Source organism: Castanea sativa, chromosome 6, assembly GCF_040712315.1.
Source record: "Castanea sativa cultivar Marrone di Chiusa Pesio chromosome 6, ASM4071231v1".
NCBI lineage: Eukaryota > Viridiplantae > Streptophyta > Magnoliopsida > Fagales > Fagaceae > Castanea > Castanea sativa.
In genome coordinates, this window is record NC_134018.1 from 39,218,921 (window position 1) to 39,291,009 (window position 72,089).

Genomic DNA, 72,089 nt, shown 5'->3' on the forward strand with positions numbered 1-72,089 from the left:
CTAAGTAATCTAACTTTACTATTATTTAAATGCAACAAGAACATGTGCACCTAAGGAGGTTGATAACTTGACATGGTCCATGAAATGTAGTTTTTTTTTTTTTCTTCTTTTGTGGGAATGATATTATTAGTGATGTAAACTTAAAATATATACTTTTTAGTACTTCTTAAGATCTATCTTTTTTTGAAGATGTAAACTTGTAATTACATGCATTTTGACAGTGAGTTATTGACATTGAAGACTTTTTCTATCACGAATTTATGACTATAAAGAATTTTTGTCATGCTCAAAACTGTCAGAATTGTTTTTGATTTTTTTTAGTTGATTTTATTTATTCTTTCTAAACAGGTTGTCATTGATTTTATTTATTCTCTCTAAACAAGTTATATTGATTTGTTCTTATAATTGGTAAAAAAAAAAAAAAAAAAAGCTCGTTTGAAAAATATGGGTCAACCCGACCCAACCCGCAACCCGATTAATCCGTAACCCATTTAAAAACGACTAATTTTGACCCGCAAACCCAATTGACCCAACCTAAACCCGACTCGACCCACCCATTTTGCCACGTATAGTTATGGCAGACAAGTATAGTATGACAATAATAAAGGCAATATGCTTCCCATTAGATGAAATAAATAAGGAATCCTTAACAAAAGAAACGATCTAGCAATAAGAAACAGGTTATGAGTGAAATTAGAAAGACAAGAAATGAAATAATTATGATAAATAATAAAATCAAAAGGAAAAAAATGTTAGTCTGCCATGTTTAGTTGTATTACGGGATTAAGACCAAGAAGGGAACCACTTCCTCAACGTGGGTAACCTCCCAGGAGGATTCTGCTGTTAGAAATTACCCACTTTGAGGGAACGGGCCTGAATGGCTTATACCCAAATGAATCCCTTATCCTCAACAGAGGGTAGGCTTTTATAGGGAGAGAAGGGATTAGCCTATTGGTGCATGCCTGCCATTCTACCCTCTCTATTTCTCTTCCTGATTCTCTTTCTCTTTCTTTTCTGTTTTGCTACTTTGATTCTCTCCCACTGCTTTTCTTTTTTTCTTAATGCTTACTCGTGTAATGTTATGGTGATGGTGGTGCTGTAATTCTCTCCTAGTGGTTGTTATTGTTGCGATGATGATATTGTACACAGCGAGAGCCCTCTATATACTGCCTTTCGTGACTGGTTTTTACTATTTTACCCTTTAACTATATTTTTCTGGGCGTGGGTATACTTTCAGATCACTTACTAGCTTGTTAGCTGCCCGGCCACCACCACTTACTTGTGCTGGCTGTGTCAAACCCCATTTAGACAAAGAATTCTACTTTGTTTGCTTGTTCACCATGGGAATTGTTTTTTATTTTTTTTTAATTGATTTTATTCATTCTGTTTAAACAAGTTTTCATTGATTTTATTCATTCTCTCTAAACAAGTTATGTTGATTTATTTTTATAATTGAAAAAAAAAACCCGTTTGAAAAATACATGGAAACCCGACCTGACCCGCAACTCGATTGACCTGTAACCTAATTGACCCGTAACCCGTTTGATCCATTTAAAAACGACCCGTTTTGACCCGCGACCCAATTGAATCACAAACCAAATTGACCCAACTTGAACCCAACCTGACCCGCCCATTTTGCCACGTATAGTTATGGCAGACAAGTACAGTATAACAATAATAAAGGCAATATGCTTCCCACTAGATGAAATAAATAAGGAATCCTTAACAAAAGAAACGATCTAGCAATAAGAAACAGGTTATAAGTGAAATTACAAAGACAAGAAATGAAATAATTATGATAAATAATAAAATCAAAAGGAAAAAATTGTTAGTCTGCCATGTTTAGTTGTATTATGGGATTAAGACCAAGAAGAGAACCACTTCCTCAACGTGGGTAACCTCGCAGGAGGATTCTACTATTAGAAATTACTCACTTTAAGGGAACAGGCTTGAATGGCTTATACCCAAATGAATCCCTTATCCTCAACAGAGGGTAGGCTTTTACAGGGAGAAAATGAATTAGCCTATTGGTGCATGTCTGTCATTCTACACTCTCTATTTCTCTTCCTAATTCTCTTTCTTTTCCGTTTTGCTTCTTTGATTCTCTCCCACTCCTTTTCTTTCTTTCTTAGTGCTTACTCGTGTAATGTTATGGTGATGGTGGTGCTGTAATTCTCTCCTAGTGGTTGCTACTGTTGCGATGATAATACTGTGTACGACGAGAACCCTCTTTATATTGCCTGTCGTGACTAGTTTTTACTATTTTACCCTTTAACTATTTTTTTCTGTGTGTGGGTGTACTTCTAGACCACTTACTGGCTTGTCAGCTGCCCGGCCACCACCACTTACTTGTGCTAGTCGTGTCACACCCCATTACCAGACAAAGAATTCTACTTTGTTTGCTTGTTCACTGTGGGAATTATTTTTGATTTTTTTAATTGATTTTATTCATTCTTTCTAAATAGGTTGTCATTGATTTTATTCGTTCTCTCTATACAAGTTATATTGATTTGTTTTCATAATTGAAAAAAAAAAAAAAAAAAAGCTCATTTGAAATATACGGGTCAACCCGACCTAACCAATAACCCGAATGACCTGCAACCCGTTTGACCCGTTTAAAAACGACTTGTTTTGACCCGCGACCCAATTGACCCGCAAACCCGATTGACCCAACCCGAACCCGACCCGACTTGCCCATTTTGCCATGTATAGTTGTGGCAGACAAGTACAGTATGACAATAATAAAGACAATATGGTTCCCGTTAGATGAAATAAATAAGGAATCTTTAACAAAAGAAACGATATAGAAATAAGAAACACGTTATGAGTGAAATTACAAAGACAAGAAATGAAATAATTATGATAAATAATAAAATCAAAAGGAAAAAAATGTTAGTCTGCCGTGTTTAGTTGTATTACGGGATTAAGACCAATAAGGGAACTACTTCCTCAACGTGGGTGACCTCGCAGGAGGATCCTACTGTTAGAAATTACCCACTTTGAGGGAACGGGCCTAAATGGCTTATACCCAAACGAATCTCTTATCCTCAACAAAGGGTAGGCTTTTGCAGGGAGAGAAGGGATTAGCCTATTGGTGCATGCCAGCCATTCTACACTCTCTATTTCTCTTCCTGATTCTCTTTCTCTTTCTTTTCCGTTTTGCTACTTTGATTCTCTCCCACTGATTTTCTTTATTTCTTAGTGCTTACTCGTGTAATGTTATGGTGATGGTGGTGTTGTAATTCTCTCCTAGTGGTTGCTACTGTTGCGATGATGATACTGTGCACGACGAGAGCCTTCTATATACTGCCTGTCGTGACTAGTTTTTACTATTTTACCATTTAATTATTTTTTTGGGGCATGGGTGTACTTCCAGACCATTTACTGGCTTATCAGCTGCCCAGCCACCACCACTTACTTACGTTGGCCGTGTCACACCCAATTACCAGACAAAGAATTCTACTTTGTTTGCTTGTTCGTCGTGGCATTCCTATCCACAAGAAGGTGGGCATTCTCTCTCTCTCTCTCTCTCTCTCTCTCTCTCTCTCTCTCTCATGGCATGCACCTAGTGGTTCCAGCTCATCCTCCCTCTTTTGGGTAGTAAGTCATCCCAGCAGGACATTTTCCCCAAAACAATTTGAGCGGGAACCCCAGAATAGGCTTTCATTTCTCCCCACTGCCAAAGCATGCCCTCTCTTATCTCTAACCCATGACCCACCACTCTTGTATTGGGTGGGTACAGGTTGGTGGTGCTTGGGCCTTATACGTGCTCCACTTTCGTGTATGTCCAAAACTTGTCTGTTGCTCATGCATTTGCCATGGATTGGAGGCTTGCCTGTGCATTCTGACACTTATTCTTAACCTCTTGTGGCGTAAACTGTTTTATGATCCTCTATTCTTTACGACTTGCTTCCCCCAATAGCTGGGCTTTGCTTGATTGTGGGCTTTTCTCTCTTTAAGTCCTCCATTTGTTCCTTTCGTTGGCTTGCCAGTGTTCCTACCATGTTATTCTGTTATTCTTGCTGCGGTACTATTTGTTCCCTGCTTGCTGGGCGTCTTTCGAGTCTACTGTATGCTCTTCCCTCAATTAGTTACAATGTCCCAATATTGTTATTGGGTTTATAGTCGTGTTACTTTGGGCTTTCTTGACCATTACATTGCTTGTGGACTCCTCTGGTCCATTTCTTACTCGTTGGGCATCCTCAGCCTATTTTCTTTCCTTGGGCGTCCTCGGCCCATTTCCAACTCTACATTCCCATGAGTTTTTACTGACTCTTTTGGGCTTCCTCGGCCCAATTAATATATCCTTCATCCTTGGGGTTCATGGGCCTTCCATCAACCTCTTACTTTCTTACTTCATTACTTCAGGCCTGCTATGGCTCGTTCTTACTTTTCTACGTCACATAATGTCCATGAGTTTACTGCTTCTTCCTTTGGGCTCCTGTAGGCCCATTTGTTTGCCTTATGGGCCTAAGTCTCATCATTCCTACTATTCGGGTTTGATGAGTTTCTTCTCTTAATCCACTAGCTCTTTTCTTGCCCATATAGTTGGGCTTCTTCCTGCTGTTGGGCTTTTCCAAAAATGAGCATCAACACGTGTTATGGAAGTTAAACCATTGAATTGAATGCTTAAGAAAGAAATTAAGGTTTATAAGTAAAAGTTTGAACATTTACATAGATGTGGTGATTAGCTTTTTTTTTATTAATTAAATTTTAGGGTAGTAACCAAAAGAGAATATAAGGGTTTTTGCATTTAAGCTTGATTTTTCTAAATAGGTAGCACCTATATGAATGTAAAGTTTCAATTCGGCTTAGTTGCAATTCTACTAAGTTTATTTTAAGAATCATACTAGTTACTAGTGGATTAAGCAATGAATTGGGAATTTTAAGGTTAATGATTGTAACTGCCGAAAGAAAAGACTTTTATTTGCTAAAAAATCAAAGTACCTCCTACCTCCTTAAAGGCTAAAGTCGTAACGGTATTCAAAAAAAAAATATATATATATATATATAGAGTCAAAAGGGTTGGCAATGGGCTAGGCTGGGCCGGCCTGTTTATTTTCTGTCCAAGGGCTATGCAGACCGGGCCTGGAAGGTTTTTGACCAATCAATGGGCCATATCAAGTTGGGTTGAAAAGAAACCCTACCCATGAACAATGCCCATTAGGACTTTAGCAGGCTAGGCAAGTGAGTTGGTCCTAATGGGCTACACATAGCCTTTTAATGGGTATTTTAACAGGCCTTTTAATGGGCTTATGAAATTTAATAATAATAAAAAAATATTTTATACAATATAGAAATTCTACTCTAACTTAATTTAAACTATATGTGTGTCTCTAAAAAAAAGTATATATGTATGTGAAACTTCCTCTTGAAAACTTGAACCTTGACTCTTGCCCTCTCACACCTTATAGCACTTATACTTGTAGAGTAACTATTGCACTGAATGTGTGCAGTGGTTGAAAATTTTATACCACAAAACATAAATTGTCATATTGAAGTATTAAACATACTTAAAAATCCATTAAATTAACTTTTATTGATTGGAATGAATAAGAACGTTGATCTATTTACTATTCATATATTTTTTTAGAATGTTTACATCCTAACTAGGTTGATATATGCACAAGTTTATCGTTTGCAATTATCAACCCTGGTACTGGCCCTTGTCCTATTCACACCCCACAAGTATTTATATTTGTGAAGTGACTATCGCATCAAGGGTATGTAGTGATTAAAAATTTTATGCTACAAAACATAAATTGTCATATTGAAGTATTAAACATACTTAAAAAGCCATTGTATTAACTTTTATTAATTGGAATGAATAAGTACATTGATCTATTTATTATTCTTTTTTTTTTTTTTAGAATGTGTACATCCCAACTAGGTTTATATATACACTAGTTTATCATTTGCAATTATCAATCCATTTGTAAATATCAAATAATTTTATCTAAAAACAAATAAAATATAGCTTGTTACATGAATTTAAAAAAAAACTACAAAATAAATATAATAATTCATAATTTGGTATTTATTAATTTTTTTTATAAATACCAAATTATGCATTATTATATTTATTTTGTAGTTTTTTTTTTTTTTAATTCATGTAATAATGCATAATTTAGTTCAGCTACTTAGTATCCTAACGCGGTCCATGAGTCTTTCTCCCCCTCCCATGAAAAAAAAACCTTATAAATAATTAGGGGTTGCTCGGTGGCCTAAGAATGACTTTACTCTTCCTTGGTGGCCTAAGACGTTCTGGTTTGAGTATGAAGGTCAAGATTATATACTCAGAATCTTCCTTGGTTATATCTAATTAAAAAGTTGACCACTAGATATACTTTGATAATTTTTTATTAACTGCAACTTGCTGGAAATTTGGTTAGAAAACAAACAACAACAACAATTTTTCTTACTAGAAAATAATAATAACCTTTTTTAGTAAAATAAAATAATAATAACTTGAGATTTACTAACTACAACAGTAAGGGCAATGCTATGAAGCTAAAAGCCAGGTGGGATGGTTTATTTATTGTTAGGTCAATTTTGGTGATCATTAAATTAGGATCTTTCTAATATATAATATGTTAAAGTGCAACTAGACCCCTAAAGTTAGTTTAGGGGTCTTTAAGTTTTACACATTAATATTTTAAATTTTGAATTTTACTCTGTGAAATTATATTTGTTAGGTTTTAAGTACTTAAAAACTAATGTATTAGAACTCTAATATGTATTGTTGGCAAACCATGATTAAAACAAGTGTTTAGTTATGTTTTAGACTTGCTCAAAGTATGTGATTTATGTAAAGTTGGAATTGAGTTAACTACAGAAGTTACTGTGTATTTTTGTTTGACTCCATCGATCGAGAATTAGACTCGACCGATCGAAAGTCGTGCAGATTGTTTTTTCTATAGAATTTCCAACTCAGCCCTAAGCCCATATGACGTGTAGGGTTTTATGTTTTGCCCTAGGTATAAAACGTAAACCCTAGTCACGTTTTTGAGGTTGCTCATATTGTTGTTTGTGTGAATCTCTTGTGAGATCTGAGAGGTGCTTGCCTTCACACAAGCTTGAGATTATCAAGAAGGAGATTTCTTCAAGAACTTGATGATCATTCAGTTGCTGCAATAAGAGCTTAAAGATACACAAGCAGGAGTGCTTGTACTTGCTGGAGAATCCAAGAAAGAAAGAGTCCATGGTCTCGGAGTTTGTACGTGATCGTGTCAGTAAGTTTCTACTGGTGGGTAGCAATAAGATGTTAGTGGTCTAAGTCGCTATTGTACAACTTCGATTCTTTCATAGTGGACTCAGGTTTACCTTGAGGATAACTAGGTTAAATTCTCCCCAGGTTTTTTACCGGTTTGGTTTTCCTGGGTCATCATATCTTTGTGTTTTTATATTCCGCACTTTACATTGATATGATTATATGATTGTGTTAACCTAGATTTGAAATTTGAACTAAGTAATAACTTGGCTTGTTAACTAGGTTAATCCAATTGTGGTTTAAGGGGTCTAAATAAACTCTACAAGTGGTATCAGAGCGGGTAGCTCTTGTGTGTAGATCTTTTGATCTTTGAGCTGATCCTTGACTCCTGTTGTCATGAAACACGGACACTCTCTTGTTATTCCTTCTCACTTTAATGAGAATAATTATGCTTACTGGAAAGTAAGGATGAAAGATTTCCTGAAATCCATTGATGAGAGAGTTTGGAACTCCGTTGAATACGAATGGGAGAAGCCCACTACTCCTGTGAGTGAATGGCAAACTTCTCAGAAAAAAGCAGCAGCCTTCATTAGCAAAGTTATGAATGCTATTTTTAATGTTTTTTTATGGAAGAATTTAAGAGAATTTCTAATGTTGAGGTTGCTCACACTGCTTGGAACATCCTCCAGACTGTGCATGAAGGCACAAAGGCAGTTAAGATCAATAAGTTGCAACAATTAACAACTAGATTTGAAAGCATTAGGATGTCTGATGATGAATCTTTTGATGAATTCTATGTTAAACTAAATGATATTGTTAATTCTGCTTACAACTTGAGTGAAATCTATGATCAACTTAAAATTGTTAGGAAGATTCTTAGATCTTTACCTGAAGATTTTGGACCTAAAGTGACTGCCATCACTGAGAGCAAAGATGTGGACTCTATCCATGTTGATGAACTTATAGGATCTCTTCAGTCCTATGAGTTGGACCTACCCAAAACTAGCAAATCCAAATCAATGGCTCTTAAGTCTGTTGATGATGTTGATGTTGGTGGATTTGATGATGAACTCTCTACTACAGAAATTGCTTATCTTGCCAAGAACTTTAGGAATTTTCTTAGAAATAGCAACAGCAGGGCAAGAGGTAAAAACACTGATGAACATGGGAATTTTAGGAAGAATGATCGCACTAAGGTTAACAAAATAGATAAACCTAGAGAAAAAATATGTCAATCTTCAAATAATTCTATGGGTCCTTAATATTTTGGATGTCAAAAGTATGAGCATATGAAATCTGAATGTCCAACATTCTTGAGGTCTAAGGGTAAGGTTATGGCTGTAACCTTTAGTGATGTTGAAGTTTCTGATAATGAGTCTAGTTGTGACAAGGATGGAAACTTCATTATTTTCACTACGACTGCTGTAGTAAATGAAAGTGTGACTGTTGAAGAGAACCCTTCTGATGGGAAACTCTCTAAGGATGCAGATCTTCAAGAAGCCTACAATAAACTTTGCAAAGTTGCTACAAATGATGCCATGAATGTTGAATTAGGCTTAAAGAAAATTGCATCTCTTGAGCTTGATAAGAAAATTTTGATTGTGGATTTGTTTAATGTTATTGAACTTTTGAATAATGTGAAGACTAAGAATATGTTTTTGCTTGATAAAGTTAAAACTTTGGAACATGAACTATCTGTTGCAAGAGATCAAATGAATAGGTCAGCTAGTTCCAAACTTGATCAGATGTTGAGTGTTCAAACGTCTCCTTCTGAAAAAACTGGTTTAGGTTTTGTAGAAAGCATCAATATGTCTGCACCTAATTCCACAATCTTTGTTCCTTCATCTTTTTCTAAATCCCCTGTGAGTGAGGTTGTTAGTGAAGCTATCAAACCCATAAAAGTTTCTCCTCTCAAGAAGATTAAGGTTGATCTGAAAGAGTCTAAACCTTAGAAGTCTACCCTTTCTAAGAACAAGACACATGATAAGTCTGCATGCATTTGTCATTTTTGTGGAAAGTCTGAGTACATTCGTCCAAACTGTTACAAGCTTCAAGCTGCTAAGAGAGCAAACAAACCAAAAGTACCTGTGCCTCAAGCACAAGATCGTATGGTACTTATTGGTGAGTTGGTAAAGGCTCTAAACCTTTATTCCAATTCTGGAGTTGGAAATCATTCTAATATGACTAAAAACTCCAATGCTCAAGATGCATCTAAAAGACTTTGGATGCAAAAGGCTAAATTTAAGTGAGTTTTTCTGACATGGTCTTTGTGCTTCATTGCTTTACTCTTTGTGACCACTTTTTTTTTTTTTTTTTTGTTCTCTTTGTTTCTAGGATTTACATTGCATAACATTCATGCATTTCATTCTTGGATGTTTTTGTTATTTTTTTTTTAAATAAAAAAAAAGGGGAAAGAGGGAAGCAAAATGTGTTTTGCATTTATTTTCTTGGTTTTTGAAAACAAGGTTGGTCAATTTATTTACACATAACATGTCGTTGTACTATGTTTAGCTTGGATGAGCTTAATTTCTTGCACTTTACTAGTTGAAGCTTTGTAGTGCGTGTTGTGTGAGAAGATGTTTGTAGTTTTTGACTACTTTGTCGTGATCTTGAAGTCACTAGTCATTGACTGTCAGACTTAAACCTTTTGAGAAAGACATAAGTAACCACCTCACCACTATTCACTAGCCAATCATGAACACCTTAGTGATTTCATAAGATTTTGTGCTCAAGAAAGTGTAGCACATGCACAAAAAGAACATAAGGTGTAGCCTTGATTTATATAATTAAAATTGGTGTGAACATTATTGGACTTAATGCTAAATCAAATATATAAAATTGGTGTGTACATTATCCCGACTTTTATTTAATAAGTTTCTAAAAACCTTAAAATCTGTGTGTACATTATGAGGCCAAATCATGAAACTTACATGATTGCAAGCATATGATATAGAAGATGTGGGAGTTATATGATGTAACTCTTTCGGTGATAGTCTCTTTCATATTCTTTGTGATGAATTTTGTAGACTTTGTGGTTGATTTTGACTTACATATCACCTCACATGTATCTCAAGTTTTTATTAGTTGCACACACTACACAAGTTACTCTTTGCTAAACTTTGTACATGTTATTGTGTGTGTTTTTGGTTTGACCAACCAAGTTTGAAAATGCCTTGAGTATTATGCAAAATAGATTAGATGCTTAAGAATTCAAGGAAAACGTTTGGAAATCTTAATTTTGGGAAACTGGGTTCAAAACTTGTGTTTTTTAAAAGCATTTCATCTCATACTCATGCATTTTATTCATAAGGTTCTATGTTTTGAGGTGTTTTTGCATAAACATGTTTTTCTTTTTCAAAAACTTTGTTTTTCAGAATTTTGACCGATCGAATTTGTTTTTCGATCGATCAAAATTGCGATTAAATTTTTGGTTAGCCTCTGTCTGGTTCGATTGGTGCTCGATTGGTTTTCGATCAATCGAAGTATTTTCGACCGATCGAATCTGTTTTTCAATCGATCGAAAATCGTGTAGAGACTTTTTAAAAATGATTTCTTTTAACGTGTTCTTTTCCTTTTTCAAAAAGTTTTTCAAACTATCTCTCTCTATACGATCCGGTCAAGGCTTCAATCAAATTTTTGTCGTTTTCCTCCGTTCTTTTTGCAAGGTTTTTCTCTCCAAAGGCTGGTAAGACCTTTATACCCTTTCTCTTGCATTTTATTTCATGTTTCATGCATAAATTCATGCATTCAAGAGAGATTTTCGGACCTAAGGATATTTTGGGGTTTTTGATGATTCGAGCCTCATTTTTTGAAATTGATCAATGAGATTTTGTCATACAATGCTATCATCATGATTTATGGTGTTTAATTTGATCAATTTGGTGTTTTTTGGAGAATTGAAAATTCTAGGGCTTGTTTTGATTCGAATTGGGGATTTTGTTCAAATTGAGTTTGATTGATGAAATTGGCTTGTTGGTTTAATGTAATTGATCATTCTAAACTGTTATCTATCTTGTGTGATGATTAATTGGTCAATTGATTAAAATTTCAACAAGTGGTTTTTCAAAATTTTGGAGTTTTTGTTTTAAACTCTATGCTCAAGCCAATTTTGTAATTCTAAACTTAAAAATTTGAACTTGTTGTCACTGCATTAGAGCATGCATCATGACATTTATCTATTCATGCATCATATAGATTTTTTTGTTGTGCTAACTTGCAGTCTGCCCTTGTGTTTTGCTTTTTTTTTTTTTGTTCTTTCTCTTGTGTCTCTGTTTCTTACTCTAGCACCATGCCTAGGAAGACTAGAACCAATAGGTCATCTAGCTCTACTTCTGATCCTTCCTTTGAGAGTGACAGGTTCTTGAGTGCGAAGCACCAAGAGACTTTTGAGACCCTTAACACTAAGAGAAAGATTTGGGCTGAGCGTAGAGTTCTGTTAGATGAGATTGATCCTACCATTAGGGCAAACTTTGAGTGTCGAAGCTGGTTGTCTCTGTTGGATTTTGATGCTCCTCCTCCGGCCATCTTGATTAGAGAGTTCTATTCGAACCTCTCTGTTCACCCCAATGATTCCAGCACTCTTGTGAGGAGTTGGATTCGTGGTGATGAGTACACCATTACCGCTTCGGTAGTGGCTAATGCTCTTGGAATGTCTCTTGTTCAGCATCCTGTTTACCCCGATGTGTCTCCTCCCTTAGACGACATCATGTCATACATCACTAGTACTTCTATCCGGTGGGGTTATGATCCTCGGATCACTTCTGTTGAGCTCACTGAGTCTACCTATCTTCTCTTTAGGATAACGTGTCATTCCTTGTGGCTTATTTCGCATCTGCACACCATTCCTTTGGAGCGATGTGCATTTTTGTATGCTCTTGTTACGGATGCTCCTATTAGTTTTCCTCATCTGTTTCTTCGTTCTTTGAACGAAGTTTATAGGAGTTCCTCTAATGCTCATGCTTTTTTTCATCTTATTTTCATTCATAGGATTTTGTTGTTTTTAGGTTTGCCTGACTTCCCCGTTTCTGAGCCCATCCATGTTATTGCTCCCATAGGTGCCACTTTTCTTAGGCAAGAGGGCTGCTCAGATGAGAGAGCGCTCTAAACGTCCTAGAGTTGAGTCTTCTGGTACCGTGCCCCCTGCTTCTTCTACAGGTGTTCCTTCTGGTGAGGAGTCTTCTGATCCTATAGGTGATGCTACTGCTGATGTTCCTCCACCATCGACTTCGGATGCCTTTGACATTCGTCATACGTTGGAGTCTGTTGTGACCGTTCAAGCGGCTCATGGTCAGATTTTGGTGGACATTGTGGATGAGATTCGTGCCTTGCGAGCAAATTTGGTGCTTCTTCGACGTTCTTCTTCGCCACCTCCTTTTGATGATGGATTTCGATTTGCCCTTTGGCATTCCGTCACAAAAAGGGGGAGTAGATTGTGTATCTAGTTAGGGGGAGTTTTGGAGATTTGGAGAGTTTAAGACTTTGTTCTTTGAGAGCCTGTGGAGATTAGATTGTATCTAGGTGCTTCACTTTGTTCTTATTGTTTTTGGCTCTTGAAGTATTCTTGTTAGGGGGAGTTTCATTTTATTTTTGGACATGATTCTTGTTTCACTGTTTATAGACTTATGATTATGAGTAATTCATTGATATTTGTCTATGTTTTGTGTTTTGTGAAATCAAGATTTTTATTTTTATTTACTTGTATTTTCCACACATACGTTTATGCGTTTTGTTTAGTGTTTCAGGAAATATATAGGTTGATTCAATTGAGCTGCTGTCTACACTTGCAACTGATGGATAGTAGTTAAGATTGGATTTGTTATAATGGGCATATTTTTGTAAAGGGCTTTTCTTTGTAAACTTTGAGCTTTTAGTTGTGTTTTGTCACATATTGCCAAAGGGGGACTTTGTTAGGTTCTAAGTACTTAGGAATTAATGTATTAGAACTCTAATATGTATTGTTGGCAAACTATGATCAAAACAGATGTCTAGTTATGTTTTAGACTTGCTCAAAGTATGTGATTTATGTAAAGTTGGAATCGATAACTGCAAAAGTTACTATGTATTTCTGCTTGACTCCATCGATCGAGAATTAGACTAGACCGATCGAAAGTCGTGCAGATTGTTTTTTCTGCAGAATTTCCAACTTAGCCCTAAGCCCAAATGACGTGTAGGGTTTTATGTTTTGCCCTAGGTATAAAAGATAAACCCTAGTCACGTCTTTTAGGTTGCTCATATTGTTGTTTGTGTGAATCTCTTGTGAGATCTGAAAGGTGCTTGCCTTCACACAAACTTGGGATTATCAAGAAGGAGATTTCTTTGAGAACTTGATGATCATTCAGTTGCTGCCATAAGAACTTAAAGATACACAAGTGGGAGTGCTTGTACATGCTGGAGAATCCAAGAAAGAAAGAGTCTATGGTCTCGGAGCTTGCACGTGTTCGTGTCAGTAAGCTTCTACTAGTGGGTAGCAATAGGATGTTAGTGGTCTAAGTCGTTATTGTACAATTTCGATTCTTTCATAGTGGATTCAGGTTTACCTTGAGGATAGCTAGGTTAAATCCTCCCTAGGTTTTTTACCGGTTTGGTTTTCGTGGGTCATCATATCTTTGTGTTTTTATATTCCACACTTAACATTGATATGATTATATGATTGTGTTAACCTAGATTTGAAATTTGAACTAAGTAATAACTTGACTTGTTAACTATGTTAATCCAATTGTGGTTTAAGGGGTCTAAATAAACTCTACAATATTTCATTTGCATTAGCAGTTATTTTGTCCATATTTTCCATTAAAAGCCATATACACCTATCACATGTGTTTAGTTTGTCTAATTAAATTATGTCATGTCATTATTATAAAATGATATGGCATTTTTGTCCATATTTTCTACTAAGCATCACATAAACTTGCTAAGTGTGAAACTTAGGGGACAAAATTCAAAATCTAAAACTCTAGAATGTAAGATCCAAAGACTCACAAATTTCAAAATTACGTTTTGCACTTTGCATATATAATTTGATTGACTCATAAAGTAAGACTCAAGTTTGATTGTTAAATGAGTAATCACTTTTGTCCTTACGCAAATTTCCAACTAATCTTGTACTAAGCGTGAATTAGTTGCAGTGGCGGAGCTAGGGGGGCGAGGGGGGCCAATGGCCCCCCCTAACTTTTCAAAAAAATTTCTAATCTTCTATTAAAAGTAGTATAAAAATTATAAATCACATAAAATTTTTCCTACTGACCCACTCAGATTTTGAATTTGTTATCTCAAAATTTAAATTTGACCCTCAAATTTAGGAACTAATCCAATAAAAGCAAAACCCAACAGAATCAATTAAGTAAAAAAAAAAAAATTGATATAAGAAAACCCAGAAAGAAAAACCCCATCTGGCCCATTCATTCCTCAGCCCACCCTCCTAATACTAACAAATAACCCCATTCTCCTCCTTCAAATTCCAAATGACCAATGAAAAAAAAATAATACTAATAAATGAACAAAAGAGCAAAACAAATCTCCTCTTACATTTACTGGGAGTATAATGCCCCCATCACGCCGCCTCTCCATGACAGTCATCCACACCACCAGTCGCCCTTCTATGAATCATTGGTATCTTTCTCATTTTTTATCTCGCTCTCTTCTTGTGTGTTTGTTACCTTCTTTTTTTTTCTTTTTTTTTCTATAACTATGTGTTTTGTATAACTCTGTGTGCTGTGTTATTGTTGTACAACACTCCAAAATACTGTGCGTGAGTGTGAGAATGACGTTTTTGTGGTTGCAAATTTGACAAGTGTGGATTTCTGTCTTTCACTTTAATTATATAATATATAATAATATTTTTGAGTTTTTGTTATATAATAATATATAAGATTATAAAATATCGTTATATGTAATTAGTTATTACAATGTACTAGTGTTATTTGCATTTATATTTTGGCTTGAGTGGTTAAATTATAAATGAGTTTTATACAAAAAAAAAAATAGTACACAACATCATTAAGCTAAAATATTAATTCATAAAATATAATTTTTTATTGGGTCTTCAATTTTTTTTTAATTCAATAATTTTGTGATATTTAATTTGCCCCCTAAAAAAACTTCCTGACTCCACCACTGATTAGTTGGGGTATTATATTATTATTATCAATATATTAAAGCCAACCTCTCCATCAACACATCCTTTGTACAAAAACATATGTACTTTGTTATTATATATCTTTCCATTATGCTCCCATTCGTCCTAATCATATGCGTGCTCTGTACTCATTTACTTATACCTTTCTAATTGACTATTCATGCTTCCAAAGTCTCCTATGTTATCTTCTCATGCATCTACCTCCCTATCGCTTAAAATTACAAAATATAAGCATTCATACTTAATAACAAAAGCCTTTTAGACATCATTCTATCTTTGAACATACCCAAGGAAGGTCTATATAGAAGAAACATGGAAAAGAAACTTGTATGTTTTTTCCTAGCCATCTTCTTTCTTACACTAGCTAGGTCCAGCCAGGGTCGACCTATTACAAGCAACTACTCTCCCTTCAATTTGGTCTCCGATGGAGTCCAGACTCTTCAGCAACCAAATCTACTTCATCTCAACCGCTTGTTTTCATCGGATACATGCACGGAGACGTATGGATTTCTGCCATGCACCACCACTGTTCTAGGAAATGTTTTTCTCATTCTTGTCTATAGTTACTTCATGTTCTTGGGGGCCAAGTTGTTGTCGGATGGAAGTGAGATTTTGCTTGAAATTCTTGGACCTGGGATCATTGGTGGGCTCTTCTTGCCTGTTCTGAGCTCTCTTCCTGATGCAACAATTATCCTTGGTAAGCTTTATTAATCAAACAAACTCACATGTCTTAGTTAGTCCATTTCACTATTGATCAACTTCTCAGCTTGCATAGCATTAAACCATTCAGATTATATATGAAATTAAATGGATTAGTTATTCAAATTTTATGGTCAAGCTAATTTTTCTAGTCAATTTTTCTGAGATCACAAATTTCTCTCATTGTCCACACCTAACATTCACTCGAATTATAAAACTCGATAAAAGTCAGAGTTGGAATATATTACAAAACTAATTTATGACACATTTCCATACTTTTTATTTTTTTATTTTTATGAAAATGCTGACGGATGTTTTTAGAACAATGGTTAATAATTTATTTAAAGAAGGTTTTTATGGGAAAAAAACAATTAATTTTTTAACAGATTTTTCCATTTCTATTTCTTCTAAATGTGGTGTAAAATTTTTTCCTATAATGAATTATTAACATGACCCTTTGTTTATTTCTCATCTTTCTTGTATATTTAAAACTTCTCTTCATCACTTGATTGGCTTACTCTCCTACAAGTCAAATTATGAAAGACTATCACCTAATTAACTAATTTAAAGATAGAAATTGCTTCACGTACGTAGATATCTCCATAAGTATAGCGTGTAAAGTTGGGAAGGCCAGCTTATCAAAAGAAAAAGTTAGGAAATCCAAATTTGTTTGGCTATTTAAAAATAAAAAATAAAAAAGATTAGAAATTTAATTAGCATGTAGGAATTTCCCTTCCTTCTGATACGTGTAAGGAGGAATAGGAGATAGATTTGTGAAATTGTTTTAAACACAGGCCTAGATAGGCACTATTATTTTAAGCATTTGACTCTCAGAATACATGTGCTATTTGACTTTCGGAATACATGTGCTATTAGTAATTGGGCAGGTTTTCTATATCTTTTGCATACACCACTTGTAATAGAATAAGATAAAAAAAAATTGGTTTTTGCTTAAGAAAATAACCACAGTAACAAATCTTTCTCATGCTATTTCACTTTAGACGTAATCAAGCTTGTGTAGGCTACACGATTCTGACATTAGATTTACAAAATACGTGATTAAACTAACTTTATCTTCTTCTTTTTCTTTTTTCTTTTTTTCTTTTTATAAAAACCCTGATTAAGCTAAGTGTTATTAAAAAAAGATTTTATTCAATTTGAAAAGAAGTGATTAAGCTAACTTAATCATTGAAGATACTACATAAAACATGGACAAGGATGCCACCTAGCTTGGTGTTATAAAGAATCCCTAGGTCCTTGCTCAAATTTAACAATTATCTTTTCCTTCCAATTAATGCTCAAAGAACTTTTAAAAAAATACAATGCTTAAGTATGCATGTCGAAACCTGTTAGTCCTAATTTGTGAAATTGGAGCAGAGGTGCTTCGCATTTACCATTGTTTTGGTAAATAATAAAGTTAAATGATCGATAAAAGTATCACACTGTTGGTAATAGCCGTGTACAAATCCTAGAAAACAAATTCTTTCCATTTACAAGATTCAAACATGCTAGAAGGTCAGTTAACTGACTAGCTTTAAGATAAGCTAGCAAAAGTCAAAGCTAAAACTGTTAATTTTATCTCTTATGTGGAATTTGGAGACTATAGAGCCACAATTTTTTAATTTTTTGGTATGTTTTGACATTAGACATTCACATGTAATCTTATCTCATGTTAAACCATAAGGAAGTATATATATATATATATACACACACACATAAGGATTTTACAATTACTTATGCTAGATTTTTCCTTTACAAGTTGTATCTTATAAATGATAATATACTCAATTCAGTCTATGCACCATGGCTTTATTGACTTTTCGATTGCTCCCATTTCCTACGTTTGGGTTGTCAAGGCCATTCAATTTTTCAGAAGAAAAATGAATTTTCTTCTGAAAAATTGAATTGCTCTAGTTTTTTGTTTGTTTTTTTTTTTTTTTTCCTTAGGAGTTTTGCTATTATAGTCATTGTAATCCTATATAATATATATATCAGATATCAAGTGTTTTTCCCATAAAAAAAAAAAAGAAGAAGATATGAAGTGTTTTAGCGTCGGTCTCACGTTTGCACATGGGAACAAACCCAAGATAGTGAATGTGATTGCATAAAGCAATTTTCTTCTATACCCATTTGTATCTGTGTGGCATATTCCAAATAGTCTACTAAGACAAGCAAATGTCATCACCACCAATGTCATTATGGTGAATGGTGATGACATTACCGTGGTCTATGAGCCTGCGACCCTTGGATGTGTCTTTAGCAATTAGCATCACGGCGTCAAATGAGTTACTGTATAATTGAGTTGGAAATATAAAATTTATTTACCCATTAAAACTCATATAATTAATTGTTTTTAATCTAAATTCAACCCAACTTAATTATTACGGATGAATCCACCCCAACCAATTATTCAATTATCAAAATGATCAAGCGAAAACTTCCAACACTTTCTTGGATTCCATTTTTCACTGTTTTTAGTCTCTATTCTTGAGATTAAAAAATTCCACATAAGCATATCAGTAATTATTAAAAATTCAAATAATTTTTTTTTCTATTTTCTTTCAAGCGGTGCTACGTCCACAATATTTTTACAATATTTTTACAACAAATTCTAAGTGGTAGAATGTTACTGGTTATTATTGTTGGGGCAAAAAAGTAATCTTAGTGTTAGATTCAAATTTGAACCAATAACAACTAACTACCTATGATTTGTGTAAAAATATTGTGGACATATCATTTCTCTTTTCTTTCACTTTCTTGGCAACCAAACAGTGCAACGAATACCAAGAAATGCCATTTCAAGCTGAAAACTTTCCCGGGAAAAAGAAAAAACTTTTCTTTACAATGGCCTCAGTTGCCAAAAAAACAACGGTCTCTGCTTCTTGCTGTATCAGCAACTATCTTTCCTCATCCTCATTTGATTTTCTGACTAACCAAACAGAAAATCCACACAAAAATTATCACATCTCCCTACACCTACTGTTCGAGCAAACAGAAAACTCAAAAAGATAGCAAAAAGAGTAGATCGGCGGCGGCTGCTGTTCCGATCTTGGCCAATGCACCGGCGGCGGCTCCCGTATCTGCTTCTGCCTCCGCCAATGCCTCCCAAGATTGGACCGCCGCCTCCTCCGCCGATCGCCGAGACGATAAGCCCGCACCTGCCTCCTCCAAAGGTTCTCTCTATTTCTTCAAAGATGAGATTTGTGAAACGTTTTTTTTCATGTTTAAATTGAGCGAGCTTCATTTCTGTATATATGTCTGTGTTCTGTATTTTATTTCGTCTTTTATGAGGTTTTGTGTAGAGAAGAATAGTGAAAGATCAGAGAGAGAGAGAGAGCAAGCGAGAGAGAGAGAGAAGTGTTTGGAGCCCGAGAAAATGAAAACCCTGAAACACTGAAACGTATGAGGTTTTTCTTTTATTTATATATATATATATATATATATATATATATATATATATATATATATATATATATTATGGGAAGGGATGGGTTGAAGTTGGGTATTGGATTTTTAGTTAAAAATCAATAATTATTAGGTCTAATTGAGATAATGTCCATTTAACTCAACTAATAATTGAGTTGGTTTAGCTTCAATTAGAGTGGATGAGTTTGGGTGGAGAAATAGGATTGGGCTTATTTTGCCACCCTGCCGTATGACCATGACCAAAGGATAAAAGAGACTTTCACATTTTGCCAATATATTATATAATGTAACCATGATTTCAACTTAATTTCACTCTATCGTCTAAAAACATATAAATACCCATCAAAAAAAAAATAAAAACATATAAATAAAATTCACTATGCATGATGGGCAATTCTTACATAGTCCTGGAGCACTGCTCCAAAGCTTGCACAAAGGGGTGGACCCTAAGGTGGGTCCCACTCCCCTATCTAAGTTTTTTCCATGCATGATTATGAACACTTTGAGTCAACGACATCTCGTTGATGAAAAGACTGGCGGTTTTGTTGATGGAATTTGCTACTGCAAATAGACGACAGTCGTTGCTTGCTGCACTTGCATGCCATCAACGATATGACGTTTGAGGTAGCACCTTACCACTGGACATAAGTGACTGCTGTGGCCTTCGACATGCCATGGAAGTCTGTGGCCTTCATATAAAAAAGAGTGATACACAAAAAAAATTATAAATGATGAACTGAAACTATTAGGTTCTAAAAAAGGAGCTGAGTGAAACTTTGGTTCAATTTCGAAGCCCAAAATTTTAGTTAGGAATTTTATTTTTCTGTATGTTGAAAAGTGATGGCCAAAATTTATGTAGGATTAATTTATTAAGGTCAATCTACTAGCACATTTTGGGTATCAATCAATCAATCATGTACAGAAAGAATATACTAGAGATGGAAGAATATGAAAGAATGCAAGAGAAGATTTCTTTGTCAAGAAAAATAAAAGTGAGGCTCCTTGTGGAAGTGCAATTGAAATATTTTGCCATCAATGCAATTTTAGATTTTTTTTTTTTTAAATTTTATGAGAATGCAATTTTAGATTATGGGCTACTATAAAAAGTGTTTGAATTTTAGTAAGACTATTCAGTGAAAATGAATTTTTAAGTTCTTGTGAATATTACACTATGTCAATTAACTTCACTGAAATCTCAAATAGGTTGGTAGTCTAGACTAATTTAAAAACAAAACTATCGATGGGAATTGAACTTTTGGCTTTATTTTATACTTTTCGAATTCTTACTGTAGTGTTGTTTCTCTAGTGAGAAAGAATTGATTCATCTTTTATGCATAGGATGGCCTAGTGCAGGTCGTTTATAGTTTGTTAACTGAGAAGCCTAATTTTTCCTGTTCATATAAATTTGTCATGTGATCTGACTTGATTCTATAACTTTTGATTCACTCTATTATATTAGTTTCTTGTCAATGCATTCTTTGCTTTTACTGGATAAACTTATATTGACATTTCTCTGGCTCTTCAATAGCATCTGGACTATCTGGGAGCACAGCAACTGCTCAAAGTCAGGTCTCGGTTGGAATGGGCTTGCTAGCTGGATCGACTGTAATGCTTTTGACAATTTTGTGGAGCACCTGTCTAGTAGTGGGCAAGTGTGACCTTGAGAATTCAGTTGCAGTAGATCAGAAAGATACAAAAGTATTTAGCTTAACCGGTAATTTCCTATACTTCTACTAAGGTTTTTTTTTTCCCTGTGCAAGTGTTTCCTTTAAAGATTCAATGATTCTCAAAAGAAAAGAAAAGTCCTAATTGCTTAGGCTCTATATCAGCATATGCTGTCTGTGAGTTTATGAGACTTTGGAATGCAAAATATTTTGATTACTAATTATGATTTCTTGGATCGTGCAGCTTGTTAAATAATAGATTACATGTTTACCTAAGTCTGATTTAGTCTTAAGATTATAAAACTTATGTTCAATGTAACAGCAAACATTTACAGAAATTCAGTTCTTTTAACCTTCTGATAGGAATATGATACTGAGAAAATATACATTTTGGAATAAAAATGTTCATGGTGTGGGTGTTATGTTTGTTGAACATGGTAGATTTTATTTTTGCAGGATCTGGGGTGAGCACTGATATCTGGACTAGCTATGCTGCTAGAATCATGATTATATCTCTTATCCCATTCATAATAGTTCAAATACCAGAAGTTTCTCAAGCAACTTCTCAAAGTCGCTTAGCCATTATGATTTCGCTTATTGTCTCCATTTGTTTATTGCTTGCTTACAGCCTTTATCAGGTACTTAATGATTCATAAAATCTTCTTAACGATTCGTATAATCTTATTTGCTTGCTATTTTTAAGAACGGATCTTCAGTGATCAAACCTTGTTATCAGGTAGCCCACTTTTCTGTCTTGTTATGTCTGTTTCCATTTTCAATACTGATTGCAGCATCTTTCTTTAAAATATAAATGCAGATTTTTCAGCCTTGGATTCAGAAGAGAAGACTTGCCTATGCAAAGCATAAGCATGTAATATCAGGAATTCTGAGAAATCTAAAAATTCTTACACCAGGAAAACTTTTTAAAGAAGATGGTAAACCAAATACGGATGTCATAGAAAGGTTAGTCTTTGCTAACCTCTCAAATCTTTCCAATTGTTTCTTTGAATTTTTCATTACCATTCCAATAAAATATGCACCTCATAACTCATTGCATTCCAAGCAACCTAGATCCTACAATTCATAAGAACAAAATGAGGGAAATTTTCCTTTTAGAGAATCTTCATTACAAATAAAGGCTTCTGTAAACCAAAGAATCCCATTAAACATTTAAATGCTGCTCTTACAACTTCCTTTACCTTACATTGTGTTTATGTACCTGAAAGAGATATCCAGGGCTACATGTACCTTTTTTAACAAGGAGAAAATAAACACCTTCTTTCCATTCAACTAGATTAAGATATCCAATCATCTTAATCAACTAGGCTGTAATTCTGAGTACAATAAACACCATAGTCTGTAGGATGAATACACAGATAACCTATCAATTTAATTTCCTAAATTGAAAAACTTCCATTGACATTCAATAAATATGATCTAATTTTAATATTCACTGCACCACAATGCCAGGTTGTTTAAAACAATTGATCAGAATTCAGACGGAAAGCTATCAGCAGCGGAGTTGAGAGCTCTGGTAGTAGGAATTCAGTTTGAAGAGATAGATTTAGATATTGAAGATGCAGTTGCACAAGTGATGGAAGATTTTGATAAATCTCATGATTCACAAGTTGATGTGGATGAATTTGTCACCGGAATTTCAAGATGGCTTAACCGGGCCAGGCACTTTGCAAGAAGTGGCAAAGGCCAAGATGACCTATCGATAAGACTTCTTAACAAGTTTCAACAGGTATGTTATTTCATGCAATTCCTCGAATCCTGAATGTTTGCATAATGACATCTATAAATGCATGTGTAGCAAACAAAGAAAGAACAAGATCTGTTTGGAGATCAGAACGATGAGGTTGTGGAGACAATTGAAAATGCAAAGTGGCATGCCTACAAAGCAGTTTTCATGTTGCTTTTGGGAACCATAATTGCTGCGGTTACTGCCGATCCCCTAGTGGATGCTGTTGAAAACTTCTCAACTGCAACAAGCATTCCTTCCTTCTTCGTCTCATTTGTCATTCTACCTTTTGCTAGCTCCAGTGAGGTAGTATCAACTCTTATATTTGCAAGCAAGAAAAAGTCAAGAATGGCATCCTTGATGTATTCAGAGGTATGCTTCACCTTCCCACTTTTGTGTAAACTAAATGCAGTTCTATTTTGGCAACTCTGTTTCCAGCAGTTGCAAGCCATAACCTTCTCAGTTGTCTTTGGAAACTTGCATTTAAGAAACCTTAGAATAGACACGTCAATTCCCAATTATCAAGCAGTTTCCTTTTCCTCCATGTGATTGTCCCGATGATAGTCCTTGGCTCAAGGTAGGGTCTGAAAGAGTTTCAACACACTAGATAATTTAAAAACCATAAGGAAATCCAGTATCATGCACAAGAACATGGCTAGAGTAGAGATGTAAAAAGAATCAAATAGCAGTTACTGTGGTTGACTAAATTATATAACTTTGCCACTTGGTCTTGACACAACTGTTCTTAATCACATCATGTCTGAGTTATTTAGCTAGGCACACATAGATACCCTCAAATCTACAAATTTTCTCATCTTATGGCTTTCTTGAATTACAGAACAAGATGGCCTGTAGCTCTATCTCAGTTCTCAGGCTTCTGGCCATTTTGGTGGCTCATCTTGGACCTTCTCTTTCTATGACTCCTGCGTCATGTTTTGATTTAAGAACTTGCAGCCAAAAGGGCCTATAATCTATGTGGTTTTTGTGGTGCAGATATATGGTTCAGTGACCATGAGTAACATCCTTTCACTCGCAGTCTTCTTGGGTCTTGTTTACTTCCGCGACTTGACATGGGACTTCTCATCTGAGGTGCTAGTTATAATAATTGTTTGCATAGTGATGGGTCTCATTGCCAGTTTCCGCACCACCTTCCCTCTTTGGATATCACTGGTGGCCTATGCGCTTTATCCACTTTCCTTGTTGCTGGTGTATATTCTTAACTATGTTGTTGGATGGTCATAGACTCTTTCTACTTTACAAGGTAGCAAATGGAAGCATCTATGCCACACTGCTTTTGGTTATGTCAATTAACAGCCAAACTTTAGGTTCTACTCCTCTTGGTGTCACAAGTTCCATGCACATTTTTATTGTTGGAAAAATCATTAAATCAGTTATTCAAAATAAAAAGGATTTCGGTCTAAAAAGGTTCTGCATAATGAGCAGGTCCACTAATGCTATGTTTTGTAGTAGGAAAAGGTACATCTAGAAGATTGTTTTATAGAAGGCTTTTACTTTTCCCTTTTGTTGTTCAAGGATTTCAATGATACACTCTTGACATTTTCTATCATCCTCATTCCTCCATTATTGATTCCTGTAAGTCCTGTTTTGCTTTTGGGAATAAATTGAATAATCTATTTCATTCTAAAGAAGCAGTAGTATGATATGATGCAAAAATCTCTTATAATATCAAAATGAAGGGAGATTGGAAAATCTACTTTCCCCTTTTCTTTTGGCACTTGGCAGGCTCTGTGCTCAATAATTCAATATGCATGTGCTACAGTAATATAACATACCAACATCACATGTAATGATACAAGCCTCATCCAACAATGACAATACCCTTCTTGGTACTTGTAGATACTCAAGCTCAAGCTTTTGTGATCTTTAAATTCATTTTGATTCTAAGGATGTTCCACTCTCTTCATTTCTCATTGCCTTTCCAGCAAGGACAACCTTTTAATATGTGCTATTCTGCTATTGAAATATTAGCGGAATCTGTAATAGGAAAGCACTTGGATTTTATGATGCCATGTATTATCATTCAAGCTTTCCAAGGATTCTGTCTGCTTCTACATTAAAGATTGTAGTTTCCCTTTCTGCCTACTTCAAAATCTGTTACTTCTACATTTCTATTTGATAACGTTGTTTGAACAATAGTTTTCGTTGTTTAAACAACACAACACATATTTCTATAACACTTTTTCACCCACACGTATTTCCACAATACTTTAACAACGTTACTAAAACAACATTACCAAACGGGCTTTAAGAGCTAGATGCCTTGAGTTTCTTCGATAGCTTGTACCTACTTGTGATAACATGAATTTGAAAAACAAAAGCAAAGATACAAAAGAAATAAAGGCCTTTATGATATCTTATAATCACAAGTAACTACTTTTACATGAGGGATCTATTGCATTTCTCAATCAAATATGAAAGATTTGCTTAATTTCATGAATTATATATCCCACAAAGGATTAAGCAGGCAGAACGGAGATATTGATAACGAAAATCCTTATCAGCGTGGTGATACAAACTAACATCTAACAATTTTCGTAGGAAATTTGGATTGGAATTATCTCTACAAAATTATTGGCATGGCATAGTGCGTATCAATAAGAAGTCCAAGATTCCTTGTATGGCAGCAGAGCGAGGATTTCAGAATTGTGCATTATACTCTCATCACTCTAAGATGGAACAAAGACTTTACCTTGTTTTCCTTTTCATCCTTCATGTAAATCTTATGAACTAGCACCATTAGATTTAATTTATGTGAACATTTGAACAAAAAAAAAAAAAAAGGTTTGCAGTTCATACTTCATACATTCTTATTTCCGTTGATTTCCTTTGGTACAAGTAAACTAATAAGTTTAGAATAGGCAAGACCTTCATTGGCTTGGTAGTAGACAGGACAGAGTTAAAACATTTATTTTAAAAAAAATGCATGTTGGATGCAATTGCTACGAAAGTGTCATAGAAAGTAAATCAATACAAAAACAAATCATGTGATCCTTTATTTAATGCATATTACAGACAAAGACGCAATCATAATAAATTTCTCAAAATTTTACATATTAAGTATTGATTGGTATAACATCACTTTCTTACGCCACTAACATTTTGTTTACTATCCTTTCAAAATAAAAAATAAAAAATTTGTTTATAATACATTTTTCACAACATATCATTTTAAAAAACGAGGAAGAGATTTGTAAAAAATATTACCTCAACTTGATTTTCTTTTTTCTTTTTTTCTTTTTTTTTTTTGCTGAATACCTCAGCTTGATTTATTGATTACAAAAACCACATGTTTGTAAGTAAGAGACAAAGTTTACATCAGCTTGATTAATTGATTACAAAAAAGTGTGTTACTTTTTGACATTGCTTATTCTCAAGGGATGCTTTTAACTATTAAACGTGACATGTGAGTAGAATTAGAGCCAGAGTAACAACAAAAGCAAATTTAAAAAAAAAAATATATATATATATATATATATATATATATATATATATATAAAGGAAAGAAGGGTATAATAATAATAATAATAATATAATGGCCGAACAAATTTGTATGGGACATTTCTCAATTCTCAAATATTATAAGAAAAGTTAATGACTACTCTAAAGTCATTAGTTTATGAAATATTTTTTAAAAAAAAATTATGAGAAAAAGAATTAAGTATCATAATTTAATTGACAGTTGCCACTTTTTAATCTTTTTTCATGTAAGACTTTTCAAATTCATTTTCTCTTTTTTTTTAAATAAAATTATAAATTATTATCAATGATTGTAATTATAGAATTATAAAAAAAAAAAATTTTTATTAGAAATTATTTTTTAAAATGTCCAGTTAATAGATATCTTTATGAAATTTGTTAATAGATAATTTTTAAAAAGTATTAATATCCCGGAAATATAAAAAATTATTAAAAATTTTGTTTCCTTTTTTTATTTCTCAATAAAAAAATAATTACAAAACCAATACCCTAGCATTTGATAAATTTTTCCACTAAAACAACAAACAAACAAAGAAACTCGTACAGTCATAGTAAGTAAAGTCGGTTAATTAAGAGAGAAATAACCGGTAGAAGACAAATCATAAACACAGATCCCAGAAGCCAGTCTGGGTCAGTACCCGTTACTTGCACACTTTTGAAGTCTTTTGATACAATCAACACTCCCCCACTCGTCTTCTCTTCAAACACTCTTCTTTATTATTATTATTTTTTTTTTCCTTTTCTTTAATTCCCCCACTTTCCCCATCCCCAACTCACTGTAACGGTTACTTTTCATTCCATCTTCCTCCATAAACCCCCACACTTCCTCACACTCCAAACTCCCACATTTCCCTTCTCTCTCTCTCTCTCTCTCTCTCTCTCTCTCTCTCATCACCCAAAAAAAGCAACAATGGAAAAAAGATTTCTTCTTGGTTTGTTTCTCTTCTTGGTCCTCACGCTCCCACTCCTCGCCGCCGGCGCGTCGGTTTCCAGGGCCCAGGCCGGCGTCGTGGGCACGGAGCTGTGGTGCGTGGCGAAGAACAACGCGGAGGACGCGACGTTGCAGACGGCGCTGGACTGGGCCTGTGGGCCCGGCGCCGCCGACTGCAGCCCAATACAGCAAGGTGGGTCCTGCTACGACGCGAGCGACATAGTGGTTACGGCGTCGTACGCGTTCAACGACTATTACTTGAAGCACGGCTTGAGCACCGACAGTTGCTCCTTCGATAACACTGCTGCCCTCACTTCTTTGAACCCCAGTCAGTCCCAAAAACTCTCCTTCTTTTCTTTTTGCCTAATTGGGAATTTGAATGTTTGGAAGGTTATTAGATCTGATTTTTGTAAAACCTTTGTCTTTTTTTTTTTTTTTTTTCTTTTTCTTTGTCCTGTTAACTTTTTCTGTGGATCTGAAAAGGCTCCAACCCTTATTGAGATATGATCATAGGATTTGATGGGTATGGTTTTTTGTTTCTAAAGTTTCAATTTTTCTTTATTTTGCAGGTCATGATAAATGCAAGTTTCCATCCAGGTAATTGTTCAGAATTCAGTTTCATTTATTTGGCTCTAAATGTGTAATTTTAATGTTTGGAATGTAATGTTATGAATGTGTCATACAATTTTTTCTTTTTCTTTTTTTAATTGAGAGTGGTTGCTTTTAGTTCCTGTAGAGTGATGATGTGTCAGTAGCAATCACTTAAAACTTGAAGGATTTCAAGAAATCACTTTAAAGTTAAAACCTCAGTGACTAAAAGAGATCACTTCGATGAAACATGATGTAGTTTCCTAGTTAATGAGCAAATAGCTATCTAGATGAATAAGTTGTCAAGAAGATAATAAAGATATCACAAAGTGGCCACAATTTATTCTTACAAATTTAATTATGTGAATCCCGGTTGATGTGTGAATGTTATACCATGAAATTAATTGCAGAATCACAACAGCTTGAGTAAATTTATTCTCGTTAAACACATTTGTTCATTAGATAGACAATAGCCATATTTTCCAAGTTCCGTTGGAATATTGAGGCGGAAAGTGATCTGGTTTCCTTGATTGTATATGGATTTTTGTGATGCAGTTTGTCAGTGAGCAATGGAAGCTTTTCTGGTTCAAGCTTTTCTGGTTCAACGACAGCAGTAGGAATGGGACCAAGTGAAGATATAAACGGCAGCACTCGGATTGCTCTGCATTGGTTTTGGCCACTAATTACAGGTCATATGTTAGTGGTGCTTTCACGGGTTATTTTAGAACGGTAGAACTTGGTTGTCTCCTTTTCCTTTTCGATTTACCTGTCCGTGAAATCAAAAAGGAAAGGCTTTTTTGGGTGGCGAGATACACACGCTTAATGTAGGATTCAAATTTCAATCCACGGGATATAGTAGAGTAGGTTAGCTTTAATGAATTACTATCTTTTCTTATCTATATATTTAGCTGTTTGAGATTTGGTAATTTGTTAACTAAATCAAGCAGATTCAAATTCTTGTGCCTTCATCCAAGTGTAATTTTTCAAGGCTTGCTTTGTGTGCTCTCTAAGACTGTTAGCTCTTGTCTTTCTAGCAAACTCAGAATTAGAGAGATGTCTGAGACACAGGGCATCCAATTATACACCGAAATCTCATTCTATCATGTTTTGAAGTTGTATAGCAACAACATAATGAGTAAATTGGTCTGGGAAAGAGCATGATTGTGTTTGTGTGACCACAAAAGAATAGCAGGTATATGCATTTTTATTGTGGACATTTCCAAGTTCTTGTGGAGACTTTTGCAGAATATCAGTAGTGTACCACGCCACTTTCGGCAGTAGTGTATACACACCAGGAATCTTTGAGTGAAAACTTGGTTGCATTTGCAACAAACAAATCCAGCTGCAAAAGTGCTGCGTATACGGTATACCACGCCACTTTGGAAAAGAAACAAACAATATGGGCCCTCTCCTTTGCGATGAAGCACCACAATACAATATGGGCACTTTTAATTAAGCGAGATTACCGGAGTTGTTTGCATTTCTTTAATTTAAATAAAATGGTGATATTTGGCTTCAAAAAAAAATTGGTGATAATTAATTTAAGATCTTTATCAGCACAAGAGGAAACAGAGAAAATATTTATTTAATTTTATTTTGACCAATAAAGTCAACTATCGTAAAAATATTGTGATAGTGGGATAATATGCTTAAGATAATCGTGCTTGGGCCCCCCCAGCACAAAATGTGAACTCAAATTTCTCAAACAATCTTCTATTGATCTTGCTGCTCCTTTGTGTGAGACCCACACCCACCTGTGGTCACAGCTGTGTGCAAGGCTGTCCTCTTAAGGCTCTAAAATGGCTGTTTACTAAAAGGTGTTATTCAAGGGGGATTATTAATATTATTCAAATTTGATTTTAGGGCAAATTACAACTTACCCACCAGTGGTTTGATCGAAATTCAAGTTGTCTACTTGTGGTTTAAAATTTGACATTTTACCCACTTGAGGTTAGCTTAGTTAGGGTTTTATAACTCACCTCTATGTAATTTTACTCTACTATTATGTCTCTCTCCTCTAAAAACACTAAAATACAAAACATACAAGAGAAATAAGATAAAAAACTGGTATTGGTCTCTCTCCATTCACACAGATCTTAAACATGAAGAACAAACACCTAGAAAAATCAAACCCAAATCAATATCCACAAAAACAAAATGACAGCAACAAAGTTCTTCGCTATATTCACGTAATGAGGAATTTAGAAAGGGGGTGGGGGAAGGGAAGGGATAACGTCATTCATAAAATCTTGGTGAGAGGGCAATATATTAGTGGCACTACATCAAAGCAGGCAGAAGGGGAATTAACAAGTCATACCAACACAATGTCCCAAACAAAGAAGTCAATACCGTACCGAAGGCTGTACCGGTTTGGCCAACAGTACGATATAATTTGGATACCGATCAATACCGGTGTACCGTTTCGGGTTTACCACTATTTTTTACTATTTTATACAATATACAAAGTTATAATGATTTTTTATTATAAACATTTAGTTATAATGATTATTTTATTGGTATTTTTAATGTTTTATATAATACTTTAGAGTAAATAAAGAGAGTTTTTTTTTTAGAAAAAAAGTAAATAAAGATTACTCCTCAAAAAATTATATAGAAAAGTACTTACTCTAAAACCTAAATCAACAAAAATAAAAATACAAAATTGTCAACTCTTTAAAATCAATTCCCTGTCACGTCACCTAGGGCCCAAGGCCAAGTCTCAGCATTGGCCTTTTAAGTTTAAAGTAAAGGAAATTTAAATAAATAATGAAAAGAACCAACTCATTTCCCACTAAAATCACAGTTTCCAAGCATTTGATATAGTTTTCCAATAAATTTGATAAACTTCTTTTTAGCCCTTTACCTTGTCCTCCCAACCCTTTCTCCATTTTCGTCTCTTCCTCTCCCCCCCCCCCTACTTCTCTGTCTCTGTGTCTTCTGCAGTTCCTCACAAAATCTGTAACAACAAAGTCTCTCTTTTACAGGTTCGGTCTTTCATTTACTCTACCTCATTCACTCTACCTCTTTCTCTCTCCCAAAAGTAGAATTTCCAGTTTTGTAAGTTTAAAAAACTGGAGTGTTCACCGGTTACCTTTTGCATTTTTCTTTCATTGTTCTCTTTCTTTCTGCTGGGCTTTCTTGGCTTACTCAAATTTGCATTTCGTGCTTCGGCTCGGTATCCATTTATCGGCCGAAACAGCCAGATTTCGCAGGTACGACTGGTATGCGGCCGGTACAGCCGGTATTTATTTCAGTACGAAACAGGGGGTGTACCTGTACCGGTGCATTGGCTGGTAGGGTATATACTGGTCGTACCAGCTTGTACGGTACGATATCACCCACACTGGTCCCAAATGACAATTTTGTGAACAAGTCCATAATGCTAACCCAAACTTTAAGCTAATATAACATCCAAACAAAAGAATGAATGCCAACAGAAATGTAGGTGTCATGCTATCACTACGGCAGGGAAATAAATACTCCAAAAAATTATTCAAATTAGTTTTGGTACGTGTGTTTAAACAACAGTTTTCAAGTTTAAAACGTTTTTTTTGGAAACATGTGTGGGTAAAAAAGTGTGTGAAAATACATGTAATGTTGTTTAAAAACTGAAAATTGTTGTTTGAAATCATGTACCAAACACCCCCTCAATAACAGGTACAGATGACATTGAAGAATTCACTTTAGAATGTCTCAATATACATGGGCATCACAGCAACTGAAAACAAGAAAGAGAAAACTCATAAAGAGGAAAGAGATATGAACAGAGAGATGAGATTTGAGAGAGACAAGAACTGAACAAAGAGCAGGAGAGAAGAGAGAAAGAGCATGAAAAACAATTTTTTAAGCTAACAGAGCATGAGAAATAAATTAATGTATAGAAAAGGGGGTAAGTTAATTTTTTTGCCTTTTGTGTTATTTTATTTTCAGTGTGTTACAAAAACATTTTGTGATTATTAAAGTTCTTGAGTCAAATATCTAAATTTTTACAAATGACATCTTTTGATCTTATTTTCTCTTGTTTTTTATTTTTTTATTTGGAGGAGAGGGACATAAAAAGATAGCAAAAATACACATTTACCCCTGTTTTTAACAAAGATGGGTGTGTGGGCCTTTTTTGCAAGTGTTGGGCTGGGCCGCCTGCTGCTACACTAAGCCCAAAGATTTTTGGATCGAGGAGTTGGGACCGGTTCGAGGGCAAACCTTCCTGGTCCGGCTTGTGCGCAAATAATGCCCTTATTAATCAGGTCTTGATCATACGCTTACGGCAGGCTAAATGTTATGTTAACTACAGCAGGCAGTTATGATAAAGACAATAATGGGAATTTAGACAAAATAGTCAGTGGGCCTTGATGAAGAGTGCCCGTTTTACACAATGGTAACAAAAGAATAAGTATTGAATGGAGCACAGCAAGCGTATTGAAGAAATAAATGTCAGTCTGCCGCGTTAAACCATTCTGCAGAGTCTGCGTCAGGAAGGGGAACCACTTCTTCAATGCTACTAATCTCTCTGAGAAGGAAATTAGCTGCTTTGAAGGAGCAGGCCTAAGTGACTTGGGTTGAATGAAGTCCTTTTTTTTTTTTGTTACCAGAGAGCATGGATTAGAGGGAGAGAGGGAGAGAGGGAGATTAACCTATTTGGTGCACGCCAATCATTCTATCCTCTCCGCTCTCTCTTATTTCTTCTCGCTATTCCTTTAATCCTTTCCTTTCTTTGTTTTTGTTTTTTACTGTCTTTTTATTCTTTCTCTCTTTTTCTTCTTGTTTTTCTAGGTCCCCTGTTTTTGCGATTCTAGTGATTATTTCACAGAGGTTTTTCCGTCCCCCTAGTCATGCACAGTAGGACTCCTTATATAGGACCAGCCGTACTTGGCTTTTACCATTTTAGCTCTTAACCGTTTTTGTCTGGCGTGAGTTTCTTTGCCGACCATCATTGATTGGTCAATCACCCAGCCAGCACCACTCCGCCTCACCAGACAGAGAAGTCTTTTTCGTTTTGCTTACAAGCTGTGGCACTCTTACCTGCCACGGTATAAAATACTCTCCTTCCTTCTATCCCTCAAGGCATGCACCTAGTGGTTCCAACTCAGCTTTGCCTCTTTTGGATAGTATGTCATCCCAGCAGGACATTGCCTCCAAAAGAGCTTAAGCAGGAAACATGAAAATAGGTTTTTCCCCCTCCCCACCGCTAGACCATACCCCCTTACCTCTGACCCATGACCTCACCATTTCTTGTATTGGCTGGGTACAGGCTGGTGGTGCCTGGGCCTTACGTGTGCCTTGCCTCCATGCTTATTCAAATTCTGTATGCTGCTTATCTGTCTATCGTGGTCTGAAAGTCAAACTATCCAGTCTGCTGCTCATTTTTTGCTTCTTTTGGCGTGGGTTGTTTCACCTGACTCCTCATTTATGATTTGCACCTTCTATGGGTTGGGCCTAGCCCGATTGTGGGCCGTTCCATGTCTTTATTCCCAGCCCCTGTTACTTACTTCCTGCCACACCATTTTGTTGTGCCTGCCGTGGGATTTGCTTGACCCAAGTCTGCTGGGCCTCTTTAGACTTTTCTGTTCACTCTTTCTCCGAAGGCCCAATAATCTCATTGGGCCCCTTGCCACTCGCGGGCTCCCTTGTCCCACCTACTTTCATTTGGGCATCCTTGGTCCACTTACTTTCTTGAGGCATCCTTGGCCCTTTTTCAATTCTATGTTTCCCATGGACTTTTACTAATTTCTTCGGCTTCCTCGGCCCAAGTACTTCTCACCTTTCCCTTGGGGCTCATGGGTTCTTCATTGCCCATTACTTTCTTTACTTATATTACCTTGGGCCTGCTGTGACAGTCGTGGCCCATTCTCACTTTTTCACATCTATACAGCTCATGGGTTTGTTATTACTTTCCTCCGGGCCTTTTTAGGCCCACTTACTTCCTCAGGGTCCCTTTATTTGTTTTATAGACCCACTGTCTGTCATTCCTGCCACTTAGCTTAATGACATTTCCATACTTTCTTTTGCCCATGACTTTGGGCCTTCCTTCCTGCTGGGCTCTCAAAATTGAGCGTCTACAATGGGTTACAAAACTTTAACTGAGCTAACCTCAGGCGAGTAAAGTGTCAAATTTCAAACAAAAAATAAGCAACTTAAATTTTGACCAACCCACAGGTGGGTAAATTGTAATTTTCCCTTGATTTTATATCATGCATTCACTTGCGAGAGTCGAACTATTACTATTATCTGATGAGAAAAATTGATTTGTTCAGCATTAGAATTAGATCATAATAAATAACACATGTTGCCCCACCTCATAATATTTTCACAACATTCTTGTTTTGAAGTGTGGCTTTTTTTATCTTTTTTTTTTCATTTTATTTTGACATATGATAAGTTGACACCTTATTGATTATGAAAATGTTGTAAAATTTTATTATGTCCAAAAAACCATAATTTTATTGTGAAAAAAAAAAAATACTAACTCAAGTGTCTTTGCTACACCAACAACATGCACACTTGACACCACCAACTTAGCGACGATATTTGTCATCGCTAATGTAAATAAATAAATCTTGCTTTAGTGACACAAATGTCATCCTTCGTAGAACTCTAATTTTATTGTGAAATTAAAAAATTAAATAAAAAACAAACAAACAAACACTAACTTAGGTGTCTTTGCTGCACCAACAACATGCACACTTGACACTATTTGTCATCGCTAATATAAATTTTATTTTAGCAACGCAAATGTCATTCTAAACGTTTCCCCCATTTTCCAAAAGTGCAAAAAAAAAAAATTCCCTCTATAGCATTAGCAACAATTTATTAGCAACAACATTAATGTTTGTCACTTTTATGTACTCATTAGCAACAACCATAAATTACTGTCGCTGATGAGAACTTAATAACGAAGACTTTTTAGTTGTCACAAATAATTTGGATGCAAAACGCCAAATTTCTTGTAGTAAACTGGCCGGTGCTACCATTCCTACCCTAGGCTTCGAAGAACTCCAACTGTTGAAGATGAAGCTCAAGCTGCTTCAGGTAGAGGTTCAGGTTCAACTCAGGTTCAACAATAGACGCACTGTTTGAAGTTATAATTGTTGTGATGCACACCCGTTTCATTAAAGCTATAGGTGATGCGCACCATTTCATTAAAGGCACCAGTGATACACACCATTTTGATTATGTGATTGGTGTCTCTTCTTCATGTGTTAAATGGTGTCATCTTGAGCTATTCAAATGTTCGTTGTTGTGGCGCGAAGAGCAGTTATGGCTGAGCTGGGATCTCCATGAAATTAGGCACATAGTTTGGATCTAATCTATTCTGTTATAGCTGTAATTGTAACTATATATATAGGAGGTGTATCTCTGAGATAATTAAGCTTTTGTATTCTGTAACTTTCTCAATCAAGAAGATATTTTCTCAGTCCAATTCTCTCTCTTTCTCTCTTTCTTCTATTTCTTTACTGTGCTTCTTCTTCATTGAATTCTTTCTGTAAATCTCTTCGTGGTTTTCCATAACTCACAAAATTCTTAATGGTATTAGAGCCATCTGTTATTGAAACAATGGCAGCTTCAAATTCAACAACAATGGCAGCTACAAGTTCAATAATGGCTACATCTTCATCATCTTCGTTTTCTTCAAGCTCTTCTGTGAATGTACTCAATCAACCACTTCTTCTTCTCTCTAATATGGCCAACATTATGACCATCAAGCTGGATAATGCAAACTACATAGTTTGGAGGCATTAAATAACAATGGTGCTAGAAACTTATTCACTGTTTGATTTGATTGAAGAACCTCAATTGATTCCTGATCAATATCTTAAATATCTCTCAAGTTCATATACTACTGTTGTGAATCTTGATTTCTTGGTTTGGAAGTCAAAAGAGAAGCTTTTACTTACCTTCTTGAGCTTTACCCTGCCTCCTTCAATTCTAGCACTCATTGTGGGGTGTTCTTCAGCATTAGAGGTCTGGAAGGTTCTGGAAAATAGGTTCTTCTCCATTTCCAGGTCACATGTTATGAACCTTAAAGGTGAGCTTCATAATATCAAGAAGGGAACTGATTCTGTAGATCTATATCTGCAGTAGATAAAAGTTGTTAAAGATAAATTGTTGGTTGTTGGATTAATTGTGGATGATGAAGAATTGCTTCACATCACTCTCAAAGGACTCCCCAAGGAGTACAATGCTTTTAGGTCAGCTATAAGGACCAGGAGTACTCATAAGAGTTTTGATGATCTTTCTACTGTGCTCAATGCAGAAGAGGAATCTTTGAATGATGGATCTAAGATCAAAGATGCCATTTTGCTATGGCAGCAACAGCCACTCCAAAACCTAATAATCATGGCTTTAATCGATCTTTTAACAAAGGAAGAGGAAGAGGAAGATGTCACTTTAATAACAGAGGTGGCAAAGGTGGTAGAGGCTCTAATGGACCATCTCAATTCTCTCCTTTCAATTAGTTTCAGCAAGCACCATCTAATTCTAATAGAATTAAGTCAAAAAGGCCAATCTGTCAGATTTGTGGAAAGGTTGGTCACTTGGCCCTTGATTGTTACCATAGGATGGACTATGCTTATCAAGGTAAGCATCCACCTACCAAGCTTGCACCTATGGTCACTGCATCCAATGCTTATCTCACTTAAGATTAGCCCTGGCTTGCTGATAGTGCTGCAACAAATCATGTTAAATCCAGTCTTATTCATCTCAGCTTCCCTAAGCCTTATCAAGGTCAAGATCAGATCACTGTTGGCAATGGTCAATACCTTCATATCACTCACCTAGGTAATGCTTCTATTCCCCTTCCTCACTCTACACTTCATCTCAATAATGTGCTTATGCCTTCTATTGCATCAAACCTTGCCTCAGTCCATAAAATCTATCCTGATAATCAATGTTTGTGTTATTTTGATGAAAATATTGTTTCCATTCAAGCCTTAGCCATGGGGAAAATTCTATAACAAGGCAAGAGTGAAGATGATGTTTACCCCATCTATCCTCAAAAGGCTTTTCAGCTCTCTTTGTTTACTAACAATTGTAATAGTGCATTTCATGTTTCTGTTTTCAATAAGACTCTTTGGCATTTGAGATTTGGCCATCCATCTGACCAAGTTCTCAAACATTTGTTTCCTAATGCCAAATTTGATTTGAACAAGTGCACCTTTGTAAATTATGATTGTACACACTGTTTGTATGGAAAAATGCACAATTTACCCTTTCCTAAGTCTTTCTTTATTGCATCATCTCCTTTTTAGCTTATACACTCAGATTTGTGGGGTCTTGCTCCCATTCCCTCTATTAATGGCTTTAAATATTATGTTTTGTTTATTGACCATTTTACTAGATTTACATGGATTTATTTGCTCAAATCTAAATCTGATTTATTTTCTAAGTTTGTTCACTTTAAAGCCATGATTGAAACTTAGTTTTCTGCTAAAATTAAGACCTTTAGATTTGATGGTGGTGGTGAGTACACTTCCACTCTATTCAAAACTTACCTCTCACAACATGGCATTGTTCACTGAATTTCTTGTCCACACACTCCTCAACAAAATGGTTTGGTTGAAAGGAAATACAGACACCTTATTGAAACCACTATCACTCTTTTATCCCAAGCTTCCATGCCTTCCTCCTATTGGTCTTACGCAGTTCTCACTGCTGTGCACTTAATCAATCTTCTCCCTACATCTGTTCTTGCCTTCAGTTCTCCCTGGTCTAAGCTACATTCTTCACATCCTGACCTTTCCCAACTCAAAGTGTTTGGTTGTGCTTGTTATCCATATCTTAGACCTTACACTCCTCATAAACTTGCTCCAAGAACCACAGAATGCATCTTTCTTGGTTATCCTATAGGCACAACAGGCTACTTATGTCTAGACTTAGTCACAAAACACTTATATACTTCCAGGCATGTCATCTTTAATGAATCCAAATTTCCTTTTTCTTCTCTCACCACTCGCTCTTCTCTTGCCTCCTCCTCTTCTTTGTCCTTTGATCCTTCTTGGTTCTCAAATTTGTTGTATCTTCATTCTACCAATCAACCCTCAGTTTTAGGTCCATATGTTGTCACTACTCAACCCTCAGTTTTAGGTCCATCTGCTATCACTACTTCTTCTTCCACCACTATACCTACTGCTACTATGTCTAATCTTCATACTTTGCTTCCACAATCCAATTTTGATACTCCCTCTCCATCTGCCTCTTTACCTTCACTGCCTTCTCAGCCTGTCTCTACATCAGATTTGTTACCTCCCTCAAGTTCATCCTTGTCTATTCCTTCATCACACCCTTTACCTGATTTGTCTTCTGCTTAACCTTTGCCCACCACAGTCTCTACAAATCACCATCCTATGTAGACTAGGTCCAAGAGTGGTATTTCAAAACCTTATCTCAAATTATGTTACAAGGTTGTGTTGGACTGTACCTTTACAAAACCTCCTTCTTATAAGGTTGCTTCTCAGTACCCTAAGTGGTGTGAGGCTATGGATGCTGAGTTCCAAGCATTGCAAAAGCAGCAGACATGGTCTTTAGTTCCTGCACCTCCCAATGTTAATCTAGTTAGGTGTAAATGGGTTTATAAGTTGAAGTTGAATAGTGATGGGTCTATATCAAGGTACAAAGCCAGATTAGTGGCCAAAGGCTTTCATCAACAAGTAGGCATTGACTTTCATGAAACTTTTAGTCTTGTCACCAAGCCTGCTACTATAAGGCTTGTTTTGGCTATTACTGATAGCTGCAATTGGAGTTTGAGGTAGCTTGATGTCTCAAATGCATTTTTACATGGGTATCTTAAGGAGGATGTTTATATGCAACAACCGCCAGGCTATGTGGACTCTCTACATCCTTCATATGTGTGCAAGCTTCATAAATCCTTGTATAGTCTTAAACAGACCCCTAGAGCCTGGTTTGAGAGGTTCACATTCCACCTTCTTCATTTAGGTTTCACTGCTTCTCTGGCTGACAGTTCTCTCTTCATCTTCCAGACCTCAGACACCATTATCTACTTGTTGTTATATGTTGATGACATTATTGTTACAGGCAATAGTGCTTCTCAGGTTGCTCATCTCATCACTACTCTGACTCTCAGTCAGGTGTTTGAACTCAAAGACCTGGGTCCCTTAAGCTATTTCCTAGGGATTCAAATTTCTCACACTAAGAATGGCATCACTCTCACTCAGAGTAAGTATGTTTCTGATGTCTTACATAGGTTCCATATGGAAAATTCCAAGTCTGTGAAGACTCCTTGTTGTTCCTCTTCTCGTTTAGTGCCTCATTCTGGTATTGTCTTGTCTAATCCCACTGTGTATAGAAGTATGGTCGGTGCTCTTCAATACCTTACCTTTACTAGACCTAATCTGGCCTTCAGTGTTCATCAACTTTGTCAATTCATGAGCAAGCCCACCTTAGTTCACTTGGAAGCTGCTAAACGTGTCCTTAGATATCTTAAGGGCACTTTGCATCATGGTATTTCCTTCTTTCCTATCCCCTTGTCCCTCATTGCTTTTTCTGAGCAGATTGGGCAAGGGACCCTACAGACAGGCGCTCTACCACAAGTTTATTGGTTTTTCTTGGTCCTAACCCCATTTCTTGGTCTGCCAAGAAACAACCCACTATCTCTCGCTCCTCCACTGAAGCTAAGTATAGAGCTTTAGTTACCTCTAGTGCTGAGCTTTCTTGGTTACGGATTTTGATCAAGGAGCTTAAGATTTTTCTTCCTTATGTTCTAGTCATATGGTGTGATAATATATCAGCTATTGCTCTTTTTGCCAATCTAGTATTTCATTCCAGGACCAAGAATTTGGAAGTTGATTATCATTTTGTTAAAGAGAAGGTTCTTTGCAGATATCTCAAAATTGGGTTTGTGTCTGGTAAAGATAATATGGCAGATTTCTTCACAAAACCTTTACCTACTCCTCCTTTTCTTTTCTTTCGTTCCAAACTCTTGGTGGATTCTTCCCCTTGTCATTTGAGGGGGGATGTTGAAGATGAAGCTCAAGCTGCTCCAAGTAGAGGTTCAGGTTCAACTCAGGTTCAACAATAAATGCACCGTTTGAAGTTATAACTGTTGTGATGTGCGCCGTTTCATTAAAGCTATAGATGATGCGCACAGTTTTGATTATGTAACTAGTGTTTCTTCTTCATGTGTTAAACGGTGTCGTCTTGAGCTATTCAAATGTTCATTGTTGTGGAGCGAAGAGCAGTTATGGCTGAGCTAGGATCTCCACGAAATTAGGCACATAGTTTAGATCTAATCTATTCTATTATAGCTGTAATTGTAACTATATATATATAGGAGGTGTATCTCTAAGATAATTAAGCTTTTGTATTCTGTAACTTTCTCAATCAAGAAGATATTTTCTCAATCCAATTCTCTCTCTTTGTCTCTTTCTTCTATTTCTTTACTGTGCTTCTTCTTCATTGAATTCTCTTTGAAAATCTCTTCGTGGTTTTCCATAACTCACAAAATTCTTCACAACACAACCTCCTCTACTCTTCAAATCAAAATTTCAGAGGCCTTTGAACCTTTACACCTAAACACACCTCATTTTGATTCTTCCATAGAAACCACAGATGCCCACAAAAAATTCAGTATTTTGATGTTGGGTATGATAAAAAGCATGGGATATAGCTTCAAATTCAATGCCCTCTCCTCGAAAATCGCACATATATGAATAAATTAACTACCTTCCTCTTGAACAGGGTCACCCTTTTTGGTAAGATTCTATTGCAAGTCCTCCAAAAGAAGCTGGCCACTGGCCACTGGACACTAGCCGGATCCCCAAAGGAAAAGCTTTGCTCTGTGAGGGACCCAGCTCCCCAAATCCTGCCATAGATCTCGAGCACTCACCACACCACCATCTATATATTCTCCATTAACAGATAGTAAGCACTACCGTGTAATCTCCAGTTTTGGTTCAAGGACGGAACTAGGATTCAGAGTCAAATGGGGCAAATATAATTTTCTTGAGGGGGAAAATATAATTTTTCTTGGGCTTATTTTCTAAAATCTTAATATATACCTACTATTTAATATTTTTTAAAAATTTGGGGGCCCACAGCCCCTCTCAGCCTGTATGTGATTTCGTCTCCGGTTCCATGCCAAACTAACCTATATGCACTTCTGGACCCACTCAATGGTATTCGTTTGATCAATTTTGCTTCATGGAGGAGGAAAATCTCATCAATCAACCAATCATTCTGTGTATTTGTTTGAATAAATTCATATCTAAGTTTTGCTATGCATCGCATAGATAACTAGAGCCAAGATTTTAGTTTCGGTAGATATATTAAAATAAAATTTTGATTACAACATTAATTTCAAACTAATTAATATAAGCAGTAAATAGATAGTCAAAAATTCAATTGGCATATAAAATATAATCTAAATGTAGAGCGTGCTTCATTTTTCCACGCTTAGAGTTAGAATTGTTACTTGTTAGTACAATCAAGTATACAGAGCATCCACATTGGTGAACCCATAAATTTAATAATTCGGTACCACAAAAAGTTATTTTATCTATTTTACTACCTCACATTACAAAACACCCAATATTAGTGGTTTTATTTTAGCTATCAACACAATAAAATAATATAAACAACATAATAAAATAATATATCCACTATAATAAAATAATATAAATAACATATTAAAATAATATATCCACTATAATAAAATAATATATCAACTACAATAAATAATTTGAACTATAGTGGTGACAAAAACTACCAACAACCATCGCACCCAAAACCCAACAACCATTGATTGCTACCATGTATAACCCACTGCCAAAAAACACCACACAAACCGATCAATGACACAAACCACAACCACTGCCAACTAGGAACAACCACCACAACTACCCAACTAGCAAGCCAAGAACAACCACCCACAACCACTACCAAAAACTCAAATTAGCCAAAAACCACCACACAAATCACCACCAACACAGCCACCACAAAACTCAACCAAACCCAACCAAAATCCACTGCCACAAACCCACTACCGCAGTCAAAATCCACCACCATCAAACCTGCAAACCTTTAAACCCGAAACCCAACCAAACTCAAAACCCACGGTGCTTCCACACTGCCTCACTAGGAAATCAATTTGGGACTTGTGGCTTGGGGCTTGGGTGAGTGGTGAGTGGAGGAAGAAATATGGATCGGTGTTTGGGCTGGGGAGTTGGGCTGGTGAGGAGTGGAGGAAGAAAGAAAAAAAAAATGAAAGGGAGAAGAGTACTGGTGGCTTGGGTTGGTGAGATGGATTGGTGGAAGGGGTGGGTCGGAGCTAGACAGGCGAGATGGGTCTGTCGGCAGTTGGGCAGACGAGATTGGAAAGGTGGAGGAAGAAAGAAAAATCTTAGGGAAGAGTGGGAGAAGTGAAAAGTGTGAGGATAGAGGAGCAATGGGAAGAAATGAGAAAGGAAGAAAAATTATTTAAATAATCTAACCGGTGTGAAAACAAAATAAAATAATTTTTTTTATAACATTTGAGCTACAGTGCATAACTAACCAGCAATAATTTTTTTATTGCTTTAGCTCCACTAATACAGCCCCAGTTTTATAGTTTGTGGCACTAAAAATAACAATTTAGCCTTTTAACACCGCCAATACTAATGCTCTTAGGCCCTCCATAATCTAAAGTAGTTATAACTTATATAAGTAGATATTTCAAACAAGTAAAAGTTATAAATAAAAATAATCACTATATGTCACTAAGACACAAAGTTAAAAAATAATCAAAATATAAGATATTCAAACAAGTTATTTGATTACTCTTAAAGTTATTTGATTACTTAAGAGTAAAGTAAAAAAAAAAAAACTACTTTTATATTATAATATAGTTCCAAAAAAAAATTCAATTCCTATGTTTTTTTTTTAAACAGGTTGTACAATATTTAATATTTTAGTTTTCTACCTTAGCTTGAATTTCCAACCATTCAAGAGATGGGTTTATTTATTTATTTATTTATTGATGAAAAAAGATGAGTTTATTGAAAGAAGAAGAATTATTGTTATAGTATTGTAAAAGAATTAAAATAATAATAACAAAATAAATTTGGTACTCGTTAGTTATGGGTATTGTGGTAATATATCATTTTATAATTTTAAGAGTACATATAGAAGAATTTTTTTTTTCTTGATTAAATATGGAGAATTAAAACAAGTTAGTTTTGAGTCTTGATATACTTTTAACCAAAAAAAATTTTTATTTTTTTTATTTTTTTTTTAAAGGGTCTTCATATATATTTGAGGAGGGACTAGGGAGGATTGCCCTTTAGGAGGAGGGGCCACCTCTCCGGCTCTACAATTCACGCATGTATATATAACAGCATCAAGTAAGAATATTATTTAAGAATATCATTTCAATTATTTTACTTTTTCATAAATTCTCTCCATAATCCTAATTATGATTCAATGAGACGGAAGTCAATTTCTGCTATGCTCTAATTTCCAACAAATCTGAACAACTTGCAAGTATCATTGACCTTATTTTTGGATCAAATTTGCATAATAGGATGGGAAACAAATATTAAATAAATAAATTATTTGAAGACTAAACAAAAGAACAACAGATTGACAATTGACCTTTTCGCTTATTTGTCAAAGAGAGAGAGAGAGATGGTCATAAGAGTATAGTCGGAAACCTTGTTCGCTTCCAAAGTTGAAAGTAGAGCCGTCCTTGTGAATGTAAAATGAAATGGTCAAAATAATGGGCCTGGATTAGGTTAGGCTCCTTTTGTCAAAGTTCAATAAAAACTTTCCATGTTTGAGTCAAAAATACAGTTTAGGGTTATGCATTGGGTAAATCCTATCAAATCTTGATATGATTTTAATTGAAATTGTGAACTCTGATATATGATGTGTCAAACTAGTTCTAATCTATGGTATTGTTTCAAAGAGTATTTCAATATTTAAAAATGTGAAAAACGCGTTCGATTTTTGTTATGTGTCTGAATAGTGTCAGCTCTAGTGCATTGGAGCCAAGCCTTACCATCCCTAATTAACATCATGCAATTATTCCTCTCCTCATCTTCACTTCGCGTGTTGTCATTCCTCTTCAACTTGATCGGTGCCTAAGTTTTAACGGAGAACTTAGGATGTCCACCAATTCCAACAGGGGTCTCTAATTTCCTCCAAATCCTGACAAAAGGATCTCTAGATTTCCACCATATTTGGCAAAGAACTTGAGATTTCCATCATCTCATAAAAATGCCATCCAAATCACCAGCTATCTCATCAAGACACCATCCAAAATTCATCAACATCTCGAGACAACTACTAGATTCAATCGATCTAGCTGCTGATTTAAGTTTATCTAAACGATCACAACTAGAATACCCACAGGCAGCAGCAGCTTAAAAACCCCACTTGATTGGGATAACAGGTGGGTTGACGGTAAATCAGAGCCCAACCAACACCTAATTATCCCAATTCCCTATTCATAAATTAATCTTGTTTATGCAATTTACACAAACAGAGAGACCGGTCCACATTGGCAGCTGGCCGCCTGGCCCTCCCTGATCTTGCCAGAGGGTTAATTTTGCGACTCGGTATCGATTTCATGACTTTAGATTAGAAAACCTTCACTGGTTATCCCCTGTGCTAGGACTAGGATAGGTCTCGATAAATAAAACAAAATTCCATTGTTAACATATAAAAACATTATATTAAAAACATCCAGTAAACTCTAGCACACATTAAACAACTAAAAATCCTTGTGTACACCCTGCCACTGATTATTCCCTCACAATAGAATAATTTTTTTTTTTTTTTTAAATCGATTTTATTCCCCTTCATTCTTTAAAAATTCATTTCAGAAAATCAATACGAATCCCAAGGATCAACATCTTGACTTCCCAAAAAATAACTTATTCAGCCGATCAATTTGTGATAGCTTAGTTCACATGGGGAGCATCTACTATGAGCCTGTTATATTAGTGGCTTTAGCTATTATCATTTCTTTTAGGTTACCAAACACCAAGTCCCTTTAGACCAAGTAAAATTTACTAGTAAACAATGTAATAAGTACAAAATTGTCAAACTTTACAAAAATATATAGAAATTCTAAAAATCTGACAACCATTTTGTCTTGGTCTATTCATCACTAGAACCAAGTTTATGTAAATTTCTCTCTCATGTATATTTATGTACTTAATCATAAAGCTATAATCGAAATTAATGTAAAATAATTTTGCTTTATTCCAAAAGAGTAAAATCTTGCATTAGATTTTACCTATAGTATAATCACTGTCTCTCTAAATCTTCTGTATCATCGTCTTCACCACAAGAATGAATCCTTGTTGATGATTTTTCCTTACTAAGCATCCTTTTGAACGAATTTAATCTTGAGCTTGAACCACTGACCTTTTCCGAAGAGTTAGAGTTGGTAACACCATATGAGGTCCCTTCCATGCGTGACAAACCCAAATTGACACGATCCATAGGTGGAGCATTGGGTGCACCAGCAGCAGCAGCAGCTGCTAGACCCGCCGGACCCTCACGGGGCTCGGGAAGAACCCGCGGCTCAGCCTCAGTTCGACAAATAGGACACGTGGAGTGTGAACTCAACCACTTGTCTATGCACTCCGCATGGAAAATGTGCTTACAATTAGGAAGCAACCTCGCTATCTCTTCCTTCTCCAACATGCTTAAACAGACCGCGCACTCTATTACTGTCGATGCAGCACCATCCTCAGCATCCCTTTGCATGAACACAAATATGGGCAATGACTGAATGACCAATGGATCAAGACCCGTCTTGGGTGGCTCGTTAGAGCGAACATGAGCCACGGTTAAGCCTAGTTGACGCAAAGCAAATCGCTGACGAGCTTGTCTCCTTAGAACACACCTTGCATATATGTGCAACGCAAGAACAAGCACAATCACAACAGATAATGATACAATAGCTGTGAGCATGATCTTGCTATTTAAATCACTCTCGGTGTTTCTATGAAATTTTTGGGGCATTTCATTGTCATGATCATCATCAGTGAAACCGGGGAAGGACATGTTTGTTTGTTTCCTTTTTTTTTTTCCTCGGTGAGCTGAGATTGGGGGGTTATGGGATTATAGGGATCAAAGAAGTTTATGAATTGGGGTTGTGATGAGAAAGTCGTGTTGTGTTGAGTTTTCTGTGCGGTGTGTATGTGACTTTTTTGTGAAATGCGTGGGGGATTGGGTTTCGTTAGGAGAAATCAGAAATTGAACCAGATGTGTGTAATTGACTAGCAACTCCCCCCGCCCATCTTTTCCAAGAGGTTGACTGTTGAATGTTGACTTGCATCACATCTCAATTCTCAAACACATTTTCACATTTTCTTTTTCTTCAATTTTCTTGTTTGAGATAGATGCAGATTCCATTTTCAATTGCGTTGTTTTCGTTTTTTCAAAACCAGCAAAAGTAGATTAGCATAATTTAAAGAGGGAAAGGAACATATATATATTTATCTATATATAAAATTAAAATTGAATTATTCTTTTAGTTTCAATTTTTATCTACTTTTAAAAATAACCTTATCGTTTGTATCCAAAAAAAAAAAAAAAACAAATAATAATATTTTAAATATGATAAATTTAGATTTTAGAGATGTATTGAGAATTTTAAGTTTTAAATTTAAATTCCTTTTTTTATAGAAGAAAAATCCTTTAAATAGTTACGCTCTGTTTGTTTCAATGTAAAATATTTTCAAATGTAAAATATTTTACATGTAAAAAATTTTACTGTAAAATATTTGCCGTAAAATATTTTTAAGTGTTTGGAACCACAAAACACACGAAAATGCAACCCACCACCAGCCACCCCAAAATGAGCATAAACCATTAAACCACCCTAAAAACCAAATCTGGAAGAGAGGAAAAAGACAGCCACCACCTAAAAATCTGACCATTAAACCACAAATCTGAGCACAAACCACCAGCAATCCACAATGAGCATTAAACCACAAATCTGATCAAACAACTCCATAACCACCCAAAAGAAAGCAAAAAAAAAAAAAACCACGAAATAAAAACCAATTTCAGTTCACAATTTCATTTTATCTTTGCTCGCCATTGTAGCACCTTCCAGACGTTGATGGTAGATCACAACCGTAGCACCTTCCTTTGATCGCAGCTATCCAAATCATGCCGGAAAGCTTCCTTGACCACCACCGGCATCACAGCTCCCCACCAAGAAGCCTCCTCATGACTTTCTTTTTCTATGCGAGATGGGTATGAAAGAAGGGAAATAGATCTGACGATGGGGGCGCCGGCAGAAGCTAGAGTTGACTGGTGGTGCCTCAGACTTGGAGCCGGAGATTGGTGGGAGAGGGGACCGGAGGTGGCTGGGTTTTTGGAGAGAAATTTGATTTGGGAGAGTTTAAGTGTAAAGTGAGTAGGAGTGAAGATGGTGAGGGAGTGAGCAAATGGAAAATGTTTTACCAAAATTTTAAGTGTAAAATATTTTACAAAAATTTGCTTAGGTTGATTTAGTTGACTGAAAATATTTTATTTTTGACTAAATATTTTACTGCAAAACAAACACGGTAAAATTTTAAAATATTTTCTTGAAAATATTTTACATCAAAACAAACGGAGCGTAAGAAACATTTTTTTTTTCTTAAACTATAATTATATGTTGTTACTTTTTACAACATGAAAGTATTATATTTTTAAAATTAAAAAAGATCACTGTTGATGCCTATTTTTTGCAAATCCATACCCAAAAGCCTATGAGGAAGAAAACCCAATAAGTTGCAAGACGCAAAAACCCATAGGAGGAAAGCCCAATGAAAAGCAAGGTCTGAAGAAAGAAGTAGCGATCTACAGTAGAATACGAATCTGCTGCAGAATACAAGTCTGCCGCAAAATACAGCTCTGCCGCAGAATGCAGTTTTTTGGCAGAATGGTTTCAGCAGATGAAGATAAATTGGGCCCAAGACCCTTTTGATTCAATAAACATTATTTGGCCCACAAAGGCCCAAATCCTTTTGGATGAAGAAGATAGGCATGAAAACTAATATGGAGAAGCACGATGAAAAGAAACAAGGAATGTCAAAAAGTGTCAGCAGCTGGAATCACGTGAAGGAAAGAAAAATCAAACCAAAGAAAATGACAAATGCAGTAGGAACGCGTGAAGAAAAAAGACAAAAAACAGGCAGTGGCAAGAAACAGAACCAATCTGCTACAGTAGGAATGACGTGGGAATAAAAGAAGAAAAATGAGTAAGCACAGAAAGGTCGGGGCACCACCAACCTGTACCCAGCCAATACAAGGGAGGTGGGCCCACGGTCAAGGAGATTCAAAGGGTGTGGTTTGGTGGTGGGGGGAAAAGAGGATCTATATTTGGTTTCCTGCCATAACTTATTTTGGGAGTATACCTTGCTAGGATAGTATCTTACACAAAAGAAGTAATAGATAATTGGGACCATCTGATGCATGCCATAAAGCTAGGTAGTAAGATAGCCCAAGAGGTAGAGGTATACGGCAAGAACAGACAAAATGGAATTTTGTCGTGAAATGAGTAATGGTGCAGCAAACAAATTGAGCAATGGCAGAGGCAACCAATGGGTCAGTGGGTAGTCTTGAATGGATGCCCACAACGAACCAAAAACAATTGGTGAAGCCCTATGGGTAAAAGGGAGAAATCCCATTGAATTTGTTCACTATAAAAGGAGGTAACCGTGGATGAGAAAGAGGAGAGGAACGGGAACGCAGTAAGCACGAGAGAACCCAAAGGTGAGGGGGACGGGAGACCCAATGGGAAGGGAACCCAAGAGAGGAAGCACCTAAGGGAAAAGACCCAAGTGAGAAAAACAACCTACGGCAAGAGAGTAGAAAGAAACCTAAAAGTAAAAAATAAATAAAACGAAGAGAAAGAAAGAAACTGGTAAAAAGAAGAGAGAAAACGCAGCAAGAATAGGGGCATGCATCAATAGACCATCTTTTCCCCCCCTCTTAGCAAACCCACTCTTTGAAGTCTCCAAAAAAATGATAGCTAGTAACCATTTAGGCCTATTCTCCAAAATGCACAACTTTGATGGCAAAAGCTTATGGCAGGAGCCTATAACAAGGTTGTTCAATTTGGGGTTTGGGTTCCTTCTTGGTTTACTTATTCTATGGGAAGACTCAATATCTAATTTTGATCACAAATATATTTGATTTCACTCATTAAAACTTATATCTACTGTATTTAGTTATCATGTTGTAGCACGTTTTTTATCATATCTGCCGCATCAGTTGTCCTGCTGTTGTATTTTTACTTGTTGAACTAATTATTCTGCTGTAGCACCCTTTTTATTGTATTTATCGTGTTATCTCTACCCTTCTTGCTGAAGCTTTCTTCTTTATTTGTTGTTACGTGTTTTACTTCTAACCCATTATCCTGCCATAAGTATATATATACATATATTTTGTTTCTCACATTCTGTATATACGTATAAGTATATTTATGAATATACGTATATATATATTTGAGAATATGCTAACCCAAGTAACCTTGCTCAATTGGTATTTTTCTTGGGTTTTAAATTTGTTTATGTGTAGGAAGTAAAAAAGTATTTCTGCAGAAAATGAAGAGTAGTCATTCACAACAGTTTTATTGCACTGCAGACAATCTTACCATACAACAGAAAAGTTAGACCTGCGGCAGAAACTGGAGAAAAATTCCTTCTGCGGCAGAAACAAGGAATAAGCCCACTTTGCAGCGTCTTCCCTTGGGCTTGGACTCATTGTTTGCGCACAAGCCGGACCAAAGAGGGTTGCTATTGGACCGGTCCCAACTTTCTGATCTAGAAAACTTTGGGACCTAGTGTAGCGGCAAGCGACCCAGCCCAATATTTGCAAAAAAAGCCTACACAATCACATATGAACACAGGCATAGCACGTGTGAAAAGGCTAATTCATCATTAATTGAACTATTTACTTTGTGTGCCTTTGGTTTGGCTTAATTAATGAATTAAATAACCTTATTTATTAGATACTATAATTTTGAAATTTTCACTTTTTTTAAGTACAACTTAGCTAAATCTAACTTATTTTTATTTCATAAAAAAAAAAAAATTACTAAATGCAAGACTAGACTTTGTGTCATGACCAAAAAGAATAAGGGAAAGTTGAGATTGAACCATCATGTGAACAAGTAGATCAATTTCTTAACCCAAACAAGGGGTTAGTTAGTCTAGTAGTTCCTCGACCTCAAAATTCTCACCATGAGATCTTGAGTTCTATTAGCATCTAGTATCCAAAATTCCAATCAATATTTACAAACCATCTTCAAGGATTTATTCTCTTAATTATCTTGTGTGTGAAAGACAGAAGATTGCACCTGCTCTCAGTGAACGGTCAAATATCATGATTAACTATTTTATTATTATTATATTTGTATGTGTGTGAAATGACAACACCTTTTTAAAGTCTCATTTCTTCTGGTTATAAGTGTAGTTTAACACAATTTATTTTCTAAGCAAAACACGTGAATGAAATAAACTCATCGAACCGAGCTCTTTTAGTTAGAGTTGTAGACAATTTCTTTTTCTTGAGAAGATATTTCTCTTTCAAAGACGCAGCATATCATTAATTGAACGGACAAAAACAAGTTGATTTATTATTTTGGTTTTTTTTTTTTTATTATAAAAACAACGCTATAACTCATAGTCGCTAAACGAGCAAAGTTTTGTCAAGTAGTGCATATTCAAGCTTGACTCGTCAGGAAAAATTAAAAGATCGAGCTTACTTTGAGCTTGCGACAAGCCTAAAAATAGTGTTTGAGCTTGAACTCGGGAAAAAACCAAAAAGTTTGAGTTTGGCTTAGCTTAGCTTGGCTTGATTAATTAGTCAAGCCAAACTCAAGCTTAATATCAAACTCAAACTCAAACTCAAGCTAGGTCAAGTTTTGAGCTTGAGATCTAAAAAAATTACATTATTAAATGCTTAGATGATTGATAGGGAATGATCATATGTGGCTTACTTAATTAATTAATTATTTTTAAATGTAACTATGGTCTAAAGTGGTTCTTGATCAGTTTAAAAGGAGAAAAAAAAATTAAGATAATATAGATAATAGTCTCATGTTGGTCATGTCATTATTAAGATATGTGTAATAAGTATATTTATTTAACACATATGAACTTATAAATGAGTCTATACTTGAATTGTTGTGTATCAAACTTATTAGCTCATGAGCTTGTTCGTGAACAATTTTTTTTGTTTGGGCTCCGCTTGTTTATTAAATGAGCCTAAAATTAAGACTCAAGCTTGACTTATTTATAAACAAACAAATATATACAAACTTTTTATCAAGTCAAACCCGAATTGTTCATAATTAGTTTTGTTCATTTACCGCCCTAATAACTTATGTCCCCTTATTAGTTAGTTTATCAAACCCTCAAGATTCCATTCCTCATCAGATATAATACCAAGATATATATTTTTATATGCTAAAAACTAAAAAGTCGTGAACATTTGTGCATTTATTTTTTTTTTATCAGTATTTATTTATTTTTATAATAATAGAGTTGCAATTTTTTTAATAAAATAATTGAGGAGATTAGATGACCGCGCGGGAAGGATTAGGAGGAGGAGAAAGTCTAAAATATGGAGGCCCCCACGAAGAACCATGAATAAATGACCATGTGTGACTGACAGTGATACAGGTACTGGTTGTACTACGCACATGTCTGTCATTCCAACAAGTACTTTACCAAGTTTTTTCTTTTTCTTTTTTCGTTTTTTTTTTTTTTGATAAGAAAGAGTTAGAATAATTGAACGAGCGTTGCGTTATATTAATAAGCAGTGTTTAATCTTATAAACATGTATAAATACAGTTAAAAATAATCACAATTATATAATATTATATTATATTATTTATAAAATATATGTATAGGACTACACATTATTTATATAATTTTGCACTTTGCCTCAAAATTTTTTCGATTTTTACACTCATTAATTCACTTAACACAAAATTAAAAATTAAATAGGACACAGTGCAAAATTGAGAATCTGATTAAAATCTAATTAGATTTTCTTTAAATTTTGGCTATTAAAATCTATATATAAAAATATATATGTATATATGTATAGATTTTATGATTTTATGAAGAAAAAAATTCTGTTAGGATGTGTTTATGATCCGCTTATTTTGCTAAAATTGAAAACTTTTTACTAAAAGTACTATAGATAAAAGTATAAGTTAATTGAAATATTACAATGAGACCCATGAATAGTACCAAAAAGTGCAGTGAGGCCATGAATAGTAGTAAAAATAAGCTGAATAATAAAATAAATTGGCTTTTTAATTTACAGTGAAACGCACACTTAGTGACCAACCAAAATTTTGCAAAAGAATAATAAGCATGGTACAAAAAGGACCCTCGGCGGCTAGGCCACATTATAACACATGTTTAAAGCATTCACATTGGGAATGACATATGCCATATGTTAGTAATATTTAGCATCTAAGCCTTAAAACCCCCCAACAGCAAGTCTTGCAAAAAGCTATTATTGCAAAAAAAAAATTGCATTTGTGCTACAGTGCAATTGTAAATATAAAATCGCATTGTAACTCAATTGTAAAATCAAAAAACATTAACCCAATTCTGATCTTGGGGCTTGCAACTTCACCAAGGTGGGTTTCAACAAATAGGGCTTTAGGAACACCAATATGAAGTTTTTTTTTTTTTTTTTTTTTTTTTTTTTTTTGTGCGCGCGCTGTGAACACTAATGTCAAGTAGAATTCAAAGAACCCAATTAAAGGAATCCTCAAAAAGATTGAAACATGACCTAGACAATTTAAACTCTTGGATCTTCCTCTATTCCTTTCTATCCAAAGAGACCAAAGTCCAAAAGTTAATAAAATATTAAAATGTTCCATAGCAATTGATGCTGGACAAAATTCCAACTTTTCAAACTTTTTTCATATATTTTTTATTGGATGTGAATTTTGAAAATCTAACCGTTGAATTTCATGTACTTTATGTTCTTAACATGTATATCAAATTTTGTTCAAATCGGATGTTATTTAATGTCCGATCGATAAACATAATTTTTATGGGTAATTTTAAATCATAAAAACTTAAAATTTAAACATTTTATTTGATGGCATAGCTACTGATTTTCGATCTTCTTGAAAATTTTCAAGTATGGAGAATATAATAAGAATATGCAATCCAATGGTTAGATTTTCAAAATTCACATATAATAAAAAGATATTGGCGAAGTTTGATGAGTTTCTTGGAGAGAAACTTTTTCCTTTGATGTTTATAGAATATTAGTATTGAGTTACATTTAGCATGTAACGACTCATAATGAGGAAAGCCAAAAGAGGAGATATATAACCATTAGGTGTGCCTAATTTGTCCCAAACAAATCTAGTGCCGAAGGCTCTCATAGTGGTCGAGGATCAAGTTCCATACTTATATATATGGTAGTGTAGTTTATTGATTTTTTTTTTTTAAATGTGAAATAAACAGGATAAAGTTTAGTTATAAAATTGGTTGTAGCCTTACTTAATATCTTTTTATTAGAGATGAATTTTGACAAATCCACCATTGGATTACATCTTCTTCTAATATCCTTCATACTTACAAAATTTCTAGAAAAGTAAAGATTTATAGTTATATCATCAATAAATTGTTTAAATTGCAAATTTTTGTAGCTTAAAGTTATGCATGAAATATAAGATTATAGATTATATAGTAAATAATATCCGATTAACACAAAATTTGACATGTGTATTAATTAAGAGCGTAAAAAAATGCAATTCAACAGTTAAAGTTTCAAAATTTGTAGTAAAATTTATTTTATTGTGTAAGGTTGTATTTTTATGTTACAATAAATTTTGTACCTAAATTTTTTCTTAAACAGAAAAACTCGAATCAAAGTGGTATATAACATTAGGAATGAACACCAACGGCTCAACCCCTAGGCAATTTTGCTCTTAAAGGTATAATACTATATTTATATAACAATCTAAAATAAAACACTTGTCATACCTTTTTATTTATTTTCTTTTGAAAATCATGAGTTTCATGACTTTTTGTTTCTCAGGCCAAAAGAAAATTTGAGAGCATACATACATACATACATTTATATATAAAGTTGGAAATCTCAAGCTGGATGATGCAATAAATTAGTTTTTAGGCTTTATATTATATTTCAGCTAGAAATTAATTTATGTATTCCGTCAAACTTCTAGCGAACATGTCCCCATTTCTAGCAAAATATTTTCAACGTTTCCTGTAATTTAATTGGCCTCCTAATGGCATAAAAGTGCCGATGTCTTTGAAAGAAAAAACAAATGTCATTCACTTGAAAATTTTGTTATGACATTAATTTAAGACTAATAAAAGATTGGTGGGTCTAGAAGACTTCTTAATTATGTCAATTTGGGAAGTTTTATTTCAACATCGAAATGTCCTCTCTCAGGTAGTGAAATTCACCCCCTTCTCATGGGTCGAACAACCAATACGTTTTGGCGTTGGTAATATCATTTTATTCATTTGCTAATAATATTACTTTCTGATTACAATAGTCTCTTTGCTTTATAAAATATAGACCTTTAACATTGGTCCACGTAGAGCACAAGGTGAACTTTGAAATTTTAGCTGGTGACTTGTATGTGTGGGCATGAACTTGTATTATGGTCTCCAAAACTATAACGTTTGACGATAGTTTGAATCGATGATGAGTCTATTAAACTTTCATACATCAATCAAAACAGGTAAGTTGTAAGAGTTTGGTGGAAAGAAAAAATACAACTAGAGTAAGGAGTGGGTTCAACTTCCTAACTTTCGTGGAAAAAACTTTCAGTTGTCCAATGCAATAACTACCCTAAATTTTCATGTAGTAATGATGGTAAAAGACCAACTGTTCGAATAGATTGGTAATCTATTGATTGGTAACAGGATAATTAGTCGAGGTTCTACGTTGAAGTCAGAGAGTTCATACGAAGGCCATGAATTTGGGAGTCGCAAAATTTGAATTCAATAAAAATAAGAGAAATATTATATTCACAATATTTTTACAACAAATCTTATGTGATAAATAATTACTGGTTTTAATCTAAACTTAATCCACTATTAGCATTACTTTTTAATCCATAATAATAACTTGCCTCTTAAAATTTGTTGTAAAATTATTGTGAAAATGTTGTGGATGTAATATTACTCCAAAAATAAATTTGGCCCCAAATATAATCCTTAAGAACCTTAACCCCTTAAACAAAAAATAAATAAATAAATAAAAGCTCAAGCAACAACAATAAAAGTTAATCCAAATAACAACAAAAATAGCCCAAACAAAAATAAGACTAAGCTAAACAATAAAAAATGAACAAATTATTCAACAACAAACCCATTCAAACTTCAAAAAAAAAAACTCATAATCATTTAAATCTATAACTCGTTTAACCCATTTGGCCATTTCATAAAAATAATTCTTAATTTCATTTTTTTTTTTTAAATACCAAGAGAAATACTGTAGCCATGAGTTCTCATCAGCGGCAATACCAATAACTCTGTTCTCTTCAGCTTTGCAATCACTAGTCGTAACAACTCTGCTTTCCTTGGTGACTTAACTCGCAGTCACAGCAAGAATCATTTATTGCACTTGCTCTCTCTCTCTCTCTCTCTCTCTCTCTCTCTCTCTCTCATTTCAAATGCTCTCTTACTTTTTTATGATGTTAATATATTCAAGTTTTTTTATTATTAGATTTTATAAAATTTAAGTTTCTTAATGATTACTCTAAAAAATTCCTAGAACCATTATCCTAATACATTTAAGACATGTAGGAGAGTAAGTTGATACAAGTTGAGGAAAATAAAAATTTGTTTCCGCATTTTAAAATTATGAAAAACTAGTGTGATGTGGGTTCCAATTAACTAAATTGGTAAAGTCTCTAATGGTTGAATAAGATATAATGTTCAATTCTTGTTTACAACAAAAACAGATTAGTTTCTTGGTCTGATGATTAAAAAACAAATCACAAAAACCAATATCATAAGTTGAAACTCTATAAAATATATATATATATATATATATATATATATATATATATATATATATATATATATATATATATATATATATGTACGGTACGGGATCCCCAAGCCCTTTGGGCCTTTGACCCTAGACCTATGGAACGGTCCCTAACCCAACCCCTTGTACGGGGTAAGGCCCCAGGCCCACAAGGTCATAGGCCTGATCATCGCACCGCGATGCTTGGCCCAAGGCGCATTGGGCCTGTGATCTCAGTCAACTGCATCTCAGATGGGAACGTGATTGCTCGGGAGTGCACATCTTGGCTATCTAGTAGGGCCTTGGGGAATATCGCCGCCGAACAACCTATAAGAGGTGGGAACCAGTTCCAATGCCACTCCCAACAAACATCCACTTTGAAACAATGGAATTGGACCCCATCTCTACTAATAATCAGGAATAATCATGACATTCCCACTAACCTTACACTATAAATAAGAGACTAGGATGAGAAGTATGAGGGTTGGAAAACTGGGGAGAGAGGACTAATAGAAAAGAGTGAGGAAACTAAGAAAGAAAGGAAAGCAACCTTGCGAAGGAGGGCTTGCAGAAACTGGAGATCATTTGGCTCACTAAGCACAAGATCACCCATAGTAGGAAATCTTAAGTCCATGATACAAATAGATTGTGAGCCCACAGTAGAGGTTGAGCCCTATAACCATAATTTGAGTAATCACAATTAGCGCCCACCGTGAGGTCCTCTTACAAAGTTATGGTTCTGCCAGGACGTGAACGGGAAAATGTTTGGAGGTCAATCAGGGACTAATGCTGAGATTGGCTTAGGGAGGTCTTCTCGGGGATCCACCTAGCAGGAAAGAAGGCAGAAGGGACACGAAGATAGGGAGTATGAGGAAGAAGGGTAGTCCAGCCTCAAAGAAGGGTCGTTTCAAATGCACCGAACAATGTCCGATGCTTTCAGGCGCAATCGTTTCGACAGAAGGGACAAAGAGCTCGAGCGAAGGTATGAGGAGCTTGAACATCTACGTGGGTTGGTGAGGGATTTGGAGTTCGAAACGAGAGGTAGGCGCCGGAGAAGGGACCATGAAGAGCAAGGAGAATGGTCGGCTAATGTGGGAGGTCGCTATGGGGCTAGTTCCCACCATTCCAGATTTCATCGACACTGGGATTGCACCCAGGAGTATGCAGATCGGGACTCGATTTTCTAGGAGGAGCGACAACCCCAAAATGTCGCCATGGATGCTATGGGCCGCGCATTATGCCAAGCTGCCCGATCGCCATTTTCAAGGGACATTGAACGAGCCCCTATGCCGAACAGATTTACACGGCCACCATTCAATTCTTACGATGGAAAGACAGACCCGGTGGAACATGTAAGCCATTACATTCAGATGATGTCTTTACACACTCATAATGATGCGCTGATGTGTAAGGTATTTCCTTCAAGTCTTGGTCCCACTGCTTTGAGGTGGTTTAATGGGTTAAGGAAAGGCTCGATACATAGTTTTTCTGAGTTAATTCAAGAGTTTAGTGTCCGGTTCGTGACATGCAGCTGAGTTACACAATCCATGGATGCATTACTATCGATGAAGATAGGGGCAGGGGAAACCCTCCGCAGCTATACTAACCGATATTGGGAACTGTATAACGAGATTAGCGGAGGTAATGAGAAAATCGCAGCGAGTACCTTTCGATTAAGGTTGCCTGAGGATTCTAAACTATGAGACTCGTTGACAAGGAGGCCACCCAAGGATATGAAGTAGCTGATGAGGCGCATTAAGGAATACAAAAGGTTGGAGGACGACTGGCAACAGAATAAGGGCAAAGCTCCGATCGTGAGCTTGCCTCGGCTGGGGGGTTTTCAATCAAGGCCCCGAAGGGATTTGAGGATTCGGGATCCAGGCACATAGGTTGGGAAGGTAAATGTGATGTTCAAAGAGCCAGTACACAGAATCGCGGATTGGATAAAAAATGAGCCATACTTTCGATGGCCGAATAAGATGGAAGGCAACCCTTCGAGGAGAAACCAAAACCTGTACTGTACTTACCATAAGGACAAGGGGCGTACCACTGAGCAATGCAGAGTACTAAAATACCATCTAAAGCAGCTAGTAAAAGCAAGATACTTGAACGAGTTTATGGTAGACCCTAGGAATGAAGACGCCAGACAAGGAGCTCAGCCTCAAGGAAACCCTCTCCCACCCCCGTTAGGAGTGATAGAGGTCATTCATGTCGCTTCAAGGGGTACCGTGGTGTCCGGAAGGAGAGGGGTGTTGACTGTGGTCTTAGTAGAAGGTTTCCCAAGAAAACAACCATCCGAGAAGAAGTTAAAGCTCACTTGGGAGCCCATTGCCTTCAATGATGATGATCTAGAAGGAATGTTCTAGCCACACGACGATGCTCTAGTGGTCACCACTCGAATAAATGGCTTCATAGTGAAAAGGGTATTAATAGATTAAGGGAGTGGTGTTGAAGTGATGTATCCCAACCTATTCAGGAGGCTAGGGTTGAAAAACGAGGATCTTACTAAATACGACACACCCCTGGTGGGGTTCGATGGCCAGATGGTGATCCTAGAAGGGCAGATTTCACTTCCTGTGAACATAGAGGGCAAGGAGGTAATGGTGACGTTCATAGTGGACGCTTCATTTTCGCCATACACGGCAATCCTTGAAAGGCCTTGGATTCATGCAATGGGGGCAATTCCAACCACCATGCATGTGAAAGTCAAGTTCCGCACTAAGCAGGGTATTACCATAGTAAGGGGAAGTCAACAAGTGGCCAGGCAATGCTTAGTGGCTGCCATTAATTGGGAAATCAGGCAGAAGGAGTCAGCTGAGGAAGTTCCATTATAGCAATTACCGAGGCCCCAGGATGACAAAGGGGCTTATGGTGCCGAGCAACTGATAAAGGTGAGGATACTGCCGGACTATAACAAAAGCTTCCAAATAGGAACAAGTATGAAGGACGAAGATAGGGTGGGGATGCTATTGTTCCTTGTGCAGAATGTGGACGTGTTTGCTTAGAGCCCGTACGAGGTGCCCGGGGTGGACCCCGAGTTCATAGTTCATAAACTTAATGTGGACCCTTTGTACCCTCCCAAGTAGCAGAGGTCAATGAGATCGACTAAGAAGCACGCTAATGCTATCAAGCAAGAGGTTAAGAAATTGAAGGAAGCCGAGGTTGTAAAGGAAATATTTTTTCCAAAGTGGCTTACGAATACCGTGGTGGTGAAAAAGAAAAATGGCAAACGAAGGGTTTGTGTTGATTTCACTGACCTGAACCAAGCATGTCCAAAGGATCCATTTCCCATGTCGAAGATTGATTAGCTGGTAGATGCCACCTATGGACATACGAGGATGAGTTTTCAGGACGCTTCTCAGGGTTATCATCAGATTACTCTGGCTGCCGAAGATCAAGAGAAGATGGCATTCATTTCCCCTGATGCTAACTACCATTATACCGTGATGCCATTTGGGTTAAAGAATGTTGGAGCCACATATCAACGGATGATGACGAGAATGTTCAGAGACAAGATTGGGCGCACAGTCAAGGTTTACATTGATGATATGGTGGTGAAAAGCATACAGGAGACACAGCATATTGATGACCTTAAAGAGGTGTTCGAAGTACTTCGACGGCACAAGCTACGCCTCAATGCCGACAAGTGTGCTTTCGGAGTGGGGGCCTGCAAGTTCCTAGGGTATTTGATCACTATTCGGGGGATAAAAGTCAACCCTGACCAAATTGAAGTGGTAAAATGCCTCAAACCACCGAGTAATCCGAAGGAAGTCCAATTACTGACCGGTATGTTAGCTGCCCTTAACCATCTTATTTCCAAATTCGCCGATCGATGCCGTCCATTCTATCAACTTCTAAAAAAATGGAAGGGATTCCAATGGAACGAAGAGTGTGAAAGGGCTTTCCAAGGCTTGAAGGAATATTTAATGCGAGTCCCTATGCTGACAGCCCTAGAGCCTGGGGAAGACTTATACATGTATCTCTCGGTGTCCGAGCATGCTGTCAATGCCGTACTGCTGAGAGATCAGGGAGTGCAGCAGCCTATATACTATATCAGCAAGACCTTGGTCGATGCCGAGACAAGGTATTTACCTTTGGAGAAGTTAGTTTTGGCATTAGTCCACGCCACGAGGAAGCTACCCCACCACTTTCAGGCTCATATCGTTTATGTATTGACCGAGTATCCTCTACAGTTGCTGTTAAGAATATCTGATTTCACGGAAAGAATAGCTAAGTGGGGAACTCAGCTGGGCTCTTTTGACATTAGGTATAGGCCTAGAAGCTTGATGAAGGGTCAGGTCCTCGCCAATTTTGTTGCAGAGTTTTCCCCGAGGAGGGGGGAGATCATTTGCTGTATAGAAGTAATCCCATAGAAGGTATTTGTAGACGGTGTGTCCAACGCTTTAGGGGCCAGAGCTGGGATAGTAGTCATCACCCTAGAAGGAATTAAATTAGAGCATTCCTTTAGGTTAGGCTTTAAGGCCTCTAATAACGAAGCCGAGTATGAGGCCCTGCTGGTTGGACTAAGAGTTGTATCGGACCTAGGTGCTAAAGAAGTAGAGGTCTACTCGGACTCTCGCTTGGTAGTCAATCAGGTACTTGGGAGCTTTGAGGCCAAGGATCCCCAGATGGTGGAGTACTTACGGACGGTGAGACAAATTATGGACCGTTTCCTGAACGTTGGAGTGGTTCAGGTATTTAGGGGGCAAAATCGGCACGCTGACTCCTTGGCCACGTTGGCGTCATCGTCAACCGAGGAGATTCCTCGATTAATAAAAGTAGAGCTAGTAGCAGAATCGAGCATCAATACAGGGGTAAGTGTTTCACAGGTGACGACAACTGAACCATGTTGGATGAATCCGATCATTGACTTTTTAGCCGAAGATTGATTGCCTATTGACGAAAAGGAAGCGGAAAGAGTATGCCGGATAGCTACTCGATATTGGTTATCAGCTGATCGTAAGTTGTATTGAAAATCTTTTGAGGGGCCCTACCTACAGTGTTTGCACCCCAACAAGAACGAAGAACTCCTTGCCGAGCTATATGAAGGAGTGTGCGGCAGCCACGTGGGAGGACGTTCATTAGCACACTGAGCAATGACTCAGGGATTTTGGTGGCAGCAAATGCAAATGGATGCTACCAAGTATGCACGAAGATGTGAGCGGTGTCAGAAGCACGCCCCGTTGATCCACCAACCGGCGGGGAACTTAAATCCCATTGGTAGCCCTTGGCCCTTTGCGTAGTAGGGGCTAGATATCGTTGGTCCATTCCCCCGAGCTACGGTGAACCGAAAGTTCATTTTAGTAGCCGTTGATTATTTCACCAAATGGGTGGAGGTTGAGGCATTGGCAAACATCCGGGATGTGGATGTTAAGAATTTTGTATCGAAAAACATAATGACGAGGTTCGGGGTACCAGAGTCTCTAATATCAGACAATGGGTTGCAGTTCGACAATAGAGCTTTCCGCGAGTTTTGCGGCAGTCTTGACATCGCAAACCGGTATTCCACTCTGGCATATCTGCAGAGCAATGGCCAAGCCGAGGCTACCAACAAGCCCATTATGAATGGGTTGAAGAGGAGATTAGAAGGTGTTAAGGGCATGTGGGCAAAGGAGTTACCTAGTGTTCTATGGGCATACCAAACAACTCCAAGGAGGTCCACAGGGGAAACTCCATTCTCTCCAACATACGAAGCGGAAGCGGTTATACCGGCAGAGATAAACTTGTGCAGTGCCCGAGTTTCGGAATTCGACCCTGCCAAGAACTCGGGATTAATGCTGAAGCAGCTGAACTTGTTGGAAGAGCACTGGGAATCGGTGACTATGCGGCTGGTAGAATATCAACAAAAACTTGCCCGGAGATACAACAGGGATGTGAGGAAAAGGGAATTTGGAGCCGGTTATCTAGTACTTCAAAAGGCAATTGGGAATATGCGAGATGTCATCGCAGGGAAGTTAGCGCCGACTTTAGAGGGACCTTATAGAGTCACAGCCATTACGGGCATAGGGGCATATTATTTGGAAGATTTGGACGAAGGACCACTTCCCTGGCCATGGAATGCCCACAATTTGAAGAAATTTTACCACTGATTATCAGTACGCGGGAGCACGGATTTGGTATAATGTTGTATGTGCATATTGTTAATTAATACGAAGGTGATGTTTATCCATGCAAGTCTATCTATACCCATAATACCATCGTTTATTAATTCATTAACCCGGTCAACAAACGCGAGGGGAATTGAGTCTAATTATCGTAAGAACAAAAACCTGTTCCCAGTTCGATCTCCATCACTGAACAGGTGGGAACCTAATTTCAAATTTTATCTAAGGACAGAAACTTGTTCCCAATTCGATCTCCATCACCGGGCAAGTGGAAACCTAATTTCAGATTGTAGCTAAGGACAGAAACTTGTTCTCGGTTCGATCTCCATCATCGGATAGGTGGAAACCTAATTTCGGGGAGGTAAAAAACTTACACTAAATTGTCATAACAAAGGGAAACTCTGTCCTTGGCTAAGCCCAATCATCGAGCGTTCATCTTCGTTAAGTCAGCATATATCAAATTCAATTCTTATTATCAGAAAGTCAACTCCTAAGGCATAAACAACTTCTTCCAGACTGGTCCCGATCATCATATATGTAAAGATACAGCCTTTCCTATTAGAAACAAGTGAGTAGTTTTAATCATCGGTCAGAGGCAAATGAACAATTAAATAGTAATGAGGTAATCATACACAAATCCAGTCAAAACAAATGACTGGTCACCATACCCGGGTCAAATAAAGCAAACAAACAAAAATTGAAATAATGTTTTGTCACCACAATCCGGTGACTATAGGAAAATAAAACTTAGTAAATTAGGTCAAATCATTGTTCTGTCACCACAGCCCGATGACTTTAGGCAAACCGAACAAATAAAAGAGAAGTAAACAATGATAGAAAATAAAAGCAAGCTAAAGCATAATTATCAAACAGTAGGATCGATGGGAGGGACATGAGCTGCATCATCAGCTTGCTGACCTGGAACGTCCTAGGATGGTGGTTGCTGGACTTGTGCACCCTCAACCGCGTTAAGGTTGCTGGTGACCTCGAGATCAACACTCTCCACATGGGTGTCAATCGCTTGGACTAGCTCCCTCATACTGGGAGTATCTTCTTCGTCAGCGACACCAGCTTGATTTTGAACGGGGGGATTAGGAGCCGGGTACGGGATCTGTTTTGGATTCCTCAATGGGGAATCTTCGGCCACTAACATTGCTTGAAGGGCTGCCAGCCATCCCTCTCCGAACCCATAAACCTAGGCTTGGTGGACAACAGGCTCCACGGAGTTCTCAGCACCCGCGAAGCCCTCGTCATACCACTTATCCTCACAGGCTTCAAGGGTCGCCTTCAAATCAGCCATAGTGTCAGCTTGGGCCAGGTTTAGGCTAGCTGCCTTCGCCAGTTTAAGCTCGACCTCCCCCAGCCTGTCCTCCGCCGCCAACCAGGCTTTCTTCGAAGACTAAGCCTTCTCTTTGGCAGCCTCAGTAGCTTTAGCCTTTTCCTTTGCAGTGGTAGCAATGACATCCTTTAGGGTCTTCTCCCGTTCAGCATCCTCGGCGAGCTCCTTTAGCCTCGCGTCGAGGACGTAGGTCAATTGCGCGGCTTGATATTGTACTAGCAGTCAATATGAAGGTCAAAAGAATCCACATGTGTTAAAATAAATGCGAAAGAAAATTACAGCTATGGTGTGCCACTGTAACCGCCTAGCGAGCGATTCCTTGTCTCCCTTCGAGAAGAAGTGAACTTCCTCGAGCAGTAGAAGACCGTGCACCAAGCTCTGGGCCACCTGTCCCCCTTGGCCATGGGCCCAGGTCCTTAGGCTGGCGGACATTGGTAGAGGCCCGCTGTCGAGTTTGAAGATAGGTTGCCAACTCACCTCGAGTTGAGACGAGGAGGTCACGTCGATGCCAACCTGGGGAGGTGACTGGACGTCACCCCCTAGCTCCCGAATATCAATCCCGCTCGATATTTAGGGAGGGGTCTTCGAAGGAGCACCACTTGGTATCCTGGTCGGTTGATCGGTAACCCGCTGCTTTTTTTTGGCGCGATCGGTAGAGGGATGAGGAGTCTAGTCCTTGCCTTGAGGCTGAGCAGTAGGACGAGTGCCAGGTAAGAACCGGTCAGTGGTCATCTTTCACCTTGTCACCATATCTGCGTCCTGATTAAGCTCGGCTGCTTCCAGCTTGGCTGCTCGGGCTTGAGCTTCGAGCTATTCAATAGAAACGTGGACTTTACGACTTTGAGACACAAGTTCAGCCGACTTGTCCCTCACCGGTGCAAGCTCTTCTGCCATAGTATATTTGGGGCCAAGGTCCCGAGCTTCACCAACTGTCAAGGAGGGCGGAAGAAGATTTATGTGCCGAATTTTGATGTATGACAGAAGTGGGTTGTCCACTAGTAAGGCTTGGCTGAACGGCTGCCAGGTAGAGTACACAGGGTTGTAGCCTAGTATTAGATGGGATGCTCGGAGCTATCTGTCCGTGTGCACAAAGATCTCTGACCTTAGTACAAAGTTGAGATCTCTCACGTGCACGACTCTAAGGTCCGATCTAAATCTTTTCCCTTATGCGAAGAGTCAATAAATGGGCTAGTTAGTACCTACATAAGTGAACCGAGCAAAAGTATAAAATTTTAAAACAAGTAAAAATACTCAGTATCAACCAACATCACGCGGCCAAAGTGGACAGGGGAGCTCATCTGCAAGCCAATTTCCGCTCACCCACAAGCCAATTGCCACTCACCCGGACAAATTCTCCCACCAAGTTTCTACTGGAGTTAGGAAGGCATGATATAATTCGTACCCGCACATCCCTAACTTTTAAATAGTAATCGGTCTTAATGTTGTTGTACAACCTATACATAAAATTGATATCATGATAATTTAATTGTAGACCGAATATTTGGTTTAGTCTACTGACACAACTCACCAATCGATAAAAATTGGGGAGGAGTTGGTCGGGGCACAAGCCATAGAACCTAACAGTGCCTACAATGAGAGGGTCTACGGGAAACCTAACCCCACACTCTAGTAATTCCATCAAGGGGAAAAATGCTACATTTGGACTAGAGCCCCTTACGAGAGCGATATCACCCTCGTGACAAAAGGCGATATTGACGTCCCCAAGGACGCCATAGGCCGCTCTAAAGTTAGCCAAGGCAGCCCTAAGTGAGAATAACCCATTCCTAAATTGTGGAGTGAAGAAAAACTGAAAGAGTATGGAAGAGTAAAAGAAAACTTACTGGTGGCTCTAGAAAACGATGATCTAGGCTGGATAATATGTGCATGGGAGAGGTATGCTCGATAGAGAAAGTATTTGAGGAAGAGAGGATGCAAAAAGTGATGGGAGAAATCAGAGGGAACTATTTATAGGGTCTAGAAGGGGTTAAGAGCAATTAATGAAAACAGAGAGCAAGAAAACTTTACAAATTCTTTTGCTAACTACCACACGTGCCACCTCGGTTCACGAACTGTCAGGTTATGATGACGACTGGATCTGACGCCTCTTTTAAGAGCGCATTAATGAACGTCTCATCCGTTCAGCGAGTGACTATTAAACTTCTCGAAGAGCTTTCAGCTCTTGGCATCCTTGATTCGTTCTCGGTAGCTGGACACAAATCAAGGGGGGCTAATGTACGGTACGGGATCCCCAAGCCCTTTAGGCCTTTGACCCCAAACCTATGGAACGGTCCCTGGCCCAACCCCTTGTATGGGGTAAGGCCCTAGGCCCACAAAGTTGTGGGCTCGAGCATCGCGCCGCGATACTTGGCCCAAGGCACATTGGGCCTGTGATCTCGGTCAAATGTGTCTTAGATGGGAATGTGATTGCTCTAGGTGCATGTCTTGGCTGTCCAGCAGGGTCTTGGGAAATATCGCCGCTGAACAACCTATAGGAGGTAGGAATAAGTTCCAATGCCACTACTGTCACTCCCAACAAACATCCACTTCAAAACAATGGAATTAGACCCCCATCTCCACTAATAATCAGGAATAATCATGACATTCCCACTAACCTTACATTATAAATAAGAGACTAGGATGAGAAGTATGGGGGTTGGAAAACTGGGGAAAGAGGACTGATAGAAAAGAGTGAGGAAACTAAGAAAGAAAGGAAAGTAACCTTGCAGAGGAGGGCTTTTGAAAACTGGAGATCATTTGGCTCACTAAGTACAGGATCACCCATAGTAGGAAATCCTAATCCCACAATATAAATAGATTGTGAGCCCATAGTAGAGGTTGAGCCCTATAACCACAATTTGGGTACACACAATATATATATATATATATAATGGTCATGCAAACGAGTGCCCTTATGACAATGATTAACAATTCATTTTAGAAAAGTTTTGACACTACTTTTGTGAGAAATGAAAAAAATTGTTAAAACATTAAGGGTATGTTTGGTAATTGTTTTTTCTCCTTATTTTCTGTTTCTAAAAACAATTTTCTATTTTTGAAACTAAAAAACTTGTTTGGCAACCCAAAATTGACGGAAAACAAAAACTGTTCTCAAAACTCAATTTGTAAAGAAAATTGAAAACATGCAAAATGCTGTTTTCAGTTTCTAATTTTCGAAAATCAATGAAAATATGCATTTAATTTAATGAATCTGTCTCATTTAATGAGTTTTCATTAGAGTTCAAATCCTAGTAACAATATATTTTAGTATTTTATATTTTTTTTTCAAGAAATTATTTTTTTAATTTCAACTAACCAAACATGTTTTTAATTTAAAAAATACAAAAAAAATTGTTTTTTCTTTATATTCCCAAAACAAGTTTTTGAAAATAGAAAACAAAAACTGTTACCAAACATAACCTAATTTCTTTTTTTTCTTTTCTCATAAATTTTTTTTTAAAATGGACTGTTAATCAATACCCTAAGCGCATTCATTAGCATTTTCTTGTAATAATAAATAAAAAAATAAATAAAAAAACTGATGTGACATGTGGTCCTAAAATTATTGCGATAAAAGCACTAATTTTACTTGGGAAAAAAAGAAAGAGATAAGCGTTGATTTAGCTCATCAAAGTTGTAATGAGCTGTCAATTGGATCCAGCGTTTTAATTTTGTCATTTCGGCGCTTCACACTTAAGCTTCATAGCCCAAAAACATAGCCCGAGACCGGTATATTTATATAGCTTCTACTACTAGCACAGTAGCCAAAACCCACACCCATGCTCCTCACATGCGGCCCGAAAACATTAAGGCTTAAACGGAACCCCATGGTCCCCACATCCATATCCATCCACTCAAAAGATCTAAACCACCTACGCACTGCCAAACACCACAAAAATAGAAGCCCAATGGTTAGTACACACGTTATTACACATACAGTACACATTATTTTTTTTGAACTAAATTGGTGTCTTGATGTCAAGATTTCAGTTTAAAAAGTAAATTATGTGTAATTTATGTATAATAAACACTGACCAAAAAAGGAAGGCTCTATAGCTCACGATAATAATGTAATGAAAAAGTTTAATTCTAAATCAGTTTGAAACTATCTCTTTTCTCCTTTAATTTAGAGCCTACTTATAAGACTATAGATTTCTATTATTTAAACAAATCATATGATTTATTAAAAAAAAGTTATGTGACTAAAATTACACATATATAATTTCTTTAATCATCGTATAGTGAGTTGGAGGAAAATAACTTCGGTTTGTAACTAAACTTTTTCTAAATGTAATGGTAGTCAACAAAATGAATAGAATGACCATATAGAAGACAAAAAAAAAAAAAAAAAAAAAAAAAAAAAAAAAAAAAAAAAAAAAAAAAAATCTTATAGACCAAATTTACAATTCATGTATATTTTGAGGGATTAAATAGTATTTTAACCTGATAACATCTCTCTTTATTTTATTTTTTCATTTGACATTATTATCTTAATTTTATCTTTTTCCTTAATTGAAAAGCAAAAGACTGTTTCTTTAAATTAAAAAAAAATGTTTTGTATTCCTTTGTTTGGATGTGGACATTGCTTCCTAGGTTTTCCTATTTCAATGTAGTTAGTAGTCCAAGACTCCTCGCAATCTAAAACAAGGACTAGTAACTACCTGATGGTATGTGTTCCAAAATACAACCTTCTGATCAGATGACAACCAAGATACCTAAGGGCACTTTTGTTCGCATTGAGATCCTTTTTTTTTAATCGTATGATTAGTTTTTAGTGTTTAGAAGCAAAAATAAGAAACTTATACTTGTTATCTAAAAGCAATATCAAAGAAAATTTTCATATCAAACGATGATGGAGGGAGAGCTCAATGTTGAGGTGTAGAATTTTGATTGGGGGTCAAAACATTTATATATGGACCGAATTGACGCTTTGTGTAGAATTTTGAGGAATTAAATTCTAATTTGTCCCTTCTTTTTCTTCATCAACGTTGTTATTTTAATCTTAACCTTTCTTAATTTGAAAAGAAATGATAGGTTGTATCTGACAAAGGATGTTTAAAATTTCTTTCTTTGGAATGTGGAGTTGTGGACATCTGGATATTGCTTCTTATTAGGTATTCTTATTTCAATATAGGAGTCCAGGACTCCTCTCAATCCAAAACAAGGACTAGTAACAACCTAATCATATGTAATCCAAAATACAACCTGGTAGGATGACAATCAAAACACCTAATGGTTACTCTATTAACATATAGGTCCTTTTTTTTACACTAATTTATGAAGTTGAAGTGGTAAGCACATGAGGGTGATCACATTGTAATTTGGTGCACCCAAATGTTATTTTTTTTCTACCCTTGAAGTGATGATTTGCTTCACAATACAGTTGCATGTGTGTGTGTGTGTGTGTGCGCGTGCGTGTATTTTTTGATGGGCTTGTTGGTGATATAACACCTTGAGGAAACTCTAATTGAATAGTTAATAGAGCATAAGGACATCACTTAACCCAAAAGCTTTAGCATATGAATTTTAGGTCCACCTATGTTAATAACTTAATTGAAGTTTCTCCAAAGTCTTATCTCCCTAACAATTGGTATCAAAGTCCATGGTAGTGCTACAAAGTGGTAAGGTTTTCAAGCTCCTTTTTGGAGTTGGAGTAGGGACAGGGTATGTGTACTTGGAGCCCACACAAATGTACACATCACACAAAGAAAACCCATAATGATCACAAAAAAAATGATTATGGAGAAAGACCCAACAAAACAGTATTGCTAATGTTATTAGGGAGAAAAAAAAAGGTGTGTCCAAGGTTCCTATGAACATGGAAGTGCAGGCCAATTTTCGTGGATGAGCATGCGAGGTTGAAATATGGTTTCCAAAGATAACGTACTAAATGCCCATAGATGACATACTGGTGAATGAAAAAACTTATAAGTGAGAGCTGGTAAGACTTCTTCATGGCCTACAAAGAAGCCTTGAAACCCACATAGAGGCTAAGACTCAAATATGAAGGCGAGATTGATGGATATACACGTATAAGTGAAGTCTCATATTGAATAAAAATGACAAAAGAGAGTAGTTAATATAACATAGTTAAATCCAAACTCATAAGTTTGGACATACTGATGAATGAAAAAACTTATAAGTGAGAGCTAGTAAGACTTCTTGATGACCTACAGAGAAGCCTTGAAGCCCACATAGAGGCAAAGACTCAAATATGAGGGGGAGATTGTTGGATATACACGTGTAAGTAAAATCTCGCTAGTAAGATTTCTTCATGAAATACAGAGAAGCCTTGAAGCCCACATAGAGGCAAAGACTCAAATATGAGGGAGAGATTGTTGGATATACACGTGTAAGTGAAATCTCATATTGAATAAAAATGACAAAAGAGAGTAGTTAATATAACATAGTTAATTCAAAACTCGTAAGTTTAAGTATTTAGGTTAAGTGGTATCCTTACATATATGTTACATCACCCATCAAGATTAAGTGGTGTTCATACATTATAAATCCAATGCTTCGAAGCATCATTCACTTTAATTATTTCAACATTCAAAAAACTAGAGAGCTTTTCAATAAAAGCTCTATATTGCAAAAAATTTACCACTAATTAATAATAGCTTAGTGGTAATGTCATCTTTTGTGGTGCCCATGATTTCTACCTTTTGAACCCGGATTCAGATTCTCTAGAGTTCCTAGGGTACTCTACCAGTAGAGTTCATTAAATCCTAACCACTCTTTAATGATTTAATGGTTTAGATTCTGCCATGTCAGCATTTCATTAATAATATTTTTAAAATAATAAAATAATGTTGTAAACAAAACAATTAAGATGATTATTAATGAAATGCTGATATGGCAGAATCTAGACCATTAAATCATTAAAGAATGGTTAGGATTTAATGAACTCTACTTGGTAGAGTACCCTAGGAACTCTAGAGGATCTGAATCCTTTGAACCCCACCATCCATTCCCCGAAAGCTCTATATTACAAAAACTCCACTACTAATTAATGATAACTTAATGGAAATGACAATTTTTTGTGTTTGTTTTTTTGTCGTTTGAACTCCACCATCAGTCCCCTACTATATACCTATTTCAACAACAAAAAAAGTAGCGCTCACTTGGCATTATTTTAGAAAGTAGAACTTAAATTGTAAAGCTCTTGTGGTATAGGGTTTTAATTGAAAAAGTCTTTAGTGTTTTGAGTGTATGAAAAATTATAATGAATAATGTTTTAAAATTCCAGATTTCTAGAGTATATGAATAGTAAATTTAAGAATTTGTTCCTAAAGATCCAAATTTCAGCAGTTTAATTAAAGTACCTAATTTAAAGCATTTTTTTAGTGGATTGCCAGACACCACTCTTTTTTTTCCCCAATTATTAAAGCTCTTTTGAGAGACGGGTTCTAAAACTCTATTTTAAATTCAACTTCCTACAAAAATGCTGAACGAACACAAAAATAAATAAATAAACAGTAAATTATAGGACTATAGAAAAATGTTGTAAAAAAGTTGTGGACTAATAATTACTAACTACCTATGATTTGTTATAAAAATGTTATAGATGTAGCACCTCTAAAAGTTTCAAATTTCAGTTTTTTTTTTTTTTTTTTCCCCTTCTAAAAACTATGTAAAAACTTTATTGAGATTAAAAGATCTTTTCATTTGAGGATACGAAACACACCTTCCTTTTTCTTTTTCTTTTTTCTTTTTTAAAATGAGCTTTGGAGCTCATAAAGCTCTTTTCTAGGCCCAGATGCTGAAGCCCGCTCATGTCAACTATAAAATGCTTGCGAGGGGTATTCATTTTGTGTGCGCTACCTAGAATGCGATTTTAGATGGGTCTACAACGTTCAAGCAAAAACAAAAAACAAAAGAGGGGTACAATGAACCTAATGTGTATTGATGAGAGTAAGTGGGTTAGAAAACTCTAGTAAAAAGAATATTCAGCAAAAATAAAAACTCTACGTAAAAAGAAACTACTGTTTTTGACGAATAGTAAAAAGAAACAACTACTCTACTCTATAATAATAATAATAAAAAAAAAAAAAAAAAAAGAAGAGACAACTAGACTTGCAAAAAAATGTGTGTGTGTGTATACACATGTAAAAAAATTATATATTAAACTAACTTATTGTGATCACCATGATTTTTAAGATCTTAAAAATCACTATAATTTTGGTTCCAAAAATAAAAGAAATGTTATATCCACAATATTTTTGCAATAATTTTATAATAAATCCTATATAGTAAGTTGTTATCAATTCTAATTCGGGCCCAATACTGACATCACTTTTTTACCTAAAAATAATAGCTTGTTGTGTATAAATATTTATTGTGAATATAGCATTTCACCAAAAATAATTCTAATCCCCCAAACATAATTTTTAAACAAAAAACAATGCTTAAACAACAATAATAAAAAATAACCCAAATAACAACAAAAATTACCCAAACAAAAATAAGACTACACCAAGCTTCCATTTGGATAACAATGAAAAATGAAAATTATTTCACTATTCAGCATATTTTTGCTAATAGTCATGAGTCTCACTGCACTTTTTGGTACAATTTATGGGTCCCATTGTACTATTTCAGCTAATTTTTACCTTTATTTACAATACTTTCAGCAATAAATTTTCAGTTTCAGCAAAATAAGTGGTATCCAAATAGACCCCAAATAATAACAAGTTAATAAATTATTTAACAAAAAACCTATTCACAAACAAAATTAAAAAATAAAAACCCCTAGTTATTCAAAT

General features: G+C 36.2%; 4 protein-coding genes across 4 annotated transcripts; 3 read left to right on the top strand and 1 right to left on the bottom strand.

Moving 5' to 3' along the window:
- The first annotated feature begins 15,468 nt into the window (after window positions 1–15,468).
- Window positions 15,469–24,444, top strand: LOC142638717 (sodium/calcium exchanger NCL-like). The gene is made up of 7 exons (XM_075812786.1): window positions 15,469–16,041; window positions 20,998–21,183; window positions 21,590–21,771; window positions 21,951–22,096; window positions 22,604–22,880; window positions 22,950–23,249; window positions 23,871–24,444. The coding sequence occupies exons 1-7, from the start codon at window positions 15,657–15,659 to the stop codon at window positions 24,117–24,119; spliced, it is 1,725 nt and encodes a 574-aa protein (XP_075668901.1). The 5' UTR covers window positions 15,469–15,656; the 3' UTR covers window positions 24,120–24,444.
- A 2,540-nt stretch (window positions 24,445–26,984) lies between these two features.
- Window positions 26,985–29,055, top strand: LOC142638617 (PLASMODESMATA CALLOSE-BINDING PROTEIN 5-like). Its single transcript, XM_075812664.1, has 3 exons — window positions 26,985–27,634; window positions 27,876–27,903; window positions 28,450–29,055. Exons 1-3 carry the CDS (start codon window positions 27,286–27,288, stop codon window positions 28,625–28,627), a joined length of 555 nt encoding a protein of 184 aa, XP_075668779.1. The 5' UTR covers window positions 26,985–27,285; the 3' UTR covers window positions 28,628–29,055.
- Window positions 29,056–44,877: 15,822 nt separating this feature from the next.
- On the bottom strand, window positions 44,878–46,059 carry LOC142640878 (E3 ubiquitin-protein ligase ATL41-like). The gene has a single exon (XM_075815189.1). The coding sequence runs from the start codon at window positions 45,898–45,900 to the stop codon at window positions 45,136–45,138; it is 765 nt and encodes a 254-aa protein (XP_075671304.1). The 5' UTR covers window positions 45,901–46,059; the 3' UTR covers window positions 44,878–45,135.
- Window positions 46,060–57,863: 11,804 nt separating this feature from the next.
- LOC142639921 (uncharacterized) lies at window positions 57,864–58,718 on the top strand. Its single transcript, XM_075814046.1, has 2 exons — window positions 57,864–58,243; window positions 58,361–58,718. Exons 1-2 carry the CDS (start codon window positions 57,864–57,866, stop codon window positions 58,716–58,718), a joined length of 738 nt encoding a protein of 245 aa, XP_075670161.1.
- The last annotated feature ends 13,371 nt before the right edge of the window (window positions 58,719–72,089 follow it).

Coding starts and splice junctions, on each gene's coding strand:
- LOC142638717 (XM_075812786.1), top strand. CDS start 15,657: ATGGAAAAGAAACTTGTATGTTTTTTCCTAGCCATCTTCTTTCTTACA. Junction 22,097..22,603: donor AATACGGATGTCATAGAAAG/GTTAGTCTTTGC, acceptor CCACAATGCCAG/GTTGTTTAAAACAATTGATC. Junction 22,881..22,949: donor TTCTTAACAAGTTTCAACAG/GTATGTTATTTC, acceptor ATGCATGTGTAG/CAAACAAAGAAAGAACAAGA.
- LOC142638617 (XM_075812664.1), top strand. CDS start 27,286: ATGGAAAAAAGATTTCTTCTTGGTTTGTTTCTCTTCTTGGTCCTCACG. Junction 27,635..27,875: donor CCTCACTTCTTTGAACCCCA/GTCAGTCCCAAA, acceptor TTTATTTTGCAG/GTCATGATAAATGCAAGTTT. Junction 27,904..28,449: donor AAATGCAAGTTTCCATCCAG/GTAATTGTTCAG, acceptor TTTGTGATGCAG/TTTGTCAGTGAGCAATGGAA.
- LOC142640878 (XM_075815189.1), bottom strand. CDS start 45,900: ATGTCCTTCCCCGGTTTCACTGATGATGATCATGACAATGAAATGCCC.
- LOC142639921 (XM_075814046.1), top strand. CDS start 57,864: ATGGAAGGCAACCCTTCGAGGAGAAACCAAAACCTGTACTGTACTTAC. Junction 58,244..58,360: donor GATGATGATCTAGAAGGAAT/GTTCTAGCCACA, acceptor CAACCTATTCAG/GAGGCTAGGGTTGAAAAACG.